Source organism: Nelumbo lutea, chromosome 3 (genome assembly GCF_056320005.1).
Source record: "Nelumbo lutea isolate HS-2025 chromosome 3, American lotus-T2T, whole genome shotgun sequence".
In the NCBI taxonomy this organism is placed as follows: Eukaryota; Viridiplantae; Streptophyta; class Magnoliopsida; order Proteales; family Nelumbonaceae; genus Nelumbo; species Nelumbo lutea.
In genome coordinates, this window is record NC_142686.1 from 24325720 (window position 1) to 24387227 (window position 61508).

General features: G+C 40.8%; 3 protein-coding genes across 13 annotated transcripts; 2 read left to right on the forward strand and 1 right to left on the reverse strand.

Moving 5' to 3' along the window:
• Positions 1-24952: 24952 nt before the first annotated feature.
• Positions 24953-28984, reverse strand: LOC148863671 (uncharacterized). Of its 4 annotated transcripts, XR_016109079.1 has the most exons (6): positions 27868-28984; positions 27627-27704; positions 27286-27407; positions 26009-26077; positions 25735-25873; positions 24953-25362 (listed from the first exon to the last, which is right to left on the reverse strand). XR_016109079.1 is itself a non-coding variant. In XM_088974826.1 (3 exons), the coding sequence occupies exons 1-3, from the start codon at positions 28627-28629 to the stop codon at positions 27402-27404; spliced, it is 846 nt and encodes a 281-aa protein (XP_088830952.1). In that variant the 5' UTR covers positions 28630-28943; the 3' UTR covers positions 27020-27401. The 4 variants fall into 4 exon arrangements, 1 of the variants encoding a protein (XP_088830952.1); XR_016109080.1 differs by lacking the exon at positions 26009-26077 and having other exon boundaries at positions 27868-28943; XR_016109078.1 differs by lacking the exon at positions 24953-25362 and having other exon boundaries at positions 25485-25873.
• A 1949-nt stretch (positions 28985-30933) lies between these two features.
• LOC148863672 (uncharacterized) lies at positions 30934-39197 on the forward strand. 5 transcript variants are annotated; one of them, XM_088980867.1, is made up of 5 exons: positions 31034-31275; positions 32954-33019; positions 34351-34553; positions 34776-34874; positions 34968-35477. In XM_088980867.1, the coding sequence occupies exons 3-5, from the start codon at positions 34548-34550 to the stop codon at positions 35196-35198; spliced, it is 336 nt and encodes a 111-aa protein (XP_088836993.1). In that variant the 5' UTR covers positions 31034-31275; positions 32954-33019; positions 34351-34547; the 3' UTR covers positions 35199-35477. The 5 variants fall into 5 exon arrangements, 2 of the variants coding, with proteins under 2 accessions (XP_088836993.1, XP_088836994.1); XR_016110710.1 differs by lacking the exons at positions 31034-31275; positions 32954-33019 and adding exons at positions 37816-38300; positions 38371-39197 and having other exon boundaries at positions 34968-35199; XR_016110711.1 differs by lacking the exons at positions 34351-34553; positions 34776-34874; positions 34968-35477 and adding exons at positions 33113-33451; positions 33551-34213 and having other exon boundaries at positions 30934-31275.
• An 11979-nt stretch (positions 39198-51176) lies between these two features.
• Positions 51177-59872, forward strand: LOC148863673 (glutathione reductase, chloroplastic-like). 4 transcript variants are annotated; one of them, XR_016110105.1, is made up of 12 exons: positions 51240-51866; positions 54511-54736; positions 54823-55101; positions 56116-56292; positions 56384-56437; positions 56528-56676; positions 57372-57435; positions 57508-57678; positions 58117-58254; positions 58507-58551; positions 58871-58963; positions 59447-59872. XR_016110105.1 is itself a non-coding variant. In XM_088979029.1 (11 exons), exons 1-10 carry the CDS (start codon positions 51502-51504, stop codon positions 58546-58548), a joined length of 1665 nt encoding a protein of 554 aa, XP_088835155.1. In that variant the 5' UTR covers positions 51177-51501; the 3' UTR covers positions 58549-58551; positions 59451-59872. The 4 variants fall into 4 exon arrangements, 2 of the variants coding, with proteins under 2 accessions (XP_088835155.1, XP_088835153.1); XR_016110106.1 differs by having other exon boundaries at positions 59451-59872; XM_088979029.1 differs by lacking the exon at positions 58871-58963 and having other exon boundaries at positions 51177-51866; positions 59451-59872.
• Positions 59873-61508: the final 1636 nt, after the last annotated feature.

Here is a 61508-nt window from a genome sequence, read left to right on the forward strand (position 1 = left end):
TTTCCAAATACCCATTCTACCATTTTATAAATCATTTTACATACAAAAATACTGAAATAACCTTGTTTTCACTCAACAAAAACTTTTGAAGATGATCGTTAGGGGAGGCTTTGTCAAGTTAAAATAGGATTATTTCAGTAATTTTGTATGTAAGATAATTTATAAAAGGATATAATGGGTATTTGGAAAAACTGGTGCATTAGTCTAACATTTTGTCTGAGAAGGTGATGGAAGGGATATTTTTGTCAAGTTTCTCAAAAGGTCAGGGAGGTATTTATTAAAATGAAACTATAGGAGAGGTTTTTATGATTGTCAGAAACTTCAGGGGAGGTTTTTATATTTTACCCAAAAAAATTAAAAACTATTGTATAGATTAGAGAATAAACTTGGCACATTTAAAAAAAAAAAAAAGTCGTTTAAATTTTAAAATAGAGCAAATCTCAACCCTTCTAATTATATATTGTCTTAAGGTATCCTCAAATTTACTGACAATTGACTAAATCCTTTCTTACTGTTATCATTCATTAACATGACACCGAATAAAAATTTTCTTTAAAAACCTAATATTACCCATTATGGTCAATTTTACCTTCCTATATTCTTCAAAATTTCAAAATAAACTCAACATCCAACTTGTGGATGTTGATGAATAGCATTTTACCCTATAGTTTAAGTACCTACCTTAGCTTGGTTAGTGGCGTTTCGCCTTTATGAATAACATTTTTTTTCTTATGAATAAACTCAAATTCATGCTAATGCTAGAGCAGCCTTGGGTTTTGCTTTTGGGTAAAGAGTGTAGCCTTCGGTTGGTACCTATCTTAGCTGCATCCAATACACAATCAGTGAAGTCTATTCCTTCATTACGTTCTTATCATTTCTTCTTGGGTCATGTATTGTGGTCTACCCAAATTGATGGACTCCATAAGGCTTTGGTAGTATCTGTTTGCATAAACACAAGTTGGAATAGCATAGCCAAGTCATAGTCAATAATATTGGGCATATCAAGATAGAGTCGGATGAGTTTACATCTCAGCCCCACAGCACATCCTCGCCGTGTATTGGAAACATCTCCTGATGATAGTATCAGTCTTGATGATGTCATCACCGGGTGATGTTCCCAATACACGATGAGGATGTGCTGTGTGAAGAACCGAGTAGATGTAGAAATGGACTGCTGATGCTTGGGCACACCAAACCTACATACAAAAAGAGAAAAAGAACAACTGCACATTATAGGATCCAAGACAACTATCTCTCAAACAAAATGCAAGAGAGAACTGTGAAATCTAGATGGGACTGAAATTTGGAGGTTATTTGACCTTCCAAGATATCTTGTTTTTCACACTTTGCTATTTTTATGATAGCCATTAGACATGTTCATGGGTCGGGCCGGGCTTTTACTCTTCACTAACAAAAATATGTTAGGCTCGAACCCGATCCTGAGCCCGAGCCCGGCCCTAATAAAAAGCCCGAAACCCGAGCCCGAGTCCGAAGCCCTACCTAATAAAAAAATTAGAAATTTTCCCTATTCAATAATCAATATAAATCAGAATTTATTTACATTAAAAAATATATAAATTCAAAATTTATTTATATTAAAAAATATATATAAAGAAGGGAAAGAGGACGTGGAGAAGAAGAATTTGGTTGGAAAAAGAAGGAAAAGAGGTGAAAAAAAGAGGGGTATTCAACTAGGTTTTTTAGGTTTATTTATGGGTCGGGCCGGGCCGGGCTATTTTGGCAAATCCTGAGCCCGGCTCAAATTTATTACGGGCCAGGATTTTTGGCCCGAGGTTTAGCCCGTGGGCCTATATACTTGTTCAAGCCCATTCGGGGACCGGGCCGGGATGGGCCGGCCCATGAACAGGTCTAATAGCCATATACATAGGTCTCTACCCAACGTTTCCTTCCTTGTTTTGAGGAGGGAACTTAACCAATTTGAACGTTTGGGGGGAAGACAAAGTTAAGGCCTCTCCAGATTGAGGCAAATGTCCCATACTGACCAAGGATCTAACCATTTGGTCATCCAATCTAGACTGGGTCAAATGGATATCCATTGACCCAATAAGAGCGAGAACTAAGATCCAGAATAATCCAATACATCTCTATGCATAAAACATTTTCCAATAAACAATTAAATAAAATTTCTTTTATAGAAAATAAATAAATAGATAATAATTTAAAAAAAATGTGAATGATTGTGTGTGAAGATATTGTATAGAGATATCCACAAAACAAAACAGTCATCTTCCACATTTGACTTGTCACATGACCTTTAAATATTCCAATATGTTGATAATCAAACGAGGGCCTATGTCCACTCTACCATCACTGTGGCGCATTGGGGGGGCGGAGATGTAATCTCGAGTTGGATGCCTTTGGCTTAAATTGTAGTTAACAGTTGAAGTTGTTGAACCCATGATCATACTGTGCCGGGCATAACAAATGGAACCACAACATTAGTCCTTAGCATTTACCTTAAGATAGATTAATAGAGCATAAAAGAGTGAAAATGTAAAGTAAAATTCTGGGAAACAAGCTTAGTCTATCAATGGTTGCTTCTATATTCCAAGCTCAAAATTCAATCACATTCCAATTTTTCAAAGTTTCATCCAATCAGGGATTTCAATATAAATCTTGGTCAGGGTTAAGTCAAGGTTGGTAATTAATGAGTTGTATGGAGCCTAGGAGATCTAACAAGCCATTAAAAATTCAATTTCCATGCTTAACCCATGCATTAACCACCTTTCATTTGGTTAAGAACTTATCAAACAGGTTTAAATTAATTGGGAGAATATATAGTGTTGGGTAGCGTGAGCGTTTTAAGGCGTAATTTTTTTTAAATAAAACGCCCATGCCCAATATTCATGATTTACGAGGATAAGTACACACGTTATGCTGTATGAGTGCTTGGTAAGGCAATTTCCTTTACCATTTTTTATGCGCAAGTTAGATACAGTGTTAGGCGTGCATTAATTTTAATCCATAACCACCATGTGTTTGATGCCGACGTGAATATGTACAATTTGGATTGATGTTAGATTCACCACCAGGATGCCTTACACCAAACTGATGAAGGAAGATTTGGCCCACAGTTATACGATATGTGGTAGAAACAACAGTTCGGTAAAAGAGCCAAACCTAAGGCGTGAACAAGGGGATACTAGCAGACCGAAGTCCCTATGGGGGGCCCGAACTCACCCTTGGCCTAAAACCAGAGTAATCCGAACTGGTCAACCTTGTAACAATTCGGGATATACCTCGCTGAACTAGCCAACTTTGTAACAGCTCGGGATATACCTCGCCGAACTGGCCTGCCTTGTAACAGTTCGGGATACACCTCGCCGAACTGACCTGACCTATAGATACCTCCGAACTCAAGACTTCGCCTCGCTCACCACTCCGCATCACCTTCTGGGCACTAAAACCAAACAACTCGTACCATGCCTGACACTGAGGAAGTCCGTGCCCGAGGGTGCCGCACCTAACTGACTTGGGATCTGACGCTGGGCGGCCACACTCTAAACGGCCACCTGCCACCGCCATCTCTAGTTAGAGAGACGGTTAGGCAGTGACGGTTCTGTCCCAGCAGAAAGGACGACGGCCGAATTGACAAGCGCAAGGGCAATCATACCCGACCTGACAAGGGCCTCGGAGCGAGTGCGCGAAGTGATTATAAGAGCCCCCTGCCCCCCAACAAAGAAGGTATGCAAACTTTGCGCTATCTGGTGTTATCTTGCTTTTGAAGGATTCTAACTTGAGCTTCGAAGCCGCTACACCAGGTTCCCCCCCCGGAGCTTCCTCATCTCCTCCGTTTCAGGTTCCCTGCTACTCAGTTCAGAAGCAAGGTCGTTGACAGCTAAGATCGGTCGGATCGCGCATCATCAATTGGCATCGTCTGTGGGAAACGCTTCAAAAAGCCTCCCTCCAAACTTCCATACCCTCTTTTCTTCAAAAAAACCCAACACTCATGGCCTCCTCCAGCAACGCCGGACGTGGCACGGAGAAAACACCACCGGGGAATAACTTCAAGTCCCCGTGGTGTGCGTTGGATAGTTCACCATCCCCCTTTCAGTGGATGGGATCCCCAGCTTGAACGCGCCACAAGCGGTGGCGCCTGTAAACCTTCCTACCACAAGCATCCCCTTTCCTCCCCCTATTGAGACAACCTTTACTGAACCGATTGTCGTCCCCCTGGCAGCCAGCCAAAACCGGTTGGATGACCTGATGCAGTGCATGCGGGCAATGCAAGCCCAAATGCAACAGTTCCAGCAGCACCAGCTTCACCAGCACCAAGTACTGCACAACATCTCCTAGTATCACTATCAACAGCAGTTCCCCCAACTGCCGCTGAACCAACCACTACTTCCACCTTGCCACCCCGCTCCGAGGCCAGTCAAGGCCACCCCGTAGGATGGACGCCCCCACCAGGGAAAGGCCTCCCGGCCCCAGAACCCCCCTAACAGCCAGGCCTCGTCCCCAGGCCGAAGAGAGAAAAATATCATCCCCACCTCGCAACTCGCAGGCGGGTCGGGAACCTCGCCCGCGAGATCGGCACCTCGACGCTCCAAGCCCGAGTTCCCGCTCACGCAAAACCGATTCGGCGCCCTAGCGGAAGACTACCAGAATTTTGGGCCCATCGAGCTCGGTAACACGGAGGCCAGCAACGCCAGTACAAGGCCCACTCAGCAACGAAGGCACCGGCGAAGTCGCCGAACCGCCACCCGTGTCTTGTCAGAGCTCAGAGGCAAAGAGACTAGCTCGGGCGAGGTAGGAGCTGTCCCGATTCTCTCGGTTCCTTCCCCCTCGCATCAAAACTCCTGGCGGTCCCCTTACCCAGAAATTTCAAGCTCCCACCTCTGGACAAGTACGACAGGTCCTTCGACCCCCAACGACCACGTTGACGCTTTCCAATCCCAAATGCACATCGCCAGGGCCAGCGAATCGTGCATGTGCGTGGCCTTCACCACCACCCTCAGGGGAGTAGCCCGCACTTGGTACAGGAACCTGGCCCTCGAGTCGATAAAGTATTGGGCCCAGTTCGTGCAGGTCTTCACCGCACACTTTGTCACCAGCCAACGGTGCCCCAGAACAGAGGAAAGTATCTTCGGAGTAGTCCAAAGGGAAGGAGAATCCATCAGGGGCTACATCAAGCGATTCAACGAAGCATGCTTGTAGATACCGCGGTTGGACCTCGCAGTGCAGCTCGCGACGGCCAAAAGAAGGGTAACGCACAAAGAATTCAAATGGCACATGGTGGCTAACCAGCCCGCAACCGTGGCAGAATTCCTCAAGCTCGCGGACAAGTTCATGAGGACAGAGGAAGAAATCAACCAATGAACCGAAGGCGGGAACGAGAAAATAAAGAGGGAAGACGAGCTCTCCAACCCGATCGACAGAAAAAACCCGGCCCAGGAGCCGAAGCCGAACCAGTCGTTCCAAGCTCCTATAGCAGTTCAGACGGATTACACGCCGTTAAACACAAGGCGTACCGAGATCTTAATGACGATCAAAGACACTCCGTACGTGAAGTGGCCACCTTGCCTAAAGGGAAATCCGAAAGAGAGATAAGAATTTGTATTGTAGTTTCCATAGAGACCATGGTCATAGTACCGAGCAGTGTAATAACCTCCGGGATGGGATAGAGGGGATCATCCGTCGCGGATACTTGAGAAACTTTGTACAGCACAACAATAATAACAATAAGGCAGGTCGGCAAGGGGAGCACGAAAAGGATGCCCCCGAGTCTAGCAGCAGACCTGCCGAACCGTTGCAGCGATAGCCTCCGGAAGAGAGGCCAGTTCAGGGAACCATCCATGTAATCGCGGGAGGTTCGGTGGTAGCAGAGTGTACCTCGGCAGTGGCCTGGACTTCAGTTCGCGAAGTGACCCTCGAGGAACGGAACCCCCCAAAGAGACCAAAGACCGAAGAACCAATCATCTTCACAAAGGACGACGCGCGAGGGGTCCGCTACCCCCTTGATGATGCGCTTGTCATTAAGCTAAGGATCAACGACTTTGAGGTCAGACGCGCACTCGTAGATTCGAGCAGCTCAGCAGACATCCTCTTTAAATCAGCATTTGACCAGCTACAGCTACAGAGGAGCGAGCTGAAGCCCGCGAACACTCCCCTGGTGGGTTTCAGCGGAGAGGAAGTCAGGCCCCTCAGAAAAATAACAGTACCTGTGGAAATCGTCACATGGCCTTGTGCGGTCAGACTCAACCATGATTTCCTGGTGGTCGCGACCCCCTCCCCATACAATGCCATAATAGGTCGGCCGATCAAGCATATCCTACTGGCGGTGGTCTCCCCCTACTATTTGGCCATGAAATTCCCTACAGACTTTGGTGTGGGGGTAGCGCGGGGCGACCAACTCGAGTCCCGCAAGTGTTATGTTGCCGCCCTGAAGGGAAAAACCAAGGCGGCCGACAACCTCGAATTGGAGTGGCCTGCGGAGCAAGGTGAGGAATGAGCTTCGCCCACGGAGGAAACGGTCGCAATCCTGACTTCGGCTACGGACCCAGCTCGCACACTTCAGATCGGAGCTTCCGTCGAGGAACCCCTATGAACTGAACTGGTGAGTTTTTTACTTCAAAATTTAGATATTTTCGCCTGGTCCGCGGCCGACATGCCCGGCATTAGCCCCGGCCTGATAACTCACAAACTTAATTCTGACCCTGTAGTCAGACCCGTTAGACAGAAGAAACGCAACTTAGCCCCAGAACGCTGGAGGGCGGTCGACGAGGAGGTCGAGAAGCTCCTCGCCACAAACTTCATAAGGGAAGTTCATTACCCGAGCTGGGTGGTCAACCCGGTGTTGGTAAAAAAGGCAAACGGCAAGTGCCGCATGTGCATCGACTACACCGACCTGAACCAAGCATGCCCAAAAGATTGCTTCCCCCTCCATAGAATTGACCGCCTAGTGGACGCGACCTCGGGAAATGAGTTGCTAAGCTTCCTGGATGCCTACTCGGGCTACAACCAAATCCGGATGGACCCATCCGATGAGGAAAAAACCAGCTTCATAACCGAGTTCGGCCTATATTGCTACAAGGTCATGCCCTTCGGACTAAAAAATGTCGGGGCAACTTTCCAAAGACTTGTAAATAGGCTGTTTCGGCCCCTGATTGGCACGAAGATAGAGTGCTATGTAGACGACATGGTCGTCAAGACTCAATTTTCACAAGAATTAATACAAGACTTAGATTCTGTCTTCCAAATCCTACGTCAGTTTAGCATGAAATTGAACCCCAACAAATGTGTCTTCGGCGTCACCTCAGGCAAATTCCTAGGGTACATTGTCAATCAGCGCGGTATTGAGGCCAACCCGAACAAGATAAAAGCCATTCTAGATATGAGACCACCTCGGAAAGTAAAAGAAGTTCAGTGGCTAAACGGCCGCATAGCCGCCCTAAGCCGCTTCATGTCCAAATCGGCAAACCGCTGCCTACCTTTCTTCAAAGCAATCAAAGGCAAAGGGTTCGAGTGGACCCAGGACTGCCAGCTCGCGTTTGACGAGCTAAAAGGTTACCTCGCTAGTGTGCCAACCTTAGCCCGGTCCAAGGAGGGCGAGGTCCTAGAACTGTACCTCTCGGCAAGCGACGAGGTGGTCAGTTCGGTACTAATAAAAGAAACAGACTGGGTCCAGCGACCCATCTATTATGTTAGTAAAATTTTGCAGGGAGCAGAGACAAGGTACCCGCAGATAGAAAAGCTAGTATACGCACTAGTGACAGTAGCTCGGAAACTCTGCCCATACTTCCAGGCTCACACTGTCATCGTCCTGACTGACAAAACTCTGAGACAAGTTTTACTCAAACCCGAGGTTTCCGGTCGACTGACGAAATGGGCCATCGAACTAGGCGAGTACGACCTCCAGTACAAGCCAAGAACTGCTATTAAGGCCCAAGCTTTGGCAGATTTTGTCGCCGAGTGCACTTTTAGCCACGAAGCCCCACAGGTTGAGCCCAAGGTCCCCAGTTCAGGCGAACCCGGAGCTCCCGAGCCAATAGAGTCTGAACCCCGTGAAGTAGCAGCCGGTGTGGCATCTCTCCTGGTCAGGCGAAACGCGAACTGGGATGAGGAGCCTTGGATCCTTCACGTGGATGGTTCCTCGAACCGACAAGGCAGTAGAGCTGGAATAGTCTTATGCGGCCCGGGCGGCACAAAATTAGAATACGCACTACGCTTTGAGTTCGCGGCATCCAACAACGAGGCAGAGTACGAAGCACTGATAGCCGGGCTGGACCTAGCGCGAAAGGTAAAGGCAAAACACTTGGTCATTTGCAATGATTCCCAGCTCGTGGTCAATCAAGTTACGGGTGAGTATGAAGCACGCGAGCTCTCCATGATCGCATATTTGACGAAAGTAAAAGAAGCCCTGCTCAATTTCCAGTCACACTTCATCAGGCAAATCCCGAGGTCAGAGAACACTGAGGCCGACGCTCTGTCCCGGTTAGCCAGCACAAGTCACAACAACATGAGAACAGTGTACATAGAGAACTTACCTCGGCCTAGTATTCTCGGGGGGACAGAGGAGGTCGCTCCCGTCTTGGAAGCAGAGCCGAGATGGATCGACCCACTCGCGAGCTTCTTGATAGACGGAACCCTCCCTGCAGAACGCAATGCGGCCAAGAGGGTGCAGCGCTAGGCAACCAAATACGTCATAATAGACAAACGGTTATACCGACGGTCCTACATGCTCCCCTACTTGCGTTGCCTGCGACCTGGCGAAGCTGAGTTCGTACTCCGCGACACTCATGAAGGCCTGTGCGGCGGACACTTGGGGGGCAGAGCACTCGCCCAAAAAGCACTTCGGCAAGGATATTACTGGCCAACGATGAAGGCAGAAGTTGTCGAGCTCGTCAGAAAATGGGACAAGTGCCAGAAGCACGCCAATATCCACCATCAACCTGCCTCCGACCTCAAATACATCGCCAGCCCGTGGCCCTTTGCACAATGGGGCATCGACCTCCTGGGGCCATTACCACCAGCAACAGGTGGAAGAAAATTCCTAGTTGTTGCAGTAGATTACTTTACGAAGTGGATAGAAGTCGAACCTCTGGCAACTATTACGGCCCGAAACATACAGAACTTCTTTTGGAAGAACATAGTATGTCGCTTCGGGTTACCTCAGGTACTAATCTCCGACAACAGCAAGCAGTTCGAGGATATCAAGTTCCAAGAGTGGTGCCAGAACATGGGGATTCAGAAAAACTTCACATCAGTCGCGCACCCGCAGGCAAACGGTCAGACGAAAGTAATGAACAGAGCCATCCTGCGTGAACTGAAAGCACGTCAGGATCGAGCTAAGGGATTGTGGGCCGAAGAGCTACCAAGTGTCTTATGGGCTCACCGTACTACAGAAAAAACCACCACGGGAGAAACCCCCTTCAACCTCACCTACGGCACTGAAGCAGTGATCCCGGCGGAAATCAAAGTACCAACATTGCGACTAGAAACATAAAACGATCGGACGAACGGAGACGAGTTACGTACCAACCTTGACCTATTGGACGAGGCAAGGGACCTCGCGCACATCCGAACAGCGGCATACCAGCAGCAGGTAGCTCACTACTACAATACCAGAGTAAAGCAACGAAGCTTCCAAGTCGGCGACCTAGTCCTTCGTAAGATTATGGTGCCCGAACCTGGCGTGGGAAAACTTGGACCAAACTGGGAAGGACCCTATAAAGTAAAAAGAGCACTCGGGGGGGCATACGAAGTCGAAACCTTGGAAGGCAAACAAGTACCTCGAGCGTGAAACATCGTGAACTTAAGGCGATACTACCTATAAACCACCAAGCGAAGTGGACGAAATCAGGTCCTATGTGCCACGATGCAGAGCCAAGAGGAACCTCGGCGTAAACAAGCAAAGAAGTCGAGCATATTATCAGCTTGACAAAAAGTCAGTTCACTGCAAAAAGCCTTCACGGCAAAACAGGTCGCGGAAGTATAATAACCCAGACAAGAAAGTGGCATATTCAGTTCGACAAAGAATCAGTTCGGGGAAAAGGAACACGAGCAAAAAGATTATCTATTCCGTTGCAAGAAACAGGAGTACCTTGGCCATCAGAAGGGACTTACAAAAAAAAAAAAGGTTGTTACATGCCCGGAGCTACTTCTTCGCCATCAGAAGGCACTTCAATAACACCCGAAGGCCCTGCCTCTCTTTCAGAGTCCGGCTCGCCATCGGCAGCATTGGCCATCTCTTGAGTTATATGCGAAGTGGATATGGCACTAACATCGAGGTCGGGGTACGTGTTCCGGATCATCCGCCTGCTCAGTTTGAACCCCCTCCTGTAAGAATTCACCATCAGATCGTCAAAACGCGGAGAGGCAATGTAGTCTTCAACGACCTTCTTCTTGGCGTCTTCAATGCCTTGGGAAAAAATCTGTGTTCTCTCCCTGATGTCCTCTTGAAGAAATTCGACTTGATGCTGCAAATCCAACTTCAAGTCCGCCATATGCTTGACAACTACCCCCATGGCCTCGGCGTCACGCTGAGACCTTGCCTGCCTGGCCATCGCGACGCGAGCAGCCTCTTCGGCAACATAAGCGGCCGCCTCAGCAGCTCGGGTATTCGCCTCTGCAGCACGGAAAGCTTCTTTAGCAGCATGAGCGGCAGCCTCAGCAGCTCGCACCTGTCGCGAGCTCCTCTCCACTTGGGCCGCTAAGGCATGAATTGAAGAATTCACCTACCAAAAGAAACAAGTGAGCAATAACAGCAAGAGCGATAGAAAATGAAAAAGGCAGACGGAATCTAACTTACCACCATAGCATGTGTTACGGCGCGGCAGGCGACCTGATTCAAAGGAAGATCGGTCCACGCCGCGATCTCCTCAGGGAAAGTAGCCTCCCTACTCTTCTGAAGAGTGTAGTTCGGCGTCAACACGCTCCTGGACTCCCCTTGAGCTCCCGAACCCGAGGGCCCAGCCCGCGTATGAGCAGACCCAGAGTGAGCAAGAGCACTTGAGTATGCAGGAGCGCCCGTATGAGTGGTCTCAGCGTAAGGCGCCCTGGCAGTTTCATGCATCAGTGGAGTCACTTTGGGCTCCCTGGGTAGATCCTCTAGCGTGTGGTCTGGAACTTGGGGCTCCTCATCCAGGGGCAGCTCGGTACGAGTTCGCTTGGCGACCCGCTTCCTCCTCTTCATACCTTGGAACAGACGCCCCCCACGAGTTCTCTCCGCGTCCATCACACCTGCAGGAACGAGTTCGACATCAAAAAAAAATGAAAGAACAAAGCAAGCAAGAAACCGCATAGCTAGAAACCTACCCGAACTCAGGCCGGCCGCAATAAGCTTGGCCTCCATTAAGTAGTGATGGCACTTTAAACCTTGTCGTGCCCATTGCTGGAGGCCCTTCACCGTCTCTTTATCGAGAGTAACACCTGAATCAGGAGCGGCCTCACCCCATCCGGTTTGAAAGGGCCATCCATGTGCACTTCGCACACCGAAGTAGTCCCGCTTCCACGCCGGGACCTTATTAGGAAGATCGTGCAGAAGCTTAAAACCCTGGCGAGGAGAAAGGTAGTATGCCCGTCTTTCCCCAGGAAGAGAACCCGCCTGTCTCTTGAGCATCAAGATGGAGAAGAATATCTTCAAGTCCAAGGGGAAATTCTACTCGCAAAAAAGGGAAACTGTCCCCACCAGGTTTCGAATTGAATTCAGATGAAGTTGGCCAATGGTGACACTGAAGTGGTTTATAAATTCGACAAGAAGGGGTGGGAAAGGAAGTCGCAACCCCGCAGCGAGCTGCTCTACGAAAAATCACGATCTCATCAGGACCGTGTTCCCAAGGAAAGCTACCCGAAGGAATAAAATATGCATACCCCCCAGGAAGGTTGTAAGACATAAGTACAGATTGAAGCCCCTCAGGCGTCATGGTCGAGGGACCAAACCTGTCTAGCATCCGACCTCAGCGAGAGGTAGACGCCAAATTGCCTGAAGCGGCTCGGCCTACTGGTTCATAGTCCTCGAGCTCCACCTCAGGATCATTGAGGCAGTCGGGGGACACGGCTCGGTTGGTTGAACCTACGTTGGCCCTACTTGAAGAGTCGTCTGAGCTATCAAAGCTAGACATTGAGAAAAAGGTGGATTCAGGAAGGTACTCACCGGGAGAAAGTTTTGAAGGCTCCGGAGACGGAAACAAGCCAAAGAACCTTGAAGGCTATGCAACCACCTTTGACGCGAACTGGAAAAAACTTGGACGCGAGCTGAAAAATTGGATGCGAACTCAGTAGACAAACCACAGAAGTGACAAATCGACTGAGGTCCCCCACTATTTATAGCTACAGTAACCAAGAATCGACCGTGCAGATCAAAGACGATCCGACGGCCCACGTTTTCGATGACCGCACGTCCCATAAGGTCGAGACGTGATTGGCGCACGTCTTTCTGAAAAGAGCGAAACGTCAGCGCACGCCTTCTTGAAACCGACGTCGTGCTGACACGTGTCTTTTCGAAACTGACTGCGTCGCACGTCTCCCTGACAGCCGCCCGCGCACGTACAGCAGTGGCACGCCTTTTTGAATGACCCGCTGTCACGTCCCAGCGGTGCGAATTTTTGAAATTTAAAACACGCGCTGTCACAACCATCAACATTTATAAGTAGGCACGTTTCCAGCCTTCTCGGAAACCGAAGAACCCTGGCAAAAGCAACTCGCGCAGTCAAGATCCAAAGGATGGGACAAATCCACCTACTACCTCGCGATACTCCCCACACCAGGGCAAGACCCTTGGCGCGAGGAGTGGGGGGCAATTGATGAAGGAAGATTTGGCCCAACCTCACAGTTATACGACACGTGGTAGAAACAACAACTCGGCAAAAGAGCCAAGGCTAAGGCGTGAACAAGGGGACACCAGTAGACCGAAGTCCCTACGGGGGGCCCGAACCCTTGGCCCAAAACCAGAGTAGTCCAAACTGGTCAACCTTGTAACAGCTCGGGATATATCTCGCCGAACTGGCCTGCCTTGTAACAGTTCGGGATACACCTTGCCGAACTGACATGCCCTATAGATACCTCCAAGCTCAAGACTTCGCCTCGCTCACCACTCTGCATCACCTTCTGGGCACTAAAACCAAACAAGTCATACCATGCCTGACACTGAGGAAGTCCGTGCCCGAGGGCGCCCACCTGACTGACTTGGGATCTGACGCTGGGCGGCCGCACTCTAAACGGCCACTTGCCACCGCCACTGACATCGCCATCTCCAGTTAGAGAGACGGTTAAGTAGTGACGGTTCTGTCCCAATAGAAAGGACGACGGCCGAATTGACAAGCGCAAGGGCAATCATACCCGACCTGACAAGGGCCTCGGAGCGAGTGCGCGAAGTGATTATAAGAGCTCCCTGCCCCCAACAAAGAAGGTATGCAAACTTTGCGCTATCTGGTGTTATCTTGCTTTTGAAGGATTCTAACTTGAGCTTCGGAGCCGCTACACCGGATTCCCCCCCCAGAGCTTCCTCATCTCCTCTGTTTCAGGTTCCCTGCTACTCAGTTCATAAGCAAGGTCGTTGACAGCTAAGACCGGCCGGATCGCGCATCATCACAAACGATGGTGGAGACCTCATATGTGAATATCTATCTTTCATAACAAAAGAAACAAAACCAGTAAATACCTATTCGTCTGGAATGAAGAACGGCGGTCTAGCATGCAACAGTGATACGGCATGTTATCGGTGACACAGTTGTTCGCCTGCCGACCGAGAACAGGTATTCCGGCCGCTGCTACTTACTAACAGGTATTCACAGGCGATACAGCAGTAGGCGGCGGCAATGAAGAATAAATAATCCTCGGTGATACAGCAGGCAGCAGAAGCCGGCGGCCGACGATACAGCAATGGACGGTGCAATGAAGAACAAAAAGCCTTTGGCGATTCGGTGCAATGCGATGCACATTATTGTATGTGTTTTTCGGTGTTTATTCAAAAAATGGGTGAACCAAACAGTAAATTTTCGAGAAAAAAAAACAGTCATGTCTAGCTGGTTTCAACGTGGCATAATTTTTTTTGATAAAACAGCATCGATGCCAAACATCCCCTTAGATATAGTATATATTTGGTTTCGTGCGTGTTTATAGATAGGTATTTTATTTGTACTTTTTCACTTAAAAGCTTCCTATTTTTGTTGTTTGGGTTGAGGTTCACTTATAAACAAATCAAGCAGTTGTTTCACTTTGCTTCATATACAATAAACGCCAATGCCAATGTGACTGATGTGGCAGTGTTTTTTCAATAAACACCCACAGAACCAAACATAACAATAATTGTTGATGATTTCTCATTACTGTTAGTTCAAAACCAACCAATGTTTACTCAATTATTGTTTAGGCCGGAAGGTTGAATGGGTTGTCAAAAGTAAAGAGGTTATTCTGGTTTTGAATTTTTTTTTTCATTTTGAAAATTTAAAGAAAAATAATGGGTAAAATAATTTTTAATTTTTTCCATCTTTCCATTAACAAACGCCAACAATAAGGGAGGATATAGTCAATTGTTAAAAAACTTAAAGATCTTTTAAGATAATAAGGATAAATTCAATTTTCTAAAGGTTAGGGTACAATGATATATGAATCTTTTACTAAAAAAGATCCTTCATTTGTCATGATGTAATGATTACTTTAAGAGGTGAATAACTTTTCTTATTGTTGATATATGAATATAGAAAATATTGTTCTAAAATCTTAAAGTTGAGTTCTGATAATGGAAATTGACCATTTTAACCATTAAAATGGTCAATTTAATGATTGTTTAATTACCTAATAAATTGATTAGGTAATTAATTACCTAATCAATTGATTAGCAATTAATTAAATGATTATAAGATGATTAATATATAGTGCAATTGATTAAAAATAATAATTAAATAGTTAAATAATTGTAATATAAAAGTTAATAAAAAGTATATAATTAAATAATAAAAACTAATTAAATACTTGATGATAATAATAATAAAACAAAATATTAGTAATAATAATTATTAATTATTATTAAATAATAATAAAATTACAAGATACTAAATAAAATATTATCATTAAATTTTGAAATTATTAAATAAAAAAGAGTTAAATAGTTAATAATAATATTTTCATTATTAGATAATTAAGTTAGTAAATAAATAATTATTGTAATAAATACACAACCAATTTCAAATATTAACATTATTTTAATTATATTTTAATATTAGTGTAATATTTTATAATTATTTTATTGATATTTAAATATCATTATGTAAAACAAAAGATAGCAAAAACAAACCCATTTCCGATACACGTCATTGAATCTATGGTCGAGTAGTCAAATCAACCAAAAAGGTTAAAGAAGGGTTTATATAATATTTGCCATGAAAAGATTACAAGTAGACCTGTAGATGGGCAGGCTTTGAGACTCACATTACATTTTGTCAAGTTGGAGCCTTAGGCCGGGTTGATTCAAATTTTGTAAAAGCCAAGCCTGAGCCCTACCTTGCCCATGAGCAGTTCTAGATGGTGTTTGGTGTTTTTGGGGACCGACTTTAAAAAAAAAAAAAAAAAAAAAAAAAAAAAAAAAAAAACTCATGCATCTAAAACCTATTTTTCATAAAAATAAAAAGCTTTGATTTTGTTTGGGAGTGTTTCTACCACATAGGCAGTAAACAATACTATGTTGTTTGGTAAGGTGATTTTAATCACCATTTTTCTCGTATGTGCTGACAGGTAAGCACCACATAGGATATACGTAATTGCCAATCAGTCAACCATTGGGGGTAATGGTTCATCGATGCATGAAATGCCAAATTTGACGTTTCATGCACCGGTGGAATCTCGATTTACAAGGCATGCCTATGGTTCAAGCATTTTTTTCAAAAAACGCATGAACCAAACAATCATATATATGGTTCAAGCATTTGTTGAAACGCCTATATGGATCCAACGTGACACCATTTTTTAGAAAAGCGGCCACCAAACATCCCCTAATCAATTATAAGTGCCCATTTGTGTTTAAGTTTGAACAAAAACTCTGATCAATTAAAATGGGTCCGAAATGGTAAGACATGGCCCAATTGCTTAATGTGGTCATCTACAGTTTAGGGCTCTTCCATGTACGATGAAGAAAAAACAGAGGGAGAAAGAAAAAGAAAACCCCCCAACAAGGGCAAAATAATAAAATAGGTAATTATCAGATGTTGGAAAAATACTTTAAGGCTTCATTTGCTTTTCAGTAAATTATTTATCTAGGTAAATGTGCTTATTCGAGGAGGTATTTTTCATGAATGACTTACCCAGGTAAATGCATTTACCAATGTTCTTTTATTCCCAAAGTAAATAAGATAATAACCATTTTAGTCAAAAAAACTCATTAAAGGAACATTTTTGTTTCATTCAAGTGTTAGTGGCTTCCTCTCAGGTGGAAAAGTTATTTACCCACTTAAGAGATGATACCCAAGAAAATAAACTTTCCGGACCTCATATAAATATGAGAAAAGAACATGAACTTCTTACTTTCCCCCCTCTCAAAATCCAAAAAAAAAACACTCCCTAACATAAACACTATTCTGAAATTTAGAAAATACATATCTATCACTTTTTTATATTTTAGACCCAAGGTTCAAAATACCGATAAAGACATATCTATCAGTTTTTTATATTTTAAACCCAAGGTTCAAAATATGTGAATCGATACCCTTTTTTCATATGTTTTTTTTTTTAGAATTGATTCATGGGGAGCGGTTTAGGTCTTTTCCATCCCCTGGACCGGTCAGACTTCCAATACACCCATTGTAGGGGCATATCGGAGGGGTGTCGGAACAATATATATTGGCCAATACGTATCAATACTTTAAACCTTGTTTAGACCTAAAAAAGTGCTTTTTGATTTTTCAAACATCATACTCCAAAGTTATCAAACCCACCTTAATAAAAAACTGAACCGAATACTCTGAAATTTTCAACTCTTGTATAAATAGCTTTCAGCAACGAAGCCTAAAACAACTTCCGCAACAGAAAAATCATATAGCCCAAGTAAAATTGAGTTTTCAAATGTAAAAGTAGGAATTTATTATCTTAATAAAATAATTACATACATACACAGGGAATTATTCTCCTAATTGGTTTTAGGAGTTGTTCGGCAAGTTGGTACTTCACTTTCTTTGTTTTTTTGTTCACGCCACAGCTGCAGTGCTTACAAAACAGTGCTCACCAACACCTAATAGCCTTTTACAGCATTAGAGATATCTCCTTACGTGTATACTTTTTCCATGGGGAGATATTTCTAAAGAGTGTGAACACGGTTATCAGATCCGATTTCATCTATTTGTTGATTTTCTTTATTATTATTATTATTATTATTATTATGAACCATCAGCATTTAATATAAAAGAATTTTTCACTTATAAAATGTTGATGTGACATTGAAAATATTAAGAAATATCAAGTCCAACATGTGGGACCATAGCACCGTTAATAAATTAAAAAATGTCTTTTTTCAAAAAAATCCTTGAAATAAAAGTTTACAGGGTATTTGTCACAAAAGACTCAGTTTGGAAGAATTACAAATGTAAATATGAAAAATGCAAAGCCTTGTATTTTGCATGTTATACTCTTTTCAAACTAAGTTGAAATTAAAGTTTAGGAGAATTTTTGTCACAAATGAAAGTTTAGGAAGTATTTGTCACTGATCTTATAATAAAGGGGTCTTTATAATTTACGTTTTTTAATTTAAGCATGCCCACTAGAGAAAGGCTTGCTTTGGGAATATGGCAATTGAGCAATTAGTCCTCTAACAAATTGCAGACAAAGAGAGAGAAACATGCCCCACTAGAAAAAGGCTTGCTTTGAGAATGTGGCAATTGAGCAATTAGTCCTCTAGCAGATTACAGAGAGAGAGAAGTTACATAATATTGATGGTTTTTTTTACATGAATGGTTGATAATTACGCAGATTTCTTTTGCCAATTTTTAGTTGTGTTACCCATCTTTCAACAATATTTTTTATTATTGAGACTGAACTACTCACTTAGATAGATTTGGGATGGTACTAGCTAGTGCACTTGTATAGGGTCCTGCCTTTACCATGGATCACACATTGCCGGGACCTTTAGGCCTGAATTACTGCCATTGGTGGCTCCCTAGTCCCTACCGACTTGACCAGCTTCTCCCATTCAAAAGAAGAAGAATTATACAGAGATCAATTTAAGTAAATTCAGTTAGAGACTTTTTAATTATGATATTAGAACAGTAAGGCCCCGTTCCCTTTTCAGTAAGTTATTTATCGGGTAAATGTAATTATTTGGGCAAATTTTTCCTAGAAAATACTTATTTGGATAAGTGCATTTATCTATGTTCTTTTATTTTCTAGGTAAATAAGGAAATGACTATTTTAGCCATAGAAATCTATTATTAAAAGGGACATTTTTATCTCATTTAAATCTTGATAATTTTTTCCTTATGTGGAAAAGTTATTTATCCTCCTAGAATATGGGTATCACTTTTCTAGGTAAATAGTACCCAGGAAAATAAACTATACCCGGTTCTCACATAAAGCTGAAAAAATAACATGAGATTCTTAATCAATGGGAACCAAAATCCTATTGACCAACTTTCCCTTTCTCAAAATCTAAAAAAAAAGAACACCCCCCAAATGAAAAGTTCCTTCACATATAGCCCAATTGAACAAATTTATCAATTCTTTTAATTTTTTAATAATAAGTTTACCAATTGGGGTGGCTTCTTTAGATCCCAAGACCATTGCTAAAGGAAATTTGTTCAGCAGTAAATTAAGAAGAAGGGAACACATCCTTGGAATTTGAAGTACACCCCATATAAAGTATTGAGAGTTATTGATGAAAGGGCTACTTCTCTAAACCTCTAACATTGGAATAAATAAACAAATGCCCCACTGAGTTGACTCAGGAAACAATGTGTTTAATAATTCCATCTTCCTCTATTTTGATAACTCATGAAATCATGTTCAGAAATCAGACTTCTACATTTATGATTCTTCTTTTGTTTATTGTGTTCATGTGAAGTAAGGGGTAAAAAAGCGCAAATGGTGGGTAAATCAACACTTACTACAGAAGTTGTTTTAAATTAAGTTAAAACTTGAGCTCATGCTCAAGCACAAACTATAAAAAGCATCATATCATAGTCGAGGGTGATTCATTATTGGTCATCTCATGTACAAAAAGGTGGAAGTTCCTTAGAATTTGAAAGGTATAATTTCTTGCTGCTTGAGGAAGAGAGTTCTGTTTGAGGGAGGTCTTCGGTATCAAAAAAAAAAATTTGAGCCGTACTGAGAGATGGTTTATACCTTATAGCAGGATGGGTTAAGCTCTGGTTCAATTTTGCACCTAAAACCAAGTTTGAGGTGATAATTCCTTTTAAGCCAGAGGGACCCATAATCTATTTGAAATCCTTCAGAATTAGAATCAAAATGGTCTATTCCTATAGTTTATTTGGTTCAGACAGGAATTTGAATGAAAATTGAAATCAGCTGGAATGGGATTTCATTCTTGAATAAGGAGGGAATGAACATTCTTTCAAATGGGGGAATGTCATTCTACCAAGAATGGGAATGCGATTCTGATTCCGCCCAACCAAACAATTGAAATCAAAATGATTTATTCTAATTCCGTCCAACCAAACAGTTAGAATCAAAATGGCCCATTCTGATTTCGATTCCAAACATCTATTCCTGTGAACCAAATGGAACCTCCTAAGTTAGTTTATTAGAAAGTGTAGCCCACTAAGCGCACAGAATCAATTGCTGGGGTTTTAATTAGGCTTTTTAGTGCCTGTTTGAGGGGACTTTCAGACAGCAACTTCCGGCATTGAATGAGCCATAAAATCCGAAAAATCATGACGCCTCATTTGGCAAAAGACCAGAAAATCGAAAATAGTAGACTTTCTGGTGAAGCTATGATAGGTAGTAACTTATTAGAAGTGATTCAGTCAACGTGGCTCAATCACTCAAGTCCGGATCTCCTGCCTATGTTTATCGCAGTCACACATAAAGAATATCTCATCCTCTGTATAGAATTATGTAGGGGGAGATGTTACTAATTCACAGGTGATAGTGTACTATGGATAGACATGGGCGGAATTCTCGTGGGCAGGAGATCCGGAGTCCAATCTCACTGCATAAACATCCCAAACGGGCTCTTATTTCAAACCAAGAGATAGCTAACGTTGGGTGGATTACGCCGTTTAGGGATTCAAGCTTGTATTTGAAATTGGCAAAGGCCCATTTTGTGTAGTGTGATTTAGAGGCCCAAATTCCTAGCATTGCTTTAGAAAGTCCACAATATTAATAAAGAACATGTTTTGAAGCTGGGCTTAGATGGTGACCATCAGTCCCACTCGCCACTCGATGTGTGTTGGGAATTGGGATGATGATTCAAAATTTCAAATAAGCCTTCCTAAGAGGATCATGATTTGCTTTGTTGAGGCATGGCTTTTAGTGAAGCTTTTTTCTGAGTCGGTTGTCTCTTAGAAAAAAGGGTCTGCACTCTGACCAGCTTTGGTGTCCGTGTGTGGAAATGAGAAATCCCCTTGTCTTTTTATTCTCTGTACAAGGGAGATGTTATCTTGTAAGATTCCTTCGGTTCAGAAAGCCTTAGTGCATGTAGACATAGTAAGTACCTCTATTCACAGAGACTGAGACATCTGTCTAACGCTGGAGATCAGCCTCTTTTGGATAGGGCATGAAACCCTGTAGAGTATCCAGCTAAATCCAGATTCGATACAAATATGGGTCCTGATTGTATCTCTTAAACGTAGAATTATAGATCCATATACCCAACCCATTTACGCATTTTAGTTGGGTTCCGGGTCATAGCCTAAACACGTTAGGCATGTTAGAAGGGACAGTAACATTTGAAATTATTAAAATTCCCTGAACCTAAGTCTCAATATTTATCATTTTTGTGACCCTTGATACCGATACTGATAGATACACATAATACGCTGCAGGCGGTTCTAGAAGTGTCAATTGGACGGATTTGGTTTAATCCGATCCAATTCAATGTGAGTCCATTTATAAATGGACTAGACTCCATCTAGTCTAAATCCAATACAAATCAAATCTAATCTAATCCATTAAAATATAAATGGATTAGATTGGATCTAATCCAAACTGAATAAAATATAAAAATTATATAAAAGTACTTTTAGTATTGAAAAAGTACTTTTATAAAAGTATTTTGATAAAAATATTTTTATAAAAGTACTTTATTGAAAGTACTTCGGAAAACTGTAAAAACACTTTTCAAAAAGTACTTCCATAGACTTTTATAAAAAGTACTTACGTAGAAGTGCTTTTGTAAAAGTACTTTCTTAGAAGTATTTTTATAAAAGTGCTTTCATAAAAGTGATTTTCTAAAAGTGCTTTTGTAAAAGTGCTTTTATAGAAATACTTCTATAAAAGTGCATTCATAAAAGTATTTCTGTAAAAGTTTTTATTTTTGTAAAAGTGATTTCATAAAAGTGCTTTCGTGTAAAAGTCATTTTACAAAAGTGCTTTCATAATAGTACTTTTGTAATAGTGCTTTCGTAAAAGTACTTTTGTGAAAGTGCTTTTATTAAAGTGATTTTGTAAAAGTGCTTTCATAAAAGCACTTTTGTAAAAGTACTTTTTATAAAATTGCTTTTACAAAAGTGCTTTTATAAAAATGTTTTTGTAAAAATGCTTTCGTAAAAATACTTTCATAAAAGTGATTTTATGCTATTTTCAGTTTTGATTGATTTCAAATTGGAGAAGGGTTTGGCCTCATGATCAGATTATTGGAAATTTGGTTTAAGTTTAATTCAAATCAATAAGAATATGGACCAATTTATTATGGATTGGCCCAATCCAATAATTATAATGGACCATCCAAATCCGATTTGATAAGGTTTGGATCGGATTGGATCTAAACCAAAACCGGTCGATTGACACCCCTAGCAGGCATGTTCATTGGAAACATTCGATGTTTCCAATACATGACAGTAGTGTCTTGTGGGTAGGGATGTGGAGAAATTTTGAGGATAAGAGTTTGAGAGTGCATTGTACAGGACTTGTATAGGGTTCTAAAACTAAAAAATAATTGTATGTAGACCTGTTCATAGGCTAAGCTCGAATTTGACTTTTACCAAAATTTGAATAGGCCCAGCCCGAACACAATATACACTGAAAAGCCAGGCCCGAAGCCTGTCCCATAAACAGGTCTAGTTGTATGGTTCAAAAGCTGTACCCAGTTTTTAGAAAATGATGAGGCATTTTTCTACCGGATAATACAAGGGAAGCTGTTCTTTTTTAGGTTTTAAACATAGCATAAATATCATTGCCACTTCACATCCCTATTACCAGCAACAAGCTGCAGCTCCAGGAAATGCCAAATTTGGTGTTGTTCAAGCCATGCCTCCCCAATTTCCAAGGTGTGGCTTGGAGCACTGTTTTCTATGAAAAAATGGTTCGAAACAAATGTCCGTTTCCTAGAGAACCGTTTTTTTCGATAGCGCTAATGTGGCACTGTTTCCTAAAGCAATGGCAACGATGCCAAATAGCTGCTTAGTTAAAAGAAATCTATGATTGAAACTTTATTGGAACCCGTGCTTGTTTCCATATTGATGATTAATTGGCATGTTCAAGTAGGGATTATAACGAAAAACAGAAAAAAAAAAACAGAAAATGCATAGCATAAATATTAGATTGCACAAAAAAATATATGTAGCATAAATACAATAAGGAAAATTTTGTGCATTATTTGGTTTGAAAAAAAACATATATATTGAAAAATGTAATTAAATATGCTTAGAATCTATTAAAATATGCATATGTATAAAATTAAATATATTTTAATTTTATAAATGCATAATATATTTAATACTATTAAAACACATTTCAAAATAAATCATCTTATATTTCAATATTGTATTTTTTAGATTTCTTTGACCCTTACACCAACCAATGCCAAATTGGAATTATAAAATACTGCTTGTTTCTTAGGCTGTATTTGGAAACAATGCAAATAAGTGTGTATGCACATATGTAGAGTGTAAAATAGTCCATATAAATTGTAAAGTTGGGTTAGTTTTGCACCGACAAATTTACTTTCTTACTAAATGGGCTTTTAGTTGTAATGCAAACATGAATTCTAATAAAGCATATGCCTTTTTTTTATCAAAAGCCCACTTGAATGCAAATTTAGTTCTTTTTTATTGATGTACTTTTACATATTGTTATCAATGTAAATATGCATTGGAAAATGTATTTTCTGTCATTTGTCAATGCATAAATATAATGTAGGAAAAGTGAACCAAAGTGCAAATTTACCCTGAATCGGAATTTATACTCCATTTGCATCGTTTCCAAATGCAGCCTTATAATTTAAAATTGAATATCCTAAATGAGAATAGAAGTAAAAAAGAGCCTAGATGGTTCTTTTTCTCTTAAAAATGGGGTTTTGATGGTTCTAGAACCCAATAATGTAGTCAAATATATGAAGTAGGATTTCTCATCGTGATGTAATGCCATAGACAGGGTGGAGATGGTCGAACCTCCGAAGGTCTAGGGACTGGCATTTGTTGAGAGAGAGAGAGAGAATCACCCCTAGATTGAAGAGTCAATCCTATTTTTGTTTTTCCTTAAATGGGTGATTCTTCTGACACTTTTCATTGACTATGCCACATCAGCACAAGTGGCCAGTTGTCAGCCTCTGATCCTTATGCCTAATTCAAAACTGGTTTGATTTGTCATTTTGTGACCTAGTTTGGATGGAACTGACTTGGTTTTGGTTCAAGACTGATTGAACTGGGTCTATGGCTTTTTATGTATCTATATATTCTTACACCAAGAATCAGCTGAAACAAGAAAAACAAGGATCAATCATCCTAAGAGTATGGATGGAGGAAATGCTATAACTTTATGTAATTGCAAAATTTTATCATCAATACTTGAGACTGGATATGGTTTTGGTTTTTTTTTTGAGTTTTGATTAATTCAGTTTGGTTAATTCGGTCTTTAACTAAATTGATTTCGGTTTCAATTTTTAGAATTAGAAATTCGATTACTTGAAAAAAAAATCAAATTAACCAAACTTTGATATATAATATGTAATATATAATGTGTAATATATTATATTATTTATATATTAATATATAATATAATAAAATTTGCTTTCATAAAATTTGACTCTAACCGAAATAATAAAAAATCAAACCAAAATTTTCGATTTTGATTATTTCAATTTTTTTATAATTCGATTTCGGTTTAATTTTCATTTTTTAGTTCAATTTTAAAAATTTCAGGCCCCCCGGCCCCTGGGGATGACGTGATTTTCCTGAGCCTGAAAACAGGTTACTCAGGGTTGCTCTATAGATATCAACTTCACCCATGCAATAATGTCATGTCAGTAATTGTCACTCAATGTTTTGAAAACAAAACCAAACCAAACATGAACTTGGAAGGTCTGATCCGGTTTAAAAAATCATATAGTTTAAGGGTTTAACTGGTGATCAAGGCAATATTTGGCAGGATTCATGATCACAAGTGTCGTCATTATACTCCTGGAACAACAGAAGCATTCCGTTTGAACATTACAGAAGACCCCCTTGACTAAAATAAGAACTTTCAAACCATTCTCTTGACCCGGAGACTGCTTATCCCAGCATTATTAGTTCAGAAACTCTTTAATTTCACAATCGCAACTTAATTATCAGAGTACGCATCTGATTTGCATAGTGCATACAACGCTAATTCGTTAATCGTTATACGCTTATGCATTATTTTCCTATCTGGACGCTGGTCAAGTTGAAATTTTGGGTCAAAAACAAGTAGCCGCCTTTACTCGTCCATCCAAACACGTTTTGCCTACAAACCAACAAGCATTTCAAGGTCGACATTTAAGTTCTAAGTTCATATAGGGAACATTAGAAAAAGGTATGGACTGGACAAAAAAGCCTATCATGCCGCAGGCCTTAACCTGACCGAGGACCCACCATTTTCGTGCACAACCTTCTCTACAATTTTATCACCCCTTTAGGCAGTATCAGTATTTGGGTTAGAAAATACGAGACAAACAGAAACTCGGAAAGTTGTTAGAATTTCACAAAATTTGTTAGCAACTATCCCTCAACTTTCTGCTTCTCTCTTGTTTTTTGTCACGCCAAGCAAGCATAGCCTTAATGCAGCTTTGTTCTTGGAAAAAGCAAGGCTGTTTGTATTTGGGTCAGTGCTCACACTGCTAGATGGCGCATGCTATCATCAGAACAACCTTCATTTTGCCGACGTTTATATCCAATTTTCGGTTAGAGAGAGAGCTTATAGTCTGCGCCAGGGATTCAGACACATAAGAAACGGGGTAGAGCCGACTAGGCATAAAGCCCAGGAGGATGGCTGGGAAACCGACCACTGGAATGAGAGTGTCATGTGAAAATTAAAGAGCATTAGCAAAAACACAGGAGTCAGTACAAAAGGGATAGATGATATCAGTTATAAAGGAGCAATATAGAGAGGTTAAAGAGTTTGTAATATGCAATTGGCTTTTCGACAACCCAATGCGCACTATTAGAATAGTCATCCAATTGTTATTAGAATAGTCATCCAATTGTTATTCCCATTCAAATATGCCACATCCAAGGGGATCATCAAAATCTAGGGTCTGGATTGAGTAGCAGTGGCTCCTCTTCAGCAGGGTCCACAGGAAAAAAAAAAATCCCTGCAGCAAGTGTATCAAGTGGGTATTCAAGTATCCATATGAAAAATAGGTGGTTTAGTACTAACCAAATACCCTTCACAGAGTGCTTATCAATTCATGCTCGCTGCTGTAGGAATTTTCCTAAGACCTCATCATTGGAGGATCAGCTCTTGGTCTATGTGACATGAAATGGTGCTGTGCTGATCTGGTAGTCCTGCACCATATCTGTAATTTGCAGGTCATTACATCATTTAATTATAGAACCTTTTGTATGTAAAAGTAAAACTAAATGACAAGTATAACATTCCTCAAATTGGCAAATCTCAGAACTCAAAGTTAACAGAAACATTATATCTTTACCCAATTCAGGAATCTCATTGCTTTCAGGTTATAAGCGGGGATCATGTTACTATTGACTTCCCCTGTAATCTGTAATATGCAATACCAAAAAAGAAGTTACTTTTGATTTTTATCCCGAACCTAAACCAATTTACCTTCCAAGAATCCAAGTCACTGAAGATGTTCTTCATTTTTGTCTCTTTTCTAAAATGAAGAAGCTAGAACTACTACTTTTAGGTCGAAAAGACTTGAAAAACAAGATGTTAAGACTAGCATGCGCAAAAGTACTCCATGAAATTGATGGAAATTAAAGTTCAATCAGATTCTAGATACCAAATCCATGAACAAGAGATGGAAAAAAGAAGTTATCTTTCATGCAAGCATGTTTAAGGACTTGAGCATCAAGTAGAATGAATGAAAGATTCTTAAAATCCACTTATGAATAGGAACCTGCATTCTGTTTCAATTGATTTGTCATGATGTGTATGCATTTGTGTCTAATTAATAAAAATTGAAGAGGAGGTGCAGAGCAGGTGACTGTAAAGAAAATCAGTAATTATCAATTACCCATGACAATGTCATGCATCAACCTCTATAGAAGTCTAAATCACATTGAAGCTCACGGCTTTGGATAGAATTGTCAAACTGATCACTTGCAAACTACAGTAGGTGTGGGTTCAACAGTCAGAGAGGCTCAAGTTGCCCCAACTGAGAGTAGGATTTTGGCGTGGATCAACTATTTGTTTTCTATGAAGATATGGTCACCGACTCACCAGGTTTAATGAAAGAAAGCCCACAAACAGCAACGGGGACCATTTCTACCTTATTATTTCAACTTTTCTTCAAAAATAAAATAAATAAATAAAAACTCGGTCAATTAAAAGGAACAATTATATGCTCCAATTGCGTTGTGGTCAAATCTTGGGTCTATAGCTGCGAGAACAGTGATTCCTAAATAAGCAAATCAACTCTCATGTAAATGCAGGAGAACATAAAGAACCGAGAAAAATCTAAAATTGTATGACAATAGGATGCCTCTGAAAGTTTGAAGGCAAATTCATTTACTCTTGCTTTTCGATTCCTTATAGTAAGAAAAAATAATAGGATGGACATATTACATGCATGAACATTACAGTGCATTCAGAGGATAAAGCTCAAAGCCAAGAATATTCTTTTCTTGTCTCTTGTAGGAGCCACATTTATGCCAAGCATTCTCATAATTAGAAGAAAAAAGGAATAAATGAAGACAATAAATGAAATTAGCATCTAAAAATAAGTGGGTTTGCACAACAGGTCACCAGGAAATTAAACATCTTCTTGTCAAATTCCAATGTACAGATAGATGAGGTCAAAATGCACCAGAGTCAGCGAACCGAAACCTTGTAACTTCTCAAAACTATCCTGGCGTTAATCTCTACATCTGCAGAAATCAAGATTAACAGTATTAGCTTAGCATGCAGAAGAATTGCATAACGCGAAACCTTCATAAAAAATAAAGGGAAAGTGGGGAGATAAAAAAAAAAAAAAAGAAATTCTCAATGAAGGAGGAAGAAAAGAAATAAAATAAACGAATCTCCGAAGACCCTAAAAGAAAAAGAAGAAAAAACGAGCAAAATGAACAGAGATGCATAATATTCACCTTTCCGGGTTCGGGAAAATCAGGAACCTTGTACGTATCAGGCGTTATTTCCGTCAACCATAAACCAGGCAAAGTTGCCTGCAAAGTTTACCAACTAGGCGTTAGAATTCATTTTATATAAAATATAAAAAGCACAAAGATTTTATATTCTTTTCGTACATGAAACATGAGAATAGAGAAAAAGAAGCATTTGGAGCAAAGACAAAATCCATCAAAGAAGAAAAGAAGGCAAATTTATTACATCAAGCAGCTTTTGAATGTTCCTAGCCCTCTTCTTTGGCCTTCGATGCGGTCTTGTCCCAGTTATTCCTACAAAGTCGTCCTCTATCTCCTCCCTAGAAAGGGAGATCGAGAACTTTTCGCGCTCCTTCTTCTCCACACACTGGGTAGAAGCTAAACCTCTCGACCTAAGCGATTTCATCGTTGAATTCTCAGCTCGCGTGGGAGAAGAATTCTGTTGCTTCTCTTCATTTTTCAAGACACCTCCAGTTTCATTTGGAGCCTTACAAGCATCTCTTCGTGTTCTAAGATTCCACGGCCTAGCCGCCGCCGACGACGACGATGGTTCATCTTCTTCTGCATCATCCTTAGCCGTCAAATCCTTCTTATGTGCAACCTCAAGGAGATGAAAATCGATGTTTATCCTGAGTGCTTCAATTCTGTCTTCTCCACCCCTCTCCACCTTAGACATCCCTCCAGAAACTCCAATCGGCGGCAACTGCCATTTCATAAAGCTCCCGGTGCCTTTGGAGTATCTGCGCTTCAGTGATTCGTGTTGCTTCTTTTCGTCGACAAAACGTTCCGCTTCGACGTCAGAAGCCGGGGATCTGCGACCGAGAGAGGGGGTTTCTCCATCTGGAATCACTCTGACACATCTAAGACGCCTTTGTTTCCCCCATTTCAAGTAAGGCAACGAGAAATTGTGCAAGGGCCTGGAGTTTTCACGAGCCATGAACGTGAACTCCTGCGACCTCTCTCCTTCTGAAACTCTCGAAGTCACCATTGGTTAGGTGGGACGAGTCGCGCGGGGGGGGGGGGGGGGAGCTGAGACCGAAGCTCTTGTCTCTTTCGTTCCTCCAATTATTGTCGACCGATTGATTTCAGAGATCTTCCGCCAAAAACTTGCGAGAGATATGAAGAGAAAATCCCTCCAGTTCGACTTGAGAGGGTTTTCAGAGACGAGAAGCAGGAAAAGGAATGAATGTTTCTTTTCGTTTCTAAAATCGCCGGGAATTATATACATGAGAGAGAGAGAGGGGGGGGGTGATGAGGACAGAGACAGCGGTTTTAACGTTCGGGCATGCTTCGGTTTTAGTTGATCCTTTGAATACTTCATGAGGCTATATTCTAAAAGGCGCAGGAGTGCGCGTACACACACCTAACCTAAATTCTTGAATTCTTGGGCTTTGGTAGTCGTTGTGCAGTGGCCCATTTAAGATCCAAGCATTACGCACGGGTACTAGGGTGAGAAAGCATGAAAGGGAATCATGAATTCATGATCCACCGTTGCTTGGGAACGACCAAACATAATGGGCATTATAAAACTCATGAGGGTATTATGCGTCCGTCCGATAATCAAGGCCTTCTGTCTTCACTCAAGGACATGACGCGAAGTACTCGTTGGCGAATAGATAGCCGAATGGCCATTTGATTTGAAATGTGGAGCCACTGCTACGTTACTGCAACTTTTGGTCTCTTGGTGGACCCACAGGATGCATAAAGCATATGGCACTGGGCTCACGACACAGATTTTTTTTTTTTCGTTGATGACCACCCCGTACTGAGTACGCTTCAACCATTCAACGTAATGCTGCACTTGGGTTCGAAAAAGTTTGATCGGGTAGGGTTGATGCTCGGGTTAGGGTTAGGGTTGAAATTCATGAACCCAATTTTAGTTAGGGTTGCGTTATGGTTGACCTTTTAGACAATTCAATCAAATCTGAACCAGATTCTATATGTCATATGTAATATATACCATAAATTGATTTGTTTAGATAGATAATATTTGTATAGCCCCCACCACATAGTATCATGTATTTCTTTTAAGATAATTACTTCACTTAATTCTAATCATAAAAACTAAAACCTTAATAACATTATTTTATATATTTTTTTTTAATTTTATTCTTCATCTCCTCTATGTTGTTTGTCACCCATAAAAGATCTATCGTAAATCATAACTCATAATAAACTATGGTCATTTCAAACACTTGTTTTTCAAAATTTTGTACCAAAAGAACAAAAAAAATCTCAACAAACAAATAATAATGAAACATAGGATTAATATATGTAGTGAAAGTTGAGTTAAGATCTAAAATCGAGAAATTCTATGAGATTTTAAGGGATGGGAAGAAGGTTGGGTTGGGCCCAACTCGAAATTGACTTAGGGTTGGGTTAGGGTTGAAGGAATTTAGTTAGGGTTAGGGTTAGGATTGGGTTGGTCGGGTTGGGTTAGGTTAGGGTTGGGGGTTTAGAACTTAGGGTTGGGCTAGGTTGGCCTCAACCTAACCTAACCCGACCCGGCTTGTAGCACTATTCCAAGGTGTTTCATTTGGAAATTGGGATTCCATCCAAGTAGGCCACTGGCGTTGATCCGGTTACAGTCTCAATTTTGATCAATTTCTAACTCGCTATACTAAAACTGTTAGCAGTATAGTTGAGCCATTGACTCAGGGTCCATTTGGCGTGTCTTTTCACGTAGGTTGTTGGGTTTTTAGAAGCACGATAGTTCACATTTTTTAGTCTTTCTCTATTTGGTTGAGGGAAGATCTTTTCGTCAAAAGATTGTAGCCAAAAAGATGCAAGAAGTTCAGTTTGAACTCATTTCGAAAAGATATAAATATAGCTTTTTGCCTTTTTTTCGCTTTTTCAAGCCTTGGCTTCGTGTGGAAAAACACACCTCCAACCAAGCGTTATGTGGGCTGCCAAAATCTTTATGTAAAAACTCATTACATCTTTTGGTTGTCAAATCTTCCAAAAGATCTTTCAAAAAAAAAAAAAAAAAGCCAAATGACACACACACAAACTAGTAAATGAGCATGTGGTAATTCTAGATGATGATAAAGATAGTAATAATGTATTCGGTTTTTTTTATAAACATTATGTATTTTATTTTTATTTAATTTTTTATTTTTATTATTAATCGGTTGCAGATTGAAAATCTAAATTTGATTACATAAACACCTCATCCAAATACGTAATAATCAGATCGAATTGTAAAGTTTCAAATGTCATATCTAAATAATGTTCGCACAGGCTTTTGGCTGTTTTGAAGCCCATAAGTTTGATTTTCAGGCTTTTTCCATTTGGTAAATGATAGATATATTTGTAAAAAGACGCAACCCGCAAAAGATGCCAAATGCCCGAATTTGGGCTTTTTCGGGCTTCCGCAATCTTCTGCCTTCTTCGAGCGCGTGCCTCAACGCACATGCTTGTGACAAAATACCAATCCTTTGATAAAGACTCTCAGATGTTTCGAGCCCTAGCTCTCAGCTCCGCCATTGTCGACCTGCATAATATTCTCTTCTTCTTCAAGTGTCTTCTTGCTATTTTTCTTCTTCATGCGGTCTAATCTTTCTCTCCTTTTTGCAGGTATACCATCAGGGTAACTTGCAACAATCGGAGGTTTGAAAACTTGCTAACAAGACAGGTACAACCCCATTTCCCTTCTTTGTCTGGAATTTCTTCTTCGTCTCCTACTTCTAGTCCTACCAAAATATCTGCTCTAGACATTATATATCCATGTGTAGGCCATGACGTCCTCCTGTAAATAATATTACGGTGGTCTGAGATTGATGTTTGTGATTTGTGTGATTAGAGTCGGTGACAAGACTCACCTCTCACCTCTCTGTTTTGGAGTTTACACTCGTTATCAGTTTTTTAACACTTATAGATTACAATGCTACTATGCAAAGCTTTAGCTGTGCAGGATCATATTGAGCTTTAGCCTTTGATTCTCTTTACATTTGTCTCAGAGTACAATCATTTTGAATTTTGATTATAGATAGATAAAAAAAAATATCCAATGCATCTATATATCTATGATCTACCACACATTATTCCAAAGCAACAAAGAGAAAAACAGTTCCACTGTAAATGAATTAATGTGATTTAATCTTGCTGACTGACTACCGGTTGTGATTGGAAGTTGGACTGCCTTGCCTAGCTAATAATTCATTTTGGGTGGAGAGTTGTCCTTGTTCATAAGCCCTAGATTTCATGCATCATGTTACATTCATTGGGGATTATGAAATAACTTTGACCTATGTAATGGAGTGAATAATAGTTATCACCTAACTGTTTCCTAATGTGCATATATACTATCTGCAATATGGATTCCTTGCTCACTGTATCCCCAACAAGTTTTGCCAGATGTATATTGATTTTTCTTTTTTCTTTTTTAATTTCTTTGGGCTATGATGCTTCGGAATCCATACTTGAACTCTAATGTCGGAGTAAAGCAATCAATAATTTTTTATGTAAAGGCGCAGTATGGAAGCTCAGTTTATTGATCTGGGTGCATCAGAATCATTTCTATTTATTAATTTGGTTGGTTCCAATCTATAAAGATTGGGTGAAACAGATTTTGCTCCATCAGAATCACTTCTATTACTAGTTGGTTCCAAGCAATAAAGATTGGTATTTGAACATGTGAGACATAAGTATTTGTAAAAAGCATGCATACACCGACCCTCTAGAAGAACACACTCATCCAATCTAATTCAATTAGGGCCTAAAAAGCATGCTACTTAATCAAATTGACCTCAAACCCAAACCAAACTGAGTTGCACATCTCTCTAGAGCTTTCATTGTTATTCAAGGCTGTAAATGGGTTGGATCCAGATCAAATGTATGTAGATTTGAATTCCTATTAGCAATAATATTTGAATTTGAATGAAATATTATCCATCAAAATTAATTTGGATATTATGTATTATCAATAAATTTCATTAAGAATAGTTTTTAATGAGGCTTAACATAGTAGACACCAAGGATGATTTCAGTGTAAATTCTTATTTATTTTTTCAGTTTCTGCTTTATTTTATTTATTTGCATTGCAGAAAAAAAAATAAAACCTGAAGTAATTAAGGGAGTGTTCCAATGAATAGTTCTGATCAACAATGCAATCCACATAGAGTTGTGAAGGACCTGCTTACATGTATCATATGCTTCTCCACCTGTTTACATATATTTGATGTAAAAAGACCTGTTTACATATACCTTTTATTTTTTTATTGTATCTTTCTAAGGTGGTGAACTTGGTTGCTTGGGGGTTGTACCAGCAAGTTTGCTGAAGCTAACAAATTTTGTTTTCATTTTTTGTACAGCTTTATATTACAACCATTTGCATATTTTTTGGGTTCATCTACCACAGTTGACAGCTATCACTGCAAGTAATTCCATACTTGTGTTATTTGCTTATTCAACACAAAATTTAAAATGATTCTAGCACTTTGATAGTAACTAATGATCTGTTTATTATATAGATGGAAAATAGTGTAGTACAGAGTGGGGGAATGGTCTGTTTATTATATATTTTCTTGCTCAAGAAAATATTTTCATAGATTTACTAGTACTTCAAGTACAGAGTGGGGGAATGGTTTCTGGGTGTCTGAAACCAAATGGTTGGAGAGGATGTTCGACAAAGTTTTTTTGCACAAGTTGGGTTGAAATGCAACGCTAAATCCTTCAGTAACAAAATACAAGATCTAAAAAGTAGGTATAAGGATTTTAAGAAATTGAGGTTTGGACAAACGGGATTTGGCTGGGATGAGGAGAAGCAGATGGTTGTAGCCTCCCAAGAGACATAGGAGAATTATTTATTGGTATTTTCTAAACTTTGAATTTATTTAGAGGTCTTCTTTATTTGGGACTTTATATGTATGTAAATGTATATATTGATTGGTGTCCCCTTATCTTTTTAGGCTAGCCCCAAGGCGAAAAGATTTCGTAGTATGGGTTGTCCAGAGTATAACAACCTTGAAATTATATTTGGGGGTACCACACCTACAAGAAGATTCTCTGCATCTCTAGCACGTGGAATACAATCTCCACCCCGAGAGGACGGGCATGTCTCCAATGATCCACACCTTGATGAAATTCAACAACCATCACCTGGCATTGCTGATTCAACCAATATTGATGGTGATCAAATTTCTACCACAACCACCAAGCAATATGCTCGTAGGAAGAGGCCGTTTGAATTTTCTGATACAGAGATTTGAGAAGTTGGTGGAAACAATTAATGGAATGAATAAGAAATCAAAGAATCATGTCTCTATGAACAATGTTTTAGTAGAGTTGAATTATATTGTAGGGCTGGATCATAATGACTACCTAAAACTTTATGAAGTGTTTGAGAAGCCGGATGCAAGAGAGTGTTTCATGAACATGCCTATTAATCTTAGGAAGAATTGGGTGTTCGGTGTCCTTAATCGTTACTCTTGAATGTTATGTTCTCATCCACAAACCTTTTTTTAATGTTTTAGGTGAACAATTGTTTAGAATTGTTATGACTTCTTAAAATACTTTATATGTGTAGGATTGAACAGTGGTTTCAGTAAATACAATTCATATGGTATTATATAGTTCTGTGGATTGCTTATTAATTATTGTTTGGATGGTTTAATGGATAGGGTAGCACATTTGGTCCTTAATTTATGACGTGCAAGCTTGCAATTAATCAAACATAAAACCTTATGTTTATATGTAAATGTTGTATCAGATTTACAATGGTTGATAGTCTGACCAAGAGGGTAGTGCTACAAGCAATTTTGGCTACTGTTGTAGATGATGAAGAGCAGTAAATGACGACAAATGCCCTCATTGCAAAGGAACTTGAGAAGGAAGAAATGTATCTCTCAAAGACACTTACCACAATGACATTTTGACTGGGTCAGAGTGGTTGAAAAATGTCATGCAATGAAGGTAATAGGTGTTTGGAAATGTTTAGAATGGCCCCAAAAGCATTTGTTAGCCTAGTAGGTGCATTGAGACAATGAGGGTTAGTGAAAGTAGATATGTATCAACTGATGAACATGTTGGAATTCTTTTAAAGATCATAAGACACAACAAATTAAATAGAGATATTGCAGACCACTTTCAACACTCTGGGTAAACCATTTCACACACTTTAATTTTGCATTGAAGGCAATTTGTGAATTTGGCATGGAAATTGTACGACCCGGTGATCTAACTACTGTACCGCCTGAGATACTCAACAATCCAAAATGTTATCCATGGTTCGAGGTATCTCATACTATATGTGAGATAATTTTTTTTTAATTATTTATTCTTTATTAAAAATCCATTACCAAACTGGATTATTTTTTTCATCTGTAGAATTGTGTAGGTGCAACAGATGGAACCCATGTTCATGCTTGTGTTCCATATGGTGATCAAGTTCCATTTAGGGGAAGAAAATCAATGACCACCCAGAATGTGATGTGTTCATGTTCATTTGACATGCTCTTCGCTTTTGTTGAGGCAGGATGGAAGGGTGTTGCATATGATTCAAGAGTTTTCTTGGAGATAGTTCAAAACCCCGACAATATGTTCCTACTACCACCATAAGGTTAGCAAAACTATCAAATAATTAACCGGAGTTTTTTTATTCAATACACTAGTACATTTGTTCTATCATATAGGAAAATATTATGTAGTTGACTCAGGTTATACAAATATGCCTGGACTTCTGTCTCCATATTGAGCAGAGAGATACCATTTAAGAGACTTTCAAGGAAGAGGTGGTCGACCCAAGAATGTTGAAGAGTACTTTAATTATATTCATTCTTCATTGTTGAATGTCATAGAACGTTGCTTTGGTGTTTTTAAGGCAAGATTCCCAATACTGAAGTTGATGCTTCCATACCCACTTCATAAGCAAATTAGAATTGTATTTGCTTGTTGTGTATTACATAATTTCATTCGATTATCGAAAATTCAAGATGTGTTTTGGAATTAATGTAGCACAATTCGATCACTCCTAACTGGCACTTGAGTGGCTCCTGAGGGGTACCTGAAACTGAATGAGAGATGAAGAATTCCCAGGGGGTTTCCCGGTGGGAACGCTCCGATGCTTAAGTTAGTATTGTGTGTAAGAAGCGGAAAGAAAGCGAAAGCTAAGAGTGCAAGTTGCGCTGGTAATTCAATATACCTTGTTCTTCGAGGGTGAGCTCCTTATAATAGAATTCCATTGCTCCCAGTCCTCTGACTTCTGACAGGGCAGGTATAACCGCCACTGTCAGTCTGCCACAACCACTACAAGCGAGGCTGAGGTGGCACGTGCGGGGCCGTCGTGCAGGGTACGTGTCTGTCAGGCGTGGGTCGCTTCCTAAAGGTGGCAGGTGCGGAGAGGGGACATGCCAGCAATTCGCAGGCTTGTCAAGTACGGCGGTCGGGCAGGAAGCCATCCTATGGTATGCCGAACTGCCCTCCTATGGATTACCCTGAGCTGGGCTATTCCTTAAGTGACGGGCCGCCTGCTGCCGGTTGTGTCGAGCTAGCCGACCTGAGGTCTTTGTGCCTCGGGGCGTTCAAAGAGGAATCAGTGTGTTCTGGCTTGGGGGTGACCTGAAGTCCATTGGGAGGAGCTCGAGTCTCAAAAAGGGGTCAGGGCGCCTCGAGCTCGGGCCCTCGAAGTCCCTTGACCCCGGGGAGGGGGTGCGAGCGAGGCGGCTTCCGGTGAATAGTTTACTCGCCGAGCTGCCACATCGAGCTCGGTGGGAGTTCCCCACCGAGCTGTGCTCAGTCCGTTGTGCTAAGTCACCGTTTGAGCTAGGTCACGTCTACGTGTACCTGAGCTACGAGGTCCGACCAAATCACCCTCCATCAATTGTCCCCCACTCCCTGCGTTGGTGGCGGTGACCCAGCGCGGGGAGGTCATGATGCGCTGGGTGGATTCGGCGTTGGTGTTTGTGTTGCGTTGCCGTGTGTTCCGTTCAACTTTACCGGTCTAGCGCTGGCCCGATCGAAAAGAGGTCTGGGTCAAGCCCGGGTTACGTGCGGACTTCACGCGACTTAGACTTCGCGGACGTCAAAAACACGCTAAATCGTTTTTGCCTCAAAGATCTCGCGGTTGCGGCTATAAATAGGGGGTCCCTTGGCCATTTTCTTCACCACAAAGCCTCCATTGCTAGTGTTTAAGCTCGTGCCAAGGGTTTCTTAGCTCGGATCTTCCAGTTCGTCCTGTCCTTCCAACCCGGTTTGCATTTCTTAGGTGAGTCCTCTCGAGCCTCCTTTTCCCTTCTAGTTCGGTATGTCGTCTAGTGTAGATGACCTCATCGACGAGCCTGAGGTAGGCACCTCGGCTCAGGATGTCCCCCCTGCTACCCAGCCGTCCGAAGTACGGGTGGCTTCGGGTCATTTGGCATCTACCTCCCATCGAGGTCGGGAACCAGATCAGTTCGGTCCCTCCACCATGACCTCGGAGAGGCTTCAGGACCTCATACAGAGGTTCCGCCTCCCCAGCGAGTACTTGTATAGTCTTCCCACCGGTAACTTCCCATGGGAGCACGGTCCCAACGAGATCGTGATCTTCAAGGAACAACTGGTAGCCAGGCTCAGACTTCCTCTCCACCCTTTAATTGTTGAGGTGTTGGTAGCACGGTCCCAACGAGATCGTGATCTTCAAGGAACAACTGGTAGCCAGGCTCAGACTTCCTCTCCACCCCTTAATTGTTGAGGTGTTGGTACACTTCAACATTACCCTGGACCAACTCCACTCGAACTCCATAAGGAATGTGGTGGGGTCCATTTCTCTTTGTTTTGACCGTTCCCTTTCAATAGACTTGGATGTCCTTAGTACGATATTGGCCATAAAGAAGAGCGCTTTGGGCACTCTCCCCAAGCATAGGCGGTCTTACTACCTGTCCCCCCGCCCGGGTTTTAAGCTTATGCACAAGCTCCCGAGCAAAGTCCCAGCTTGGAAGCGAGACTACTTCGTAGTCCGAAGTAACATGGGGTGGCCCTTCCCCACCGATTGGAGGATAGCCATTCAAGACCCTAGTGTCATCCTAGATGGGAAGATTAAGAAGGAGCTCCAGTCGTTGGCTAGGCTTGGGTTACATTATAAGGACTTCACCTCTGAGGAGAAGCTCGTCCGAGCGAGCTTGAGTCTGGGTAGGTTTTTCCCACGTCGGCTTTTCCGCTCACACATTTTTCGAGTTACTGATGTCGTCTTTCACTGCAGGTCCCATGGAGGCGGAGAAGATAGATAACTAGAGACTCTTCCGCCAGATGAAGAGGAAGAAGCGCGTGGTAAAGAAGGTGCGCGTTGAGTCCCTGCCAGCTCCAGTCGAGCCTCGACCTCCGCAGACCTCTGCCTCGGGGCCCGAGGTGACAGTCGTGCCCATCGTAGACTTGGAAGAGGAGGTTGTACCTAAGGAGCCCGCGGTGACAGCGGAACCTGCCATTGAGCCCGCCGAGGCCACTGCCGACCCCACCCAGCTTGCTAGGGAAAGCGCTCATCCCGCTACCGCTGAGACCTCTGAGAGCTCCACTCACGATGTGGAGATGACGGCTTCCAGCTTGGAGGGTCAGGGGAGCCAATCCGTCTTGAACCCCAAGTGCAGCCTGAAGAAGAGCACACTTACTTCATATCCGGGGGAGGTTAGCGAGTGGGCCGAACTCACTCCTGGTCAGCTCGGTGCCTGAGCTGCTACACATACTATGGTGGTGAGTTTCTCTTCTTTTTCTCTTCTTCTCTTCTCTCCCCCTTTTTTTTTGACCGGTTTCCATTTCGCAGGTGAACACTGCCATTCACGCCTTGACTCTCCAATCAGATCGGCACCTGAGGCGTACTCTGGAGGTCGAGGAGTCTTCTCGCACCACCCACACCGAGTTGAGGGCAGCTCGTTGTCAGGTTCATCGCCTGGAGAGTGATGCCTCAGCTCAAAGGAGCTTTATCGAGGCATTGATGGCAGTGAAGGGGGAGCTGGCCCAAGACAAGGACAGGTTGAGGGCCGAGGTGAACGGCCTCAAGGTCGGTCAGGAGGCCTTAGGGCTCAAAGTAAGCAGCCTCAAGGCAGTGCGGGATGCCTTGAAGCTCGAGGTGCAAGGCCTCAAGGAGGCGAAGGGGAGGTTGGAGCATGAAGTGGGGTACCTCCGGGAGGACATAAAGGAGAAGACCACAATCTTCGAAGGTGCTCTTGAAGAGGCCAAGACCCAAGCTGTCATCAATTACGTCAAGTCCTCGAGATTTGACGATGTGATGACGGAGGCCTACCATAAGGGCTTCAAGCTTAGTTGGTGGCTGATTAGGCACCTCTACCCCGAGCTAGATACGAGTGCCATCACCACTTCGTGAATCACTGACGACATTGTGTGTCAATCAAAAGACGACCCCAATTCCGAGGATGAACATCCCGAAGATGGAGTGGAGGATGCCGGTCTGGACACCGTCCCTGAGGGAGTCCCTGATAAAGGCAGCGAGCCCCCAAAGTAGTTTGCTCCTTATGTTTGTAACTTAATCTTTTCCTTTTCTGAACTGTAAATGTATCATCTTGGGTTCAAGCTCGGGTAAAAGCTCTTGTACTTGAACTCTTGTTAATAAAATACAGTTTCTTTCAAGTATCTCCGACTGCGAAAATATTTCTAAGTGTGAGTGGACTCCAAGTAGGTCGATTTAATGTGTGGTTTACCTGAGCTCTCAAGCCCCCGAGTTGGCGGTAGGGGTGACTGAGTGAAGTTGTGTTACTTCGGGTTGCGCGGGTTATCGAGCCGAGTGAGAACAACAAGGGTATAGGCACCGTAGGGTTCACACCCGAGCTATCTTTCCCTTAAGGGTTAGAGATAACCAGGTTTCTGTTGGTTTGCTATGCCGAAGTGGCAGCTGGGATTTTCTTGTGGCCCTTAGGCTTAGGGAGGGACTCGTAGTCCGCTCCTAGATCATACCCAGGCCGAAGTGGCGGCTAGATCTTATGTGCCGAGGTCATGTTAGCTCGATATTCTGGCCCTTAGGCTTGAGGAGTGGCTTGTGGCCTACTCGATTCTTACAAATAGTATTGTCTTAGGTTGACAATATTCCATGCTCGAGGTATTTGTTTCCCTTCGAGGGTCTCGAGTTCGTACGTTCCCTGCCCGAGCACTCGTTTCACTCGGTAAGGACCTTCCCAATTGGGCCCGAGCTTGCCAGCACTGGGCTCAGGTACAATAACTTTACGAAGAACCAGGTCGCCAACGCGGAGGTTCCGCTTCTTGACCCTGGCGTTATAGTACCGAGCTACTCTCTGCTGGTAGGCTACGGTCTTAATGTACGTGAGGTCCCTTACTTCATTGAGTAGATCGAGGTTGGTACGTAGTTCATATTCGTTTGTCTGATCATTGTATTCTTGTAGTCGTAGCGTAGGTACTTCGATCTCTGCGAGGATCACTGCTTCGGTGCCATAGATGAGATTGAAGGGTGTTTCTGCTGTGGCGGTCTTCTCCGTGGTCCAGTAAGCCCACGAGACACTGGGTAGTTCATCTGCCCACAATCCTTTAGCTCAGTCCAGCCATGCCTTTAGTCCGTGGAGGATGGCTCTGTTCGTGACTTCTGCCTGACCGTTTGCTTGAGGGTGCACGACTGAAGTAAAGTTTTGTTGGATCCCCATGTCTCGGCACCAATCTTGAAATCTGATGTCTTTGAACTGTTTGCCATTGTCGAAAATCAATACCCGAGGTAGTCCGAAGTGGCACACAATGTTCTTCCAAAAGAAGTTTTGGACATTTCGGGTTGTGATCGTCACAAGGGGCTCGGCTTCCACCCACTTGGTAAAATAGTCCATCGCCACTACTAAGAACTTTCTTCCACCCGTTGTTGGCAAGAATGGCCCAAGTAGATCGATGCCCCACTGCGCGAAAGGCCACGGGCTGGTGAGATACTTGAGGTCGGTAGCAGGTTGGTGGTCAATGTTGGCATGTCTTTGGCATTTGTCACATTTTCTGATGAGCTCAGTAGCGTCTGCCTTCATTGTTGGCCAATAGTATCCTTGTTGAAGTGCCTTTTGGGCGAGGGCCCTGCTCCCCCAGGTGTCCGCCACACAGACCCTCATAAATGTCGTGGAGTACGAGCTGGCTTTGGTGGGTCGCAAGCAACGCAGATAGGGGAGCGTGTAGAATCTCTTGTACAACCGCTCGTCTATTATGACGTATTTGGCTGCCTGGCGCTGCACCCTTCTGGCTGCATTGCGATCTCCAGGGAGGTTCCCATGTAGCAAGAAGCTCGTGAGCGGGTCAATCCAGCTCGACTCTGCTTGAACGACGGGAGCGTCCTCCTCTGCCCCCTGAGAATGCTAGGTCGAGGCAGGTCCTCTATGTACACGGTTCTCATGGTGATGTCGCTAGTGCTGGCTAGCTTGGACAGGGCATCGGCCTCAGTGTTCTCTGACCTAGGGATCTATCTAATGAAGTGTGACTGGAAGTTGAGCAAGGCCTCTCTGACTTTGACTAAGTAGGCGATCATGGTTGGCTCGCGAGCTTCGTACTCGTCGGTGACCTGGTTGACCACAAGTTGGGAGTCGCTGCAGATAGCGATGTGCTTGGCTTTTACTTCTCTGGCTAGAGCTAGTCTAGCTATCAATGCCTCATATTCTGCTTCATTGTTGGATGCCTCAAACTCGAAGCATAGCGCGTACTCCAGTTTTATGCCACTTGGGCCGTGCAGAACTATTCCGGCACCGCTGCCTTGTTGGTTTGAGGAGCCATCTACGTGAAGGATTCAGCTCTCCTCATCCCAGTTCGCGGTTGTCTGAGCTAGGAGAGGTGCCACACTGGCTACTACTTCACGGGGTTCGGACTCGACCGATCTGGGAACTTCGGGCTCACCCTAGGTGGGAGCCTTGCGCTCAACCGGACTGGGAACTTCGGAGCTGAATGTGCATTCGGCTATGAAATCTGCTAAGGCTCGAGACTTAATGGCAGTTCGCGGCTTGTACTAGAGGTCGTACTCGCTGAGCTCAATGGCCCACTTTGTCAACTGACTAGAGACCTCAGGCTTAAGCAAGACTTGCCTCAGAGGTGTGTCGGTAAGGACGATAACAGTATGGGCTTGGAAGTACGGGCGGAGCTTCCGAGCTACAATTATCAATGCGTATGCTAGCTTCTCCATCTCGGGGTATCTCGTTTCTGCTCCCTGCAATACTTTACTAACATAATAGATGGGTCGATGGACTTAGTCTACTTCCTTTATTAGTACCGAACTGACCATTTCGTCGCTTGCCGAGAGGTACAGTTCTAAAACGTCGCCCTCCTCGGGCCGGGTTAAAATCGGCACACTAGCGAGGTAATTCTTGAGCTCGTCAAATGCGAGCTAACAGTCTCGGGTCCATTCAAACCCTTTGCTCTTGATCGCCTTAAAGATCGGCACACTAGCGAGGTAATTCTTCAACTTACGGGGTGGTCTCATGTCTAAGATGGCCTTAACCTTATCCGAGTTGGCTTCAATTCTGTGCTGGTTAACAATGTATCCTAGGAATCTACCTGAGGTCACACCGAACACGCCCTTGTTCGGATTTAATCTCATGTTAAACTTACGGAAAATTTCAAAAACATAATGCAAGTCTTGTATTAATTCATGTGAGAATTGATTTTTGACGACCATGTCGTCTACATAGCATTCTACTTTTTTGCCAATTAACGGTGCAAACAATTTATTTACAAGTCTCTGAAAGGTTGCCCCTGCGTTTTTCAACCCAAAGGGCATAACCTTGTAACAGTAGAGGTTGAACTTTGTGATGAAGGTAGTCTTTTCTTCGTCTGCCAGGTCCATCTTGATCTGGTTATTGCCCGAATAGGCGTCCAAGAAACTGAACAACTCATGCCCTGAGGTTGCATCCACCAGATGGTCGATTTGGGGGAGCGGGAAGAATTCTTTCGGGCAAGCCCGGTTCAGGTTGGTGTAGTTGACGCACATGCGCCACTTGCCGTTGGCCTTCTTTACCAAAACAGGGTTGGCTGCCCAGCTCGGGTATTGGACTTCTCTTATGAAGTCCGCTGCGATGAGCTTCTTGACTTCCTCGTCGACTGCTTTCCACCGTTCTGGGGCTAGGTTGCGTTTCTTCTGTCTAACGGGCCTAACTACAGGATCAGTGTTCAGCCCGTGAGTTATGAGTCTAGGGTTTATACCAGGCATTTTTGCCGCGGACCATGCAAAAACATCTAAATTTTGAAGTAAAAAACTTACCAGTTCGGATCGTAGGGGCTTCTGGACAGAAGCGCCAATCTGAAGCGTCCGAGCTGGGTCTGCTGTCGAGGTCGGGACTGCAACCGTTTCTTCTGTGGGTGCGGCTCGCTCTTCGCCTTGCTCCGTGGGTCGTTCTAGTTCGAGGTCATCGGCCACCTTAGTTTTCCCCTTTAGGACGACAATGTAACACTTGCGGAATTCAAGCCGGTCGCCCCGCGCTACTCCCACACCGAAATCCGTTGGGAAGTTCATAGCTAGGTGGTATGTGGAGACCACCGCCCGTAGAATATGGGTGATCGGTCGACCTATTATGGCATTTTAGGGAGAGGGGGTCGCTACCACTAGGAAGTTGTGTTCGAGTCTGACAACACAAGGTCTTGTGCCGATCTCTACAGGTACTGATATTTTCCCAAGGGGGCGGACTTCCTCTCCGCTGAAGCCCACTAAAGGGGTGTTCGTAGGCCTTAGATCGCTTCTTTGCAATTAAAGCTGGTCCAATGCAGCCTTGAAGAGGATGTCGGCTGAGCTGCCTGAGTCCACGAGTACGCGCCTGACCTCGAAGTCATTGATCCTCAGCTTTATCATGAGCGCGTCATCATGGGGGTAGTGAACTCCTCGCGCATCGTCTTCCGTAAAGAAAATTGGATCTCCCGTCTTCGGCCGCTTTGGGGGGTTCTGCTCTTCTCGGGTAGCCTCACGAGCTGACACCCGAGCTGCTGCTGAGGTGCAAACCGCAATGATTGAACCTCCCACTATCATGTGGATGGTTCCACAAACTGGCCTCTCCTTCGGAGGCTGCCTCTGCGGTTGTTCGACCGGCCTGCTACTGGACTCCGGAGCGTCTCTACCATGCTCCCCTTGCCGACCTGTTCTATTACCATTATTATTATTATTATTGTTGTTCTGTACAAAACTTCTCAAATATCCGCGACGGATGAGTTCTTCTATCTCGTCGCCGAGGTTTTTACAGTTCTCGGTGCTGTGACCGTGGCCTTTGTGAAAACTACAATACAAACTCTTATTTCTCTCATTGGGATTCCCCTTCAGACGAGGTGGCCACTTCACGTATGGGGCATCCTTGATTGCCATCAGGATTTCAGCCCGCTTCGTGTTCAGTGGGGTATAATCAGCTCGGTCCGGTGCAGGAGCTTGGAACAATTGACCCGGCTTCGGACCCCGAGCTGTTTCCTTTTTTCTTCGGGTGTCTCCTTGACTGGAAGGCTCTTCTCTTTTTCTTTTTTCGGACGCGCCCTCACCCTTCTGGTTGATCTCCTCTTCAGTGGCTATGAAATTATCTGCAAGTTTTAGAAACTCGGTTATGGTCGCGGGTTGGTTGACGACCATATGCCACTTGAACTCTTTGTGATTTACGCCCTTCTTGGCCGCTGCAAGGCGCACGGTGGGATCCAGGCGCGATATCTACATACAAGCGTCATTGAACCGCTTGATATAACTCCTGATGGACTCTCCTTCCCTTTGCGCTATGTTGAAGATGCTTTCTTCAGTTCGCGGGCAGCGTTTGCTGGTGACGAAGTGGGATGTGAAAGCTTGCGCGAACTATGCTCAACTTTTTATTGATCCAGGTGCCAAGTTCCGGTACCATGTGCGGGCTCGTGCTAGGTGCATCTATGACTGAAAGGCGTCTCTTCTTTGCCCATGAGCTCGGGCAAATCGCAGGTGTCAGATCGGCGAGCTCGGCGTCGGCGCTTATGCTTCCTGACGGGCTTGGCGTTTGTGCTGCTCACTTCCGTGCTATCCAGGACTGTTTGTGCCAGGGGTAGCTCGGTCTGCCGGTGATGGCTACGGATAGAAGGAGCCTGCCTGGCGTCTGTTGCTAGGAAGTTGAACCGGTTCTCTAGGATCGGGGTTCCAAGCTTCGACTCTCGGGGTGACGTAGACCTGCCCGGCCGGGGTCATCCCGACCTGTTTGCTCGTGGCAAGATCGGGGTAGCTAGTCTCTCCCGTCTGCCATGGGGGCAGGCCTGGTTTTTTGGGAGGTCTTGAGGGACCTCTCCTCGACCGGAGTGCTCATTCTAGTGGCGGGATTTGGCTTGCTACAAAGCTAGGCGCTGCGGCGAGAGTTGAGGCTGCTGAAGTTTAGGTTGGTGCAGTTGAGGGAACTGCTGCTGATATTGGTACTGGGAGATCTGGTGCAGTACGTGCTGCTGATAGAGCTGGAGCTGCTGGAACTGTTGCATTTGGGCCTGCATGGCCCTCATGCACTGCAGTAGGTCTTCCAGTTGGTTCGGGCTGGCCACCAGGGGCACAACTGAGGGTTTGGTGAACGTTGCTCCGACTGTAACTGAAAGCTAGGTCACGTCTACGTGTACCTGAGCTACGTGGTCGAGCCAAATCACCCTCCATCAGGAATGTTTTCCTTCAAGAGGTGTTTCCATTGAAGGAGAGGGAGGAATGTTTCATGGTACAACACCAACAACTATTGATGTATGATCCCAGGCATCTAGACGGATGGAACAAGTTCGTGATGAAATTATGTTCTAAGATGGCTGATCATTACAACTTATGTGTCAATCACACCCGCCCAAGAAGTATACGTAGGAGGCAATCAAATTAGTTAGGGATTTCAATGAATTATTGGACAATTAATGCTTATGTGTTTTTAATTATGACATTGGTATGTTCTCGACTAGTGATCATGTTGGAAATTTCACAAATCATTTGTTAGGTTACAAACCATTTTATTGTGATATGATATTCAATTGTTTTGTTATTTAGCCATGGCAACAAATCGAAGGGGACCGATGTGTCCATGTGGGTGTGGACATATGAAATTGTGGATGGCAAAAACCAAGAAAATTTATCGAAGATAGTTTTATTAATGTCCAACCTATGAGGTATAGGTCCAATACCCAAAAAACCATATTGATTGATATTTGTTTTTGACATGGATTGAAAATTATTAACATTTTTTCTTTCAGCCACATGAATATGACTTCATGTGGGCAGATAAATAATTACACCCAGGAAGAATCAGAAGTCCACATCATTAAACAACATAATATTGCTCATGAACATGCAGATTACAAGAAAGAGCAAGCTGTTGCAATTGGGGCTTGTACTTATTGCTGTGCTATAATGTGTTTAATCATTTTTTTGCTAATTTTGATTATCATTTTGTTAGTTTGGAAGTAGGATAGATACCACTAGAAGTGTGGTTAGTGGGTCCCATCAATGGTATATACTTATGGGGCCAACATTATGTATTATGCATATGTTGAAGTGTCTGTGGGGCCCACATTGAAAAGATATTTATGGACCCCATAATGAAGGATATAAATTGCATATGGGGCCCACATTAATGCATTATGCATGTCAGATGTACATGGGACCCACCTTGAAAAATATTTATAGGCTTCAAAATGAATGACGTGAATACGTGAACTTACATGTGGGTCCCACATTAATGCCTTATGCATATGTTGAAATGTATGTGGGGCCCACATAAAAAAATATATATGAACTCCATACTGAAGGGTATACATAGATGGAATTACATGTGGGGCCCACATTAATGCATTATGCACATGTTGAAATGTATATGGGGCCCACATTATGTATTATTTATATGTTGGAATGTTTATGGGGTCCACATTATGTATTATATATATGTCAAAATGCATGTGGGGCCCACCTTGAAAATATTTGTGGACCCCATACTGGTGGATATGCATATGTGGACTTAATGCGGGGCCCATTTATGGTAAGTGCACGAGGGGCCCACAACTATGAAATGCATGTTTAGACCTGTATGTCGGTCCCACATGTGTTAAATGTTAGCTCACACGAGACATTCATATATAAATAACACATATTTTCATAGAGTTACCAAATGGTCTTCCAGCTTTTATGGTCTTTTCGAAGATCTATTAAAAATGTTCCAACCAAACAGTCTTTGGTCTTCTAAGATCTACTTGCAAAAACTCATCTGGCCTTTTAACCATCAGATCTTGCAACAGATCTTTTGAAAAAGACTTGCCAAATAGGTACTTAATCTTTTTAGTGTATCTTTTTTTTTTTTTTTTTCTGTTCATTTATCAAAAAAAAATGTAAGATTTAAATAGAGGGAATTGAATGGGGTGAAAAGTAATAGTTCAATTTACAATTTAAACATCATAATTAAATATGAACTAAATTCAAAAATGAGTATTTTAGTCAAAAGAAAGTTCCACAGTCTTATTCATATTTTTAATAGTGGTGTAAATATAGAACTATAGATGTGTTTAATTTGTTTCTATAACTTTTTTTTTGTATTTTTGTGTGTAAAAATAATTCTACTATGTCACATATTATATATATAGATAGATAGATAGATAGATAGATGATGCTAGAAAATAAATGATATCAAAAAAGGATTTGACCAATAAACCCACTTATTAGTTACCACTTTTATAATGTCAATTAATTGGTTATGAATTTTTTCATTATCATGTTTTTTTTTTTTTACATTATAATTGAATCCATATATCATAAATTATGGCACACATAATATTATTAATATCATGAGCCATCCTTTCACATGTGATATCAAAAAGTGATGTAAGGGAGTGATGTGTGGTAGTATACAAATTCTATAAATGCATTGTATGGTAAGTGTTAATGGCATATGTTTTAGGTATATGCAATAAGGGTGATCATTTCTAACGTAGGATACGGGTAAGCCTGGGCTATGCCCCTTATCATAGGTGAATCATACATGCTAAAAGCAGTCCAGCCTAGCCTATGCTCACCCCCCCTAATTTTTGTCATACATAATAGCAAAATTTCTATCCATTTTTTTTACATTTTTTTATGTTTTTGTATATAAAAATAATTCTTAGTTATCATATTTTTTAAACATGGATTTTCTTTTATTGTAAGTGCTTGATATAAATCTAATTAATAATGTGTGTTTATATATAAGAAAAAAGACACCTTAAATATAAAACTTAATGAGAAAATTATCATAATGTATAATGAAAAGAATATCTCTTTCTTTTTTTAATGCGGCATTCATCCTCCTCATGCACTATCTTGTTGTAGTAATAACAATAACTCAGTAGCTTTTCAAGAATGGTTCTTTGCCAAAATTTATCTCTGCCATTCCAATCCCAGGTCTTTTTGGATTCTCTTTTAATAAATTCACCTCAACACAAGCTCCTATAAACATGGTACATATTAACTTCATTGTAGTAGTGTCAATTTTTAAGGCCTTTTGCTATCACTCAAGCTATTAAACAAATGAATGGAAATTTCATCATACAAGTTTACAATTAATTAGAGAAAGAGTTCAACCAGGTGCGTTCACTAATACTGGTTGCACGTTAAATCCAAATCTCAACTAATCAAGTTAAAATTAGCTTAATTTTTATTTGTTCACATTTCACAAGTGTACTTTCATATTTAACAAGTTGTACATACTATTGCATTCAACACAATCTAAAATAATAATCACACAAAACAAGATTCATGTAGCTAACTCCATATAATTGGGATAAGGCATGGATGATGATGATGATATTACATGGATTCGAAGAAGTAATAACGATACTCCTTTATAGTTGAAAAGTTTTGGTTAATATGTCTTTGATGGGGGGCATGATCACACTTCTTTATTAGAACAAAATGTAGCGGCTGGAAAGGACTTTTAAATCTCTTATTCTAAGAACAATGCAGTAGGCTTCCCACCCACCGTAGAGGATTTCTCCACAATCTCCACCTTGCTATGCACTATCGGAGTAATAGAAGACCATCTAAACATTGCAGTAGGAAGGTTTGAACTAATGAATTCCACGAGGATCAATGATCCAAAGAAGAGAAAAATTTGCATTAATCAATTAGTAAGATTGCAATTTGAGCATTACGGCTATCAATGGGTTCTAAAGTCTGAACTCAATTCAACATCCAATCCAATTATCTTGGATTCAAATGATTAATCTACATAATTGAATTGAATCAGATGTTACCATTTGCATCTGATTAATAATCAGTTTGGATGTAGATTTAACCTTATGTGATTCAATCAAAATCCAAGTCCATTTATATACAATTATAAATATAAAATATACACTTTTATATGTTATACTATATATAAATATAAATTTAAGTTAAAAAGCAATTAGTTTTTTTTTATATTTTTATTCCTTTTTATTTCAAGAAATTGAAGTGGAGTCGGATTAAATCTGAATCCAATCCAAGTACAACAGGTTTCATATCTAATCCAAGATTTCAAATCCAATTAAATTCAGATGTTGATGAATACAATCTGAATCTGACCCAATTGTAGCCCTATTGAGTGCATTTATATCATTATTATCATTGTCGTCGCCGTCATCATCACCATCACCATCATGATTCATCCATACCTTATCCCAACAATATGGGGTTGGCTACATGAATCGTGTTTTATCAATCTGTTATATTTAAAGTCATGCCAACTATTAAATTATTAGTGCTTAAATCATTTATTACTACTTATACATGTGTCATTTTTTGTCTTTCCCAAGCTTTTCTAGCCCCTTCAATGTGTAACAAATCACTTATTCTAAATGACAGAGTTGGTGATATTCTATGCATGTGACCAAACCATCTTAGTTTACTCTCTGTCATTTTATCACCTATTGGAGTTACTTCTAGGTTCCTATGGATTGATTTCATTCATTTCCATTTTTTTTAATTCATCAATCTTAGCATCTCCATGCAACATAGTTGGCCTTGTAGTTGTTTTTATAGAATTTTCCTTTTAATCTAAGTAGTATTTGCTTATCACTTAAAAGTCCAAATGCATACCTTCATTTTATCCATCATGCTCTAATTCTTTCGGTGACATCCTCCTCAACATCTTATTTGTTTTTTTTAAGAAAGCATCTTATTTGTTTTGAATTATTGAATCAAGGTATTAGAAAATGGATAAATTGAATTATCTCCCGATCTCTAATCCTAAGTGTATTTTCATTTATACTCATATTATTACTAAATTACATGTCATATACTTTGTTTTAGTCTTATTTTAGAACCTGTTATTTGTAAGACATTTGTCCATAAGCTTAATTTTGCATTTAATCATTCATTAATTCCATCAATTAAAACAATGACATCCACAAATAGCATGCACCATGAATTTCCTCTAGAATATGTTTGGTCAGTTCATCTATGATCAGTGCACCTAGATAAAAAGCTAAGTGCTAAACTTTGATGAAGACCCATAGTAACTATAAAATCTGAAGTCTCTCTTAATGGTGTTCTAAAATTGGTTGTTTCCTTCTCATACATATCCTTAATTAGGTTCATATACCTACTTTGAACCCATTTATTTTCCATCATAAAAATAGCTTCCATGATTGGTTTCCCTTGCATAAAGTCAAATTGATCTTCTGATAATATATATATAATAATATAGTAATGCTATATAGCATCATATAACATTGATGGATGCTTTGATTTCCATGTAGGTCATAAAATTTAAATAAAAGTATCTTAATATATCATATCATAGCATATGATGGTACTCATTGGGTGAATTGGTTAAACATTTAGCTAGTTGAAGTAGAAGCTTGGGATCGAATCCCATTATCGCCAAGGTTCCAGGGATTATGGGTGTCACCAAGGTTGCATGGATTATGGGCAATGGGGCAAGGGAATGGGCTATACCCAATTATTTAGCCTAAAAAATGCATAAAATCATTTAAGATTAGTACTTTTTTTTTTGAAAACAGATTTAAGATTAGTACTAATGTAAGTTGTCCAAATTTTTATATTTAACTACAATCACTAAGTTAATATATTTAAAAGAGTACAATTATTATTTTTCATTAATGCATTAGGGTAAGTTTGTTTCATATAGGAATTGGAATCAAAATCAGTTAAAATGAATTCTCATTTCAGAAGGAGGGGAAGGTAATGACCATTCCCTCAAATATGAGAATACTATTTCACCAAGAATGAAGATAAATTTCTGATTCTACCCAACCAAATAGTTGGAATGAAAGTAAACATTCCAAACCCCAATTCCTGCAAACCAAACGTACCCTTAATTCTTGAAATCGGGTGGTCTATTTATACTCATGCTTTATGACAAAAAATTGCATGGAAACTAAAATAAGATCTCATCCACAACTTCCAAAATGCCCACCTTAATGTCCATAAACTGATAAAAGACCTATTTAGTGCGGGCCCCAATACCATCATCCAAAACTAGAAAATGTGGGCCGCATGAGGCCCACCCAAACATTGTCAGAAGAAGATCCAGGCCCCTACATGGCCAAGGAGGCAAGGAAGCAGCGATAATGAAAGGGGGGCAAAAGGATTTCTAGATAAGCCACGAATATCCTCTATATCTCCCACCTTAATTTATGACCACTTAAAAAGGATGACACGGCCAAATCCATCTGACCATGCGCTCGATTCGTCAAAGCACATATAGACCCGATCCACGTACTTAAAAACCCAATTAAATTGAACAACCCGGTTTAGCTCCGACTCTGGACCTGCTTCGCCTCACAAGTCAAATTTCATCCTCCATCAGTCTTATCAGGGTTTGATTTCTAGATTCTTTCTCATTGCGTTAAGATCCGGCCCGAGTTGTTGCACTGCACCAACAGATTAGGAACTACATACATGCAGGGTCATTTATTGAATTAAAAATAAGATATCCATCCAAAATCTATAACAGGGAAGGGAGGAATTTATTGTGTTGTTATACTGGGAGTCGGATTGACAATGGCCACCGCACCAAAGGTTACCTTTTGTTCTTCGAGCCTTCATCATCTGTGCAGGAAGGCACCAACTTCTCTCGCACCGAGATCTCTGTCGACCAATTCCTCGACGTGCTTCCAGTTCAGAACCTTAACGTCTGTCTCTGATAGCCGTCGTTTTTTCATTCCGTGCCGGCGGTTTACCGTTCGGGCGGTGTCTGAAAACGGCGCGGAGCCTCGACACTACGATTTCGACCTTTTTACGATTGGTGCCGGGAGCGGTGGTGTGCGGGCGTCGCGTTTCTCTGCAAGTTATGGTGCTTCTGTTGCGATCTGCGAGCTTCCGTTTGCTACTATTTCTTCCGATGAAGCTGGTGGTGTCGGCGGAACGTAAGCTGCATGGATTTGTTTACTCCTTTTCATTTTGGGGGTTTTGAGTTGCCACTGCTTTAATCTGGTTTTGGGTTTTGTTTTATTGTTGTTGAGCTATGTGGTTTCTAGTTGCATGGATGCTTTAGTTTTAGATAAGGTGGACGAATTTCATCTCTTATTTGTTTATTTATTTCTCTTGGGGAGGTAGCGTTTATGGTGGGTTAGAAGGGGAAATGATTCATCTTTTCTTTTTTTCCAGGCTTTAGAAATTTATGTTTACTCTCGGAGGTAATATCATTAGAATCGTAGTATCCTGTATGGATCAGATGGGAATTCCAAAAATTTTAGTTAGAGAAGTAGACGTCAAAACTGAGAAGTTTGGTTGTGATAGGTGAAGAATCCATTACACTGATCAGGGTCTCTTTCCAATAATTTAGTGCTGAATAGTCATTATTAAATTACTAAGGCTCAGTTTGGAAGCAGTACAAATACAAATATGTAGAGTGCAAAGTCTTGTATTTTGTATTATTTTCTATGTATTTGTACTGTACATATTTGTATTTGTACTATTTCCAAACTGAGCCTAAACTACAGTGTATATTGTTCTTACTAGCTAATCATCTTATGTTGAAAGTGGTGTTTGATCGAGGTGGAACTTCATCCAGGGGATGGCTGCATGTTTTATTCTGATAGAACAGCAATGAAGTAAAAGTAATAACTGTTAGCAGATATTATTCTATCTTCTATACTGATGTTTGAAGAAGATTAGCATCATACTGATAAATAGTTTAAATGCAAGTTGTTATAGGAAAATATGCAAGACAAATTGAATTAATACCAGCTTAACCCAGGGCAATATGCTCTTCAAAGGAGGAGATGCTTTTGATCTTTGTATACCAGGAATTCTTTTCCGAATATCATCTATTTGCCACTCTGCTATATGTATGTTTATCAGTTTGTGTCTGTGGGATTTCATATTACCTATTGGCTATTGGATAACATGAAAGGATCTTTTGTCAATTAGCTAGGAAGTTTCAAAGAAATCCCCAACCTTATTTTTCTTTCCTTTTTTTTTTTCAATAAGTAACACAAGAATACACAACCAATACAATTTTATTAATAATGGGAAAAGTAAGAGTAAGTCAGATAGAGCCCCTGCCCCTGTGCAGTTGTCAAGAGCAGAGGATACCAAACTGACAAAGATGATTCAACTCGAAGTAAAGTGTATACAATTAACAACCAATTAAAAATACTTAGTTTTCAAGGCACTAAGGTGTGGTTAGGCATCAGGGGGGGGGGCTTTTCGCCTAGGCAATGGGTTTTTTTTTTTTTGATTATCTATAATCTTCATATAACATGGTATAAATTTTATATTAAAACATAGAAATTTAACATATGCATGAGCAGAAAAAGAAGAAAGAAAAGAATATTCAGGAAATATGGTGCCAACCCCCTGTTTCTGTACTAGGAAAGAAGAAGCAAAATATTTTGATTGGACAAAATTTTAAGTTTTCCTTGCTTACCGGTTCAAGTTTTAAAGTCTTTGAGGTTTTAAGACAGGCAATGGATTTTTTTTTTTAAATTATCTATAATCTTCATAAAAGATAGTATAAATTTTATATTAAAACATAGAAATTTAACATATGCATGAGCACAAAAAGAAGAAAGAAAAGAATATTCAGGAAATATGGGGCCAACCCCCTGTTTTTGTACTAGGAAAGAAGAAGAAAACTGTTTTGATTGGACAGAATTTTAAGTTTTTCCTTGCTTATCAGTTCAAGTTTTAAAGTCTTTGAGGGTTTAAGACAGCATGCACCAATATGCATATTGATAACAAACAAGAAAATAATGAAAAGAAACTGGTATATAAACCCACAAAATGAAAAATTTAGTTTAGTAATGTCTATTTTATTATTATAATCTCAAAAGTAAATAATATAAGTATATTTCAAGAGCCATGTATAAAATAGGTAGGTGTTTAATCAAGGTAATCCTCCATGGGTGTCTTATTGCCAAGGTGTGTTGCCTTGACAACTATGCACACTTGCACAGTACTCACTTGAAGGAGCTTTTGAGGCTCAAGGCTGGTGCTTTTACTTCTCTTAGTTGATGTCTCAAGGGCCATGGGATTTTGATGTATCTCACTTTCAACTAATTATCACACATTCAGACTACAATCTATAAGTTGTTCTAATCTAAGGAGTGAGTGATCTTGAGTCCTTGTAACAGGGAAAGCAGTACAACCCTGAAGGAATTCCCTTCTCCTATGAGCCTTAAATAACTCACAACAATAGTTCCATGGCTATTTGTAGATACATGTCCTAAACCAGTTGATCCTGGATTGCCTGAATTAATCAGCTACCATTTAAGTTTAGTTCTTCTTAAATTGTTCCCAGGCCTGAACTATATGCTTTCTTTGTGGTGTGCATAAGCAGCCTCTTGGTGCATATGCCACTCTGTTTCATGATATTCTATCGATTGCATATACATATTTTCTTGGGTGCCATTAGTGACTTAAGGAAATACTTTTTGGTTCTTAAATATTCATTAGTTATATAGTATATCCTTTTATTTATGTATTTTATCTTATTGTAAGTGTGGCAACTCATCCTTTTTTTTTCAGAAAAATGAAACAAGTATCTATTTTTCTTTTCTAATGCAGATGTGTACTTCGGGGATGTGTTCCAAAAAAATTACTTGTTTTTGCATCCAAATACTCCCATGATTTTGAAGAGAGCTGTAACTTTGGATGGAAATATGAGGCCAACCCTACTCATGATTGGAGCACCTTGGTTGCTAACAAGAATGCTGAGTTGCAACGCCTTACCGGAATCTACAAGAACGTTCTGAAAAATGCAGGCGTAGCATTAATTGAAGGTCGTGGAAAGGTTGGCTAACATTCTCATAAAAAGATAAGTTTTAAACATAGTCATGATGATCCTATTCATTGAGTAGATCTTAATGCTTTCCGCAGGTTGTAGACCCACACACTGTTGATGTGGATGGGAAACTATACTCAGCAAGACACATACTAATAGCAGTTGGTGGACGGCCCTTCATTCCTGATATTCCTGGAAGTGAGTATGCTATAGACTCTGATGTGGCCCTTGATTTACCCTCAAAACCTGAGAAGATTGCAATAATTGGGGGTGGGTACATTGCTTTGGAGTTTGCTGGCATTTTCAATGGTTTGAAAAGTGAGGTGCATGTGTTTATCCGGCAAAAGAAAGTTTTAAGAGGCTTTGATGAGGAGGTGAGAAAATCAGAGAAAGATTAGTTTTATTTGGTTAATGCTTATGGGGATGTCTATTTATATTTATTGGATTGATGATTATATGGTTTATGGGGAGATGGTTAATGTTGGCCCTTCAAGCATTTGTTGGTATAATGGTATCTAAATTCATTAATAATGAATTAATAATAATATGCAATTTAAAAATCCGTGATGCATTCCAATATGCTAACTAATGGATAAAGTATTAGTTGCTAAAGAATGCATTGATGAAATAATGAACTTAAATGTCTGAAATGGACAATACCAAGGGGTGTTGATTAGTCACTACCAGAACCTGGCAAGCTAAAATTTAATTATGGTTGTAATTTAGGTAATCCTGGTGATTTTGGTGTGGGAGGGGTGGTAAAGGATGATGAAGGAAGAACGATATTTAGCTTTTCTGGGGCTTTCAGTTTCATAATCTCTAAGATCTGAGATGTTTCCTGTCATCCAAGGTCTGAAACCAATAGCACAGCAGAACCGGAAAGATATGATACCATGAGACTGTCAAGTAGTTATATCTTGGTTGACATCAATGGAGGAACCCCCATGGTGGTTTAAGATCCCTTGTTAGGGGAGCCAAAGCAATTGGAAGAAAACTGAACTACTCACTCAGGTGAATTCCCAGTTGGCAATGCTTTAGCAGACAGACTAGAAAAAACAGGGGTAGGTGGGCAAGGGTGTATTTGGGGGTTACTGGGACCTGGAATTGAACTGTAATTTCCCAGTTTTTATCTCTAACTTCTGTATGCCAGCTAAATTTGGCATTTTTTATTGTTTCTGCTGTCTTTATTGGATAATAAGGGTTGTGTTTTTTATGACAATGAATATAATACATATTTGCTTCTCTGTTAATTATCAAAAAAAAGATAAGATAAAAGTTTCAAATGTAAAAATGTGCTATGAAACCCTAATACATCTTTCAGGCATTGCATAAATTCAAGTTGTACATAAGTCTAAGACTTTTGCCCCTTGTACTCTTAATTTATGCAGATCAGAGATTTTGTTGCAGAACAGATGTCTGTAAGAGGAATTGAGTTCCACACAGAGGAATCACCCCAGGCAATTCTAAAATCAGTAGATGGTTCACTATCTCTGAAGACCAATAAAGGAACTGTTGATGGTTTCTCACATGTCATGTTTGCAACAGGGCGGAGACCAAACACAAAGGTCTTATATATATTTTTTATTGAATTGTGAGATTTCCACTCAAATAATGGGTAAACCTGTCTAAAGTTGCCAGTTACTTATTGCATTCCAGAACTTAGGACTGGATATGGTTGGGGTGAGAATGACCAACAGTGGAGCAGTAGAGGTAAGTTCTGATTTGATGCTTTTTCTTATATTTCTTGATATTAGGATTATAATTTGGGCATTCCCTCTTTTTAACTTATAATTTTCTTAGGTTGATGAATACTCCCAAACATCAGTTCCTTCAATTTGGGCGGTAGGTGATGCTACTGATAGGATAAATTTAACTCCAGTTGCATTGATGGAGGGGGTAGCATTTGCAAAAACTGTTTTTTGCAATGAACCAACAAAACCAAACTATAGGTAATCTCTCTTCTTGTCAGTTGATATTTGAATGATCAATGGAGAGAACATATGGTACCAGTTACATTGAAACACAAAACTGGAAAATGCTGGAGCATGCTCCACAACAGCCATTGGCCCTTTGAGCACGAAAAGGAAATAATATTCAGGAGCCTATTCATAAATACCCCCTGAACAATGTATTACTGGGGAACACTTGATTGTGTTTCCCTGATTTTGTGCTTAAAAGATTCTTGGCCATCATAGCCCATGGAGCTAGCATTTCTCAGAGAAAACTGTACCTTAAATTGGTGCTAGAGTTAAGGTTTTTCCCTTTTGGAGTTAGAATTCTGTTGAACATTGAGACCCCTTTTGGACTTTACTCCTTTGTAAATACATGCTTTGCAGTGTGCATGAACTCTTGGAGCCAGTTATCCAAAACCAAGGTATCATGAACTCTTGGAGCTAGAATGAAGGTTTTGGATTTGGAGTGTTCTAGAACATTAGGAGCTCTTTTGTATTGAACTCCCTTGTAGTGTGCATGTTTTTAGGTAATTGGCATTTGCATTGTCACATATCTTACATCTCATGGAGCTTTGTTTGTTGGCTCCTGTAGAGTCAGCTGCTTGACTATGACAATCATTTGGCTTGGATTTGGTCAGAAAGAAAGAAATTTCTATGGTAAACTTTTAATTTGTGACTACCTTTTCTGTCAGAGCTGTACCATCTGCTGTTTTTTCCCAGCCACCTATTGGACAAGTTGGACTTACTGAGGAACAGGTAAACTGAATTGTCTGTTGTTTTTGAAAATGTTGGTATCTTCCTCTTATTTTTTTTTTAAATTATTTGCAGGCTATCCAACAATATGGTGATGTTGATGTCTTCACCTCCAACTTCAGGCCGCTGAAGGCAACCGTATCTGGACTTCCAGACCGGACCTTCATGAAACTTGTAGTCTGTGCAAAGACAAATAAAGTTCTAGGGCTGCACATGTGTGGAGAAGATGCACCAGAGATTGTGCAGGTTTCTTCCTTCCTCTTTTCCCAGTTTGGTGCTTTGCTAAGGGCCCGTTTGGCGCGTCTTTTTGGGAGGATCTTCTGGTAGCTCTGACAGTCAAAAGACACATTAAGCTTTTGTATGAAGATCTGAGCAGCCTGAAGTATGTTTGGCAGATGCACGTCTTTCCATGCGTCTTTCCGTATCTTTTTGCATGAGAATAAAACACGAAAGACACGGAAAGCTTCATTTGAAGCTTCCCGAAATCAGCCCAAAATGGGCTTTTTGTGTCTTTTTGGCATTCCATCTTTTGGCGGCTAATTCTTCCGCGTGCCAAACGGAAATAGATCGAAATTTGGTCTGCCTGGCTTGTAAACAGCCGAAAGACCGCACGGAAAGATATGCCAAACGGGCCCTAAATTTATGTTTTATGTGATCTTAAGTCATATCTTCCCAAAATTATAGGGGTTTGCAGTTGCAGTAAAAGCTGGATTAACTAAGGCAGACTTTGATGCCACAGTGGGTATTCACCCCACAGCAGCTGAGGAATTTGTTACAATGAGGATGCCTACTCGAAGGATCCGTAAGGACCTTCCATCAGAGGTTTGTCTATGATGCTTAAATGAGTTGGTCTTAACATTATAGATCTAGCTTTGCGATCTTTGGCCTTGTTGGTTAACCCATATCAGTATTTTCTGTCATGGTTATTATGAGGATGTTTCTGTTAATTATCAACCAATTGCTGCAACATATTTTCAAATCTAACTTCTTTTATAGTTAGTCAGGATATTATTAATTAACTTTTCATCATTTATTGAAGAATTTTTTGTTTTTTTTTTTCAAAATTTTCTGCAGGGAAAGATTGATGCAAAGGCCAAAGCCAAAGCGAAAGTTTAGCATGTATGTATTTACTATCATGGTGATTATGTATGTATTCATTTCATATTCCTATTGATTTATATCTGGAAGTCAAGGTACTTGGCTTTTGGCCAATTTAGGCCAACAAATGGACAAAAATCTCATGCTGATGACATTTCTAGCAAAAAAAAAAAAAAATTTCAAGTTTGTATTGTTTACTTTGCCTTTCTATTAAATACATGACCCCCCCCTCCAACCAATAAAAGAATAAATATACAATAACTAAGGAAAATACATAAAACTAAAACACCAGTTATTCCCAATGTTTTTAAGACTGAACCAGGTCAAACTGTTAAAACAGGAGATCCAACAACCTCTGAAGAATCTGGTTCTGTTCAAACTGGTTCGGCCCAATTTTAAAACATTGGACTACCCCACGAGCAATGCTCCCATGGTAAATCATCTATGCTAAGAACCTACTCAGTAAGATTATATCTGGTACAATTTTTTTTTTCTCGTGTACTTTTTTGTCATCCTTTATGACTCAAAGTTAGATCAATATAATATAGATCAAAGAGGAACTTTCTTCCAGCCAGATTTGTCTTTCAGCATTTATGTCGGACCAATCAAATAATTTCAACTGCAGCCTTGGAAAATTTCTGCATATAGATGTATGCTGATGATTTTACCTGGCAATTACTTTGCCTTTCTTCTTGCATAAGTGCAATTTCCTGGCTTTCTGGGGTTACTATATTCCTTGGATAAATTGCCCAACAGTATAAGGCACATGTATAATATTCTTAACTATTTTTATTTTAGTTAAACTTTAATCTCTTGCAGACAAGATGTGGAACAGAAAGAAAGATATGGATTCTTGATATTTGTCTTGATTAAAATTTCTGAGGAATTGCTCTGATTATGGGCCTTGCACTTTTAGATAGAGCATCATCCTGGAAATTCCTAGATGGACTCGAGCAAAAGAGATTCTTGAGGGAAGACTTGGATACCATCTTGTACAGGAAGGGAGATGTCTTGGAGGAGTGATGAGATGCAAGTTTTACTGCAGAGTGAGAAACACTACCTTCTATGACATTGCAGAGTAAATTTTATTTACTAGCTCCACTTTGCCATTGCACAAGTTTGCCTGGTGATGATATTCCATGAAACAGAACTGCTGAGATGTAAAGCAGCGAATCCACAGTAATTCCTAAAATTATACTCCAATAATCATGTATTTCTGATATGATTTACATTATTCCTAGTAGAACCAATTACCTGCATTCTCCATTGTTGGATTTCAGAACAATGTATTCCAAGTAGCTCTACATGCAATCAACTGTTTGAAAGGTTTCAAATGCCCAAATACCCCAAGGCTTACCTCACATCTCCTCTCTCTCATGAATATCATTGGCATACCAGTATTTTTCTATAGTAAATATGGAAGCGCAAAATAACTGTTTTGCCATATAGCAGAGGTCCATTCAGCTAAGGCTTGCTTGGAATTGTCATTGATCCAAATTAAAAAATTGCACATTTGCACCTGGGATTTGCTTTAAAAAATATTTACAGCAAGTGTAGTCTCTCGATGGCCGGTGGCTGTTTGGATTCGGTGGGAATTTGTTGCCTGATGCTCGTGTTTAAATGTATGACAGCTTCTGATAGGCAACACAGCGCTGTCTTAACATCATTTGTCCACAGAATATTGTACCAAGATTATGGACTGGCATTGTCTTAACACCAAACTCCAAACTAATCCAAACCCACCCACCACATTTCATTCTCACTTTCTGGTGACTCGAGGCACGCTGGTTATTATTGAGTTTATGCACTTTACTCGTATTTTTCACCTATAGACAAGTTGGGACCAGTGAAAAGTCATGTCCAACCTTGTCTGGAAGTATTTCATTTCTGATGATTCTCACAATCTCCAATGTAAACCAAAGGGTCGCTTGATTCGTGGTAATAGTTGTCTAGAATTGTAATCGGAATAGGCCATTTCGATTCTAATTGTTTGGTTGGGCGGAATTGAAATCCTATTCCCATTCCTGATGGCATTCTCTCGTTTGACTCTTGTTCCCCTCCCCTCATTTGGGAATAAAATCTCAACCTAATTGATTCTAATTTTCATTCCAATTTCTGTCTGAACTTTGAATCCCAAGTGTTGCATAAAATCTTATTATTATTAGTATATCCTGATTTAGGCTATGACACTGTTGAACAAAGCAGCATGAGGAAGGCCTTTTCTGTTGTTATGTAGGCTTCATTTACTCGTCAAAAAGGCATTTCTCTTGAGTCCAGTTTTGCTGTTGGGAATAAATGGATTCAGCATATTCAACAAATGGGTCCAACTGAGCTGAAATCTCTTGAAACCATGAACGTTGTTTTAGTTTGTTTTCATTTATGTATTTCCGTGAAGCTGTTGCTGCTACAAGAAGGCCTTGCATCCCGAAGAAGAAATAAGTAAAATTTAATTAAAAAATAAAAATGTACAAATTGGGTCCACTCTGGGCTCAATTCTCAAAGATGTTTGATTGTTTCCTAATTCAAGTTTGAAGTTCAGCACATTAACTATAATAGAAAAACCAATATAGAGGCTTTTTATTAAGGGAAAATTGCATAGTATACTGTACTTTGGGCTTAGTTTCACTTTGGTTTTCGAATTTTAAAATGTGTTAATTTAGTAGTTAGACTTTCAAAGCGTGTCGATTTGGTATCTACCGTTAGCCAATCGTTAATAATGACATGTGAAAAGGCATAAATACCATTCGGGTTTCATCTAATTTGGGTCACAGAGCATTGTTTCAGTGATAGATTTTCATATTGATATATGCATTTGGTTTATTATGGCTTCACACATAACTTAATGCAACTGTACATTGAAGACAATGAACAGGATGAAAGGTAGTTTTAAAATTTTAAAAGTTTTAAATCGCATATGCCATCACGTGACACAGATAATTAACGGATTACTAATGACAGGTACTAAATCGATACATTTT

What these genes read in the sequence shown, in the direction of transcription:
- LOC148863671 (XM_088974826.1), bottom strand. Translation starts at nt 28,629, where the DNA reads ATGGTGACTTCGAGAGTTTCAGAAGGAGAGAGGTCGCAGGAGTTCACG. An exon ending in ACATTCAAAAGCTGCTTGAT is followed by an intron (nt 27,705 to 27,867) that starts GTAATAAATTTG and finishes TAAACTTTGCAG; the next exon opens with GCAACTTTGCCTGGTTTATG.
- LOC148863672 (XM_088980867.1), top strand. An exon ending in AATGTTATCCATGGTTCGAG is followed by an intron (nt 34,875 to 34,967) that starts GTATCTCATACT and finishes TTTCATCTGTAG; the next exon opens with AATTGTGTAGGTGCAACAGA.
- LOC148863673 (XM_088979029.1), top strand. Translation starts at nt 51,502, where the DNA reads ATGGCCACCGCACCAAAGGTTACCTTTTGTTCTTCGAGCCTTCATCAT. An exon ending in TAATTGAAGGTCGTGGAAAG is followed by an intron (nt 54,737 to 54,822) that starts GTTGGCTAACAT and finishes TGCTTTCCGCAG; the next exon opens with GTTGTAGACCCACACACTGT. An exon ending in CCAACAGTGGAGCAGTAGAG is followed by an intron (nt 56,438 to 56,527) that starts GTAAGTTCTGAT and finishes TAATTTTCTTAG; the next exon opens with GTTGATGAATACTCCCAAAC.